Below are 61,292 nucleotides of genomic sequence, written 5' to 3'. Positions count from 1 at the left end.
AAGAGCAAGTGACTGACTCTTGTGACGGAGGACAGAGATGGGGTCGGCCTCAGGGACGGCTGGTTCAGGGCTCGCAGGCCCCAGGCTCTCTCCTTCCCTCCTCTCTGCTTCTCTGCACATCTCCTATCTCTCCACCTGTAGACCCATACTGTCCTGCTGCCCCCTAAGAGCGGGTCCCCAGCTCTGCTAGAAGAACCTGGAAACCGACCTGGCCCACTAGGTCAGGCCCCTCAGCCAGTGACTGAAACCATGGGGACAATCATCTGAGAAGACACGTCATAAGACAGAGAAGGGAAGACCCTCCTCAGGGGAAGAAAGCCCTGGGCAGGCAAAGCAGCAGCTGCCTTGTGTTAACCGTGTCTTTTAACCTCTATGTGATGCTTTGCTTTCTGAGACCTTGATAACCCTGGAGGGACCACCCCTCCCAGGGTCAGCGGTGCCTAGAGACAGTAAACAACCCACCTGCCAGTGAGCCTGCCATGTGCAAACCAACCGAAACACACTCGCTGGCTGCCAAACACCTCCAGGAAGGAGCACGACCCCTCTGCTCCAATCGCCCAGGCCCAGGGCCCAGACAGCCAAGGTGGGCTGGGTGGGCCTGGGCTCTGTCCGGCTCTGACACGGCCACTGCCACGATGGGCTGCCCTGCGCAAGGGACCCTCCCTGCTCCCGCCACGTGTGTCCAGGGCAGCGGGACGAGGCACCCTGGGCCTTAGACGGCCGCTCTGTCCAGCATGGCCAGGCAGCATGCCAGGTACTGGGACGGCCCCAGAACATGGACCCTCCTTTCCACTCAGTTAGAACCTCCGATACCTGAGAGGGACGCTTGGCAGCCACACGCTGGTTCCGTGGTGCAGAGCGGGGCTCCCGGGGAAGGCAGATGCTCAATTATTCACCTTCCCTTGGGGGAAAGGAGATACGGTGGCTTGTTTTCAACCACCTGGAATTTTCCAGCTCCCAGTGAGGCTTCCATGAGGTGTTAATTATTGGTTGGTGTCTTAGGGGAGGTCAGCAGATTTGAGGTTGGAAGAAAGGAGACACATGACTGAGGGGAGGGCTGGGGAGAGGGCCGCACTCCAGCCGGGGTGCCCTGGGTTCACCCAGAGACCCCGGCCCACCCGGCCCACCCCCGCTCGCCCCAACTCAGCCTGTAAACGCGGGTCCAAGAGCCTCCTAAGCTCCATCTTCCCACCAGGGAAACCTCCCCACCTCACCGTCCAGCTAAAAGGTCCAACGAGTCGTGGGCTGTGAGTGTGTTTTGGCAAATACGAAAGTGAAAGTGTTAGTTGCTCAGTGTATCTGACTCTTTGCGACCCCATGGATTGTAGCCCGCCAGGCTCCTCGGTCCGTGGGATTGTCCAGGCAAGAATACTGGAGTGGGCTGCCATTCCCTTCTCCAGGGGAATCTTCCCATTCCAGGGATCGAACCCAGGTCTCCTGCATTGGCAGGCGGACTCTTCATCGTCTGAGCCACACGGAAGCCCGTGGCCGTTCATTGTCATCATTCCTATTACTGGTTCTCAGTTTTGCCCCAGGTTATTTCCCCCGCGTCCCAGGAGTCAGCTTTATCAACCCTCTTTGAGGGTTAAGATGGGGAGCATCGTAAGCATGAGGCTGGGGGCAGGGACTGAACGAGCCTCGGGCCTCCACGAGCCGTGGAGGGAGCAAGTGGCCTCCCGGGCAGATTTCACAGGAGCCCACCCCCGGGCCTGTCTTGAGTCCATGCGCCCCTTTACTACGCATCTGCTCCACCAGAGCTCCATCGATCCTTCTTAGAGGGGCATTTGAGCCTCTTCTGAGTTACGCCACACTGAGTGGTGACTGAGGCCTAAGGGGGACCACGTGCCTTGCGGTCCTCACCTGGCCGACCTTCTCCGTTGACGGCTCTGGGCCAGGTCCTTCTGAAACTTAACGTTAAGAGGGCGGCAAAGTAGATCTTCGCCCCATGTGCTTGGCGGACCCCTGGCCGGTCTCTTGGGGAGTAAAGTCTGAAATGCTCGAAGCTCCAAGTGAAGCCCAGGGTCGCAGGGCATCTCCCCACAGGGGTGGCTGGGTCCTCGCAGGCCCTTGAGGGCGGGGATCTGCAGGCGGGCGCTGGAGAAGACACCCAGGGTCTGCGAGGCCATCCTTGCCACAGGCAGGTTTTCATCTCCTCCTTCCTCATGCCCCAGGCCACCACGGGGCCTGCACTTTTCTTTTCTACTAAGCAGTTAATTAAATGGGTTGGCCAAGCACACATTTCACACCTCAAAACCATCACCTGCTGCATTCTCTGGTAGGTGTGTATTGATTTCCCATTAGTAAAATATGCACTCTTGGGAGCCTGAAGCTAGGAGAAGACGGGAGTTTAAAGCCACATATAGGGACTTTCCTGGCAGTCCAGTGGTTAAGACGCCATGCTTCCAAGGCAGGGGTACAGGTTCAAATCCTGGTCAGGAAGCTAAGATCCCACATGTCTCTAGGCCAAAAAACCAAAACATAACACAGAAGGAATATTGTGACAAATTCAATGAAGCTTTTGAAAATGGTCCAAAAACAAAAATTCTTAAAACAACAACAACAAAAACACCCCTGTATATTTGGTCATATCAGTGACATGTGGAAGGAACCTTGACCCTGGATCATGTTCCAAAAATAGAGGTGGATGCTTTCAAGTCAGACAATCATTGAATGCAGGGTCCTTGATACTCCATCTCTGAGCTGCGCTCAGATGCTCAGTTGCATCTGACTCTTTGCGACCCCATGGACTACAGCCCGCCAGGCTCCATGGGTTCTTGCATGGGTTTCCCCAGGCAAGAGTACTGTGGTGGGTTGCCATTCCCTTCTCCACCAGATCTTCCCTACCCAGGGAGAGAACCCGCATCTCCTGTGTCTCCTGCATTGGCAAGTGGAGTCTTTACCCCTAGGACCACCTGGGAACTCCACTGCATCTCAAAGGAAGCTCACAGACCCAAAGGAGTAAGGGTGACTGCAACCTAAATATCCTGAGATCGACTTCTGTTTTTAGAGTTCTATTTAACATGTTTAGCAGTTTCTTAAAGGCAACCAGATATAAGATTCAATATTTTTGTCATTCCTTCTAGTAAATCTGTATCTCTGTATTTCCATCTTATAGGAAATGGCTCTCTGGGCCAAGAAACCACTGAAGTTGCAAAGCTCATGACTGGGCGCCTAGCTCAAGACCTTTAGGCAGTAGCCCCCGGCAGGGAAACCATCCATTTCTCTGGGCCCCGTTTTCCTCCTGGTGACATGGGGTAAGCACAGAACCCAAGTGAGAATGAAGGAATGTGTTGGTAAAATGCTTTGCTTGTCTTGGTTGTTAGGAATGGGCGGCTGGGCTGGGGGCAGGGCACAAGGGGGGACCACGTGGAGGGCACAGGGCCCCTCACTCCTTCCCTGGGGTGCCTCTCCTCTGCCTCGTCTGAATTCACAACAAATTGTCGGTCTGGCAGAGGTGGGGAGGTGACATTAACTTTTCAGCATGGGCACACTGAGGTTAGCTTTAACGCCTCACACATCAGCTGTGGAGTCTCCACACAGGCAGGTCACTCCATGGACTGCCCCCACACACACACAAGCACCCTGACATCCTGGCACCCCCTGGCCGGAGCCCAGGGGGTGCACACAGAAGCCCTTCCTTGGGTTTCTTCCCTATCACAGCGCACCGTCTGCGACTGCGGTCAGCCCCTTAAGACTCGCCAAGAAACAGTTCCAAAACGTGAGGCATGTTGATCTTATCCCTGGGCAGCGAAAATCAGTGCAGTGCTTGTTGCGGAGGCCTCATCTCGTGCGAGGCCGTGTGGGTGAGGGTTTCCATCCCTGCATTTTCTGGTCCTGACTCTTCTCCATCAGCACACGCGCAGGGAGGCTTCCCAGGGCGCTGCCAGCTGACGTGCCGTTGCTGGGCCTTGAGTCCAAGGCTGCAGGGAAAGAGGGAGGGCCCGGAGAACTCCTCCTTGGAGGAAGGGAGAGCCCCGCCGTCCTCCGGGAGCATCTCTCCCTCCCTCCATGCAGGCCGCCCTGTCTGCACCTGACTAGTTTGTAGGGCAGGAGACCTGGAGGGCGCCCACTCCCGTGAGAGATCTAAGAACGCTCGCCCGTCTCCAGTAACAGAACATGTGCGGATCTTGCAGAGGTCTAAAATGCATGTGATCTTTTGGGTCAAAAAAAGTTACGTGTATCATTTGACCCACAGCCAGAGAGACGATAGAATGACGCAGAATTCAGAGGGTGAGACTGGGCTCCCCTGGCAGCTCAGCGGTAAAGCATCTGCTCGCCCATGCGGGAGGTGCAGACTCTGTCCCTGGATCAGGAAGATCCTCTGGAGAAGGAGACGGCAGCCCGCTGCAGTGCTCTTGCCTGGAGAATCCCACAGACAGAGGAGCCTGGCGGGCTGCAGTCCAAGGGGTTGCAGAGTCGGACACGACTTAGTGACTAAACAACAATAACACGCCTTCTGTCAGAAACCTGAATGCTGAAGATGGATCCTCCTCCAGCTCCTCCTGGAGAAGCGGCCCAGAGGGTGGACCCGAGGTTGGACCCATGATCACAGTCCAACTGGGCAGATGCCAACTTGTAAAATGCATACAGAGGTGCTACACTCCCATCTTAACCAAGGGACGCAGGCCATTAAGCGTTTAAGCAGCTCTCATACTCCTGTCTGTTCTTGAGGCGGTTATGGCGTGAACGGCGTCTCATTCAGCATTTACCAAGGCGTTGAGCACACTGAGCTAAAGATGAGACTTCCAAGCCTGTGCTTGTGAAGGGCTGGCAGCAATTCACAGAGACAGACACAGAAACGTGTGGGCCCAGGGGGGCTTCCCGGGTGTCCAGTGGTTAAGAATCTGCCTTCCAATGCAGGGGACAAGGGTTCGATCCCTGGTCAGGGAACTAGATCCCACAGTCCACGGGGCAGTTGAGTCCAAGCACGGCAACTGCTGAGCGCACGCGCCGGAACTAGAGAGACGCCTTCAGGCAGCAGGGAAGGGCCCGCGCACTGCAGCTGAGGCCCAGTGCAGGCAAAGAAGCAGACGACGTTAAAAACGAGAGCAAAGCACGAGTCTGCGGGCGAGCAGGGGACACAGCAAGCGTGATCTGCGGACTCCAGTGCGAGGGTCTCTGCTTGTCCCCGGGGGCTTTCTCCCGGGCCAAGGGGAGACCTCACAACAATAAATCCCCAAACCAAGTTCAAATCAGAGTGCCGCAGCCCAGCGGGTACTCTCAGCCTTCACACACACACACACAACGCACATCTGATACAGAGTCTCATTTACACTGTTCCTCGCGTGGCGATGGCACAATTTTTGTGAGTTCTCGCGGCCAACTTCGGTTTCCGGTCATGAGTTTAATTCATTTTAATTCATTGCGTTGTGCCTCCAGATTTCACGCATTTCCTAGTGACGATCACCCTGACCCCGGCCTCTCCCCTCTGCCCCTGCCCTCCTCCTGCCCCTGGGAAGGGGCCGTTCCCAGCCACACAGATGTCTACGCTTCACAGGTGAGGCCTCAGGGGCTTTGGACATCCCACTTTGAGTCCTCTTCTGTCCTTCATGGTGAGTGTCAAGCTTCCTACCGAATCTCACTCTTCTTAAGGCCCCCTGGACCCCCACAGAGTTACACAGTCTACCCACCTCTCAGATCTTTTTCACCAAACCTGTGCCCCTCCAACGAGTCTGAGGCAAACCCCTTTCATCTGGACTCCTTGTGTTGATACAGACCTGAGATCACAAATAACCTTAATTATTCTTTGAGTCCCCTACCTGGACCTGGGCCCCCGAAGGGACTTCAGCCACCGATTCAGCAAGGAAGCACCCAATGGCCACCAACAGTCATCTGTCAGGGGCCGAAAACATGATGTGTTTTGCTTATTAGCAACTTGCCAATGTTTTTCCCTCTCGAACTTAAATCTACCTGAGTTTTAAGGAGTTCTTCAGTACTACGTACTGGGCTTTACAGATAATTGGAGTATGAAATGGCAGCCAACGCCAGTAATCTTGCCTGGAGCACTGCATGGACAGAGGAGTCTGGCGGGACATAGTCCACGAGGTCACAAAGAGTCGGACACGACCGAGAGACAAACACGCACAGATGAACACACAGCGCTCAGGGAGGCTGACTGCCCACGGGATGCACCTCGCTAGGCCAGAGCTGGGCCTTGCATCCATGTCTCGTGGCCAGAGCCCTGGGCCGCCTGCACTCGGGGGCTGAGTGGCATCCAGGACCCCACCCTTCCCCCCGTGAGACAGCCCATCGCACAGGAGCGGTATCAGGACCCAGAGAACAGCAAGCAGAGCTTTAAGCCCGAAGCCACAGAACAGGCCACAGACTGGATGCCCTCCTGGCAGGATGCCTGGCTCAGAGCAAACACTCAGCAGATTTCTGTGTAACGAGGGCATGACTTCACGAGTGACTGGGGGACTTTGTCCAGAGAGCAGCGAGGAGGAGGTTGTTTGGGGACAAGAGGCATTCTTGGCGTGTGATCCCCGCCCTCCCCCACTTAGACTTCTTGGTGGGGATAAAGACAAACTGGACATGACCCCTTCTCTGGGTGACAGTCACCATGGGTGTGAAACCAGAGACTTGGCCCAGATCACAGGCATTTCCCGGAAGGGTTCTCTCTGGGCCTGGACCCTGCCTGTGAACGGTGGGTTTGCTGTGGTGCTAAAGCCTCACGCCTCTGACTTACATTGCCTGCTTCCAAGGTTCTGGAAGGGCTCCGGCAGGGTGTTCACAAACTCACATCCTCCTGTGAAATTTGCCAAGCTCGGTATTTTCTGTTTTTTTTTTTCAAACGTATAATGTCCTTCTTAGATATTTAGGAGGATAAAAATACAGAGTCAACCTAAGAATCAAACATGCAGTGAAAATAAAGTGCTTAATGCAAGGGAAGCGCATCAATACAAAAGAGAAATGTGGAAAGAAAGGGAAGAAAATCGGTACACTTACCTTCTCCAAGGACGTCCCTGCAACTGCAGGCAGGAAGCCTGCCTCTTCCCACTCAACCACCCCCCACGGCCCTCTTTCTGTGGATGGCGCGCCAGGGCTTTGCTAGGATTCTCTGAGGGAAGCTAAGGTGGGGATACATTTAGTCTGGACTTGGTATCATATCTTAACAAGACTGGCAGCTCCTTCCAGGTATGGTTAAGATTCTGCCAGCCACCCAAGTGCAGAGTTATGGCTTCCAGAAGGAAACATAGAGTATTCCACTTAGAGTGAGAGTTTAAAAGATTGGAAATCATCTTTTAAAATACAAACCGTTACCTTGAAAAGCCTAGATGACCAAGTAGACGTTAGTAACGACCGCCATTCAGTGTTTGCTCAAGGCCTTGGTTCTCCAGCCCCGCCCCACCCCGGGGAGCTCCCCCAAGTCACTGGCTCCAGCTCCCTGGAAGAAATGTGATTTTCTCTTCTGTTTCCTCCTTTTCTGCTCTCCTAACCCCCCACCTGGCCTTTTTCAAGGTGGCAGGACTTTCTTTTTATAGCTTATTTTCTTTAAAATGTGCCTCTAAGTTTATGGGCTTAAAAAACTTGAACACTATATTTTTATTTGACAACATAGAAATGTTTGAGTTTGATCATTGTGCTAAACCTTTCTTGTGCCTCGGCTGGTAAAGAATTTGCCAGCAATGCAGGAGACCTGGGTTTGATCCCTGGGTAGGGAAGATCCTCTGGAGAAGGGATAAGGCTACCCACTCCAGTATTCTGGCCTGGAGAATTCCATGGACTGTATAGGTGCAATCCATGGGGTTGCAAAGAGTCAGACACGACCAAGTGAATTTCGCTTTCATTTGTGCTCAACGCTTCTGTTCTTGTTTGCAATAACAGTACAATGGATCTGAAGAGCAGGCTCAGCTTAGTCGAGCGGAGAGAGTGAAGGCCGGAGACCTTTGTCTGCCTGTGTAAAGGCCCTCCAGTCTGCTCTGGAAAGAGGACTGCATGGACCAGTCTGCACTGACCAGCAGGCCATCTCACAGCACGATGTCACAGGCTCCGCTGCTCTGCTATTTTCATCCGTAGACATCAACGTGTTTCTTGTATATTTATATTTTTTGATGTATTTCCATACTTGCCCTGGCTGTCAGCAGGGGATGCTGAAGCCTGTGACCTGAGCCTTCATCAGCTCCCCCTGGAGGAGCTGGCTCCCTCCCCGCGGTTTCTCCCCGCACCTTCGGAGGAGAGATGCTCAGCAGGCACCAGGGCTGGTCCCCGACTCCCCACGTGGGCCCCCCGTATCCTCCGTCTCCTGCTCCTCCCCTTCTTGCCTGGTATTATCACTTCTCAGGCTGTTGAGCATGAGAGAGACGAATCTCACCCCCTCCTGTATTTTGGGCCCTTTGCCCTGACTTCGAGCTCAGTCACACCCCGCCCTGCAGTGAAGCCCTGGGTCCCAGGAATCTGCCACCGCTGCCCCCAGGCTTCCAAGGACAGTGTTGCAAAGGGGCTTCATGAAGCTGGACCCTGGGGACTTTACGACTTCTGGCTCCGTTTTGCCGGCGGTTTCTGAAATAAAAGGCGAGAAAGGCTGCAGGCTGCAGGCCATGGGGCACGGGAGGCCTGCAGTCTGGCCCCCAAGCGCCTCTCTGGCCTCGTTCCCCGCCGCTCAAGCTCTGTGTAACCGTCACGTGAGCAGCTCTGGGGCCGGGGCATTGGGCTTGGAGGACACATCTGAACAGGAGCAACCAGACCCCTGTCTGCATGGAGCTGACAGTCCAGTGGGACAGATGGACGGTAAACACGGAATTGCGTAAATCATCGCTTGCAGTCATGGGAAGCGCAACACAAACAGAGAACAACGGTGAAGACTGTACAGTCTGCTCCAGAGAAGCGCAACACAAACAGTGACCGGTGAAGTCTGTACACAGTCTGCCCCAGGTCCTGGCAGAGTTTCCAGCTCTTTGGAATTTCCTTTATCGAGGAGAGGGTTTCTGGTATGCTAATAAGGTGGCCGGGGGGGTCCCCAGGGAGCTTGGGTCGGAAGACACACAGCGGGACCGAGGGCTGCTCTGAGCGGCCCGCGCTCCTGGCCACCGTCCTCACCGGGATGCCAGGATCTCCAGGGAGGGACGGAGCCCAGCGCCTGCTGTCAGCAGGGACTGTCCTGCCAGGAACCGCAGGGCGGCCTGCAGACCCCTGGGGGTTAGACGAGCCCCACCCAACCTGGTTCTCCTGTTGCAGGGAGAGCTCTCCTCCAGGGTCGGAATATTTTTCTGAACTAAAACAAACCAAAGCATGAAAAACCGCAAACACACACACAAACCCTCTGATGTCCAGGTGCTGAGTGTCCACGGGAGTGTCCGTGTCTCCCTGCGTGTTGGGAGCATGACCGGGGGCAGAAGTCCCATATTTGGACATGCTTCCCCCCAGCTCTCCCAGGAGACCCTGGGCGTAAACACGCCCCTGTGGGGTGCAGATGGGGGTGACTTGGTGACCCCAGGCGGGCTAACCCATCCTTTAGAGGAGGTCTCTCCTTTCACTCGCATAGTTCTGAAAACACACCCCTGAGTAGCTTCCCCTTTGCGGCTCCCCTGGACCCCTGAAGGGCCAAAGCCCCAGGTAGCCAGCCACTCAGATCAAAAGAGAAGCAAGTTTGGAAGCACTCAGACAAGCTTAGGTAAAAAACTCAATTTGAATCACATACAATAATCCACAGATCCCCAGCAAAGGAAAATCTGTTCCTTTAAGGAGCTTTTGAGGTCAGGATGGACCTGGCACCCGCTCCCACCCGCTGTCCTTGGCCTTGTGATGGATTCTTGCCAAGATTGGAGGGACGTGGCTGATAGGCCTGCTACAAGCCAGTTTGTGGGCATAGGTACCTGACTGGGGCTGAGCTCAGACCCTGGAATCTGGTGGCCTGGCAAGGACTGGCAGGCAATGGGTGGCAGGGGGCAGTGAGGACGGAGGTGAGAGGTAATCTGGAGACAGGGTTTCACGATGGCCTGATGGTGGAGGGGACAGAGGGCCAAGAACAGTCCCCACATTCCTGGCTGGAGATCGCTGGGAACGGGCAGGTTTGCAGGAGGAGAGGGGCGGCTGTTCTGGACGCATTAAGCCGGAGAGGACACAGAATCAGAGGAGAATTTGTGGGTGCCTGGGGGCCTGAACAGGCACAGGGGCGGGGCGGGAGGCTCCAGACATCCCTGGGGTGGTTCAGAAAAACCCCACCACCTCGTCAGCTGAAGGGTCCACATTCGTCTGGGGCCTGGGCCCCATGTATTTTCGATCTCACGCCCTCCAGGCTAGGACGAGGACTTGCACCAAAGATCTGTTTCACAACTACTACGAAGACATTTCACAACAAACGATGGAGAAAGCAAACTCACAAGATGTCCTGGCAGACCTACGGCCAATCTGAGATCAAATACAATCTGGCCTTGGGAGCCAGGCCTGGGGGACAAGTCCAGCCACACCCGCCACTCCCGGATCTGTCCAGGGAGCGTCCGTGGGGTCACTGCTCTCCCCAGAAAGAGCCCTGAAGTCAGGGCAAGACAGGTGCCATCAGCGAGGGGGGTGGGGCGTGTGTCCTGCCCAGTGCGGCTCAGTGCTCTTGTTTACTAGCAGACCCACACCGCACACGCCAATTCATCGTCCTGAATAATTGATCCAGAGCGTTTGAATAATTCAGTCTCAGCTGGGACCCACGGTGGAGAAATCCTATAGTCCTTTGGCTTTCTCTCCCCGTGTGACAAAGCAGGGGAGACCAGGAACCACCCCCTAGGGAGCCAGCCGATAGGTGAGCCCCCCCACCCCTGCGTGAGCCCCCTCCACCCCTGCGTGAACCCCCTACCCCTGTGTGACCCCCCTCCACCCGTGTGACCCCCCTCCACGCCTGTGTGAACCCCCCACCCCTGTGTGAACCCCTCCACCCCTGTGTGAACCCCCTCCACCCCTGTGTGAACCTCCCACCCCTGTGTGAACCCCTCCACCCCTGTGTGAACCCCCTCCACCCCTGCGTGAGCCCCCTCACCCCTGCGTGAAATCCCATTCCTGCGTGAACCCCCTCCACCGCTGCGTGAACCCCCTCACCCCTGTGTGAAACCCCCACCCCTGCATGAACCCCCTCCACCCCTGCATGAATCCCCACCCCTGCGTGAACTCCCCCACCCCGTGTGAGCCCCCTCCACCCCTGTGTGAACCCCTTCAACCCTGCGTGAGCCCCCTCCACCCCTGTGTGAACCCCTTCACCCCTACGTGAAACCCTTCACCCCTGTGTGAACCCCCCACCCCTGTGTGAACCCCCTCCACCCCTGCATGAACCCCTCATTCCTGCATGAACCCCCTCAACCCCTGCGTGAAGCCCCCCACCCCTGCGTGAGCCCCCCACCCCTGCGTGAGCCCCCCACCCCTGCGTGAGCCCCGTCCACTCCTGCGTGAACCCCCCACCCCTGTGTGAACCCCCTCCACCCCTGCGTGAACCCCCCACCCCTGCGTGAGCCCCCTCACCCCTGCGTGAACCCCCCACCCCTGTGTGAACCCCCTCCACCCCTGCGTGAACCCCCCACCCCTGCGTGAGCCCCCTCACCCCTGCGTGAGGCCCCCACCCCTGCGTGAGCCCCGTCCACTCCTGCGTGAACCCCCCCACACCTGCGTGAACCCCCTCCACCCCTGCGTGAACCCCCCCACCCCTGCGTGAACCCCCTCCACCCGTGTGACCCCCCTCCACCCCTGTGTGACCCCCCTCCACCCCTGCGTGAACCCCCTACCCCTGTGTGACCCCCCTCCACCCCTGTGTGAACCCCCCACCCCTGTGTGAACCCCTCCACCCCTGTGTGACCCCCCTCCACCCCTGCGTGAACCCCCGCCCCCGGCTGAGTGACAGCATTTCCCCCTTTTGTCGCAGGCCGGGCCTGGGACCGGTGGCTTCTCCTGGTGGGCGTGGCTCTGGCTCCCTGGATCCGCGTGGCTGCAACATCTTCTAAATTCCAGAACATGCTCTCTTTGTGAGGGGAGCAAGATTTTTCTAGGGCTTTCATAGGGAAATCCCATGGACAGAGGAGCCTGGTAAGCTACAGTCCATGGGGTCGCAAAGAGTCGGACACGACTGAGCGACCTCACCTTCACTTTCACTTTCGTAGGGAGATGGGTGCCCACGGCCGTGGAAAGGAGCAAGCGTGCCCTGCGCCAGCCGGTGAGGTCTCCCTGCTCGCTCCCCCTCACTGCTCTGGGACCGTCCGGGGAAGGGGCTGGTCAGCAGAAGCGCGGCTGCTCGAGGCCACGCTCCTGCCCACGGGCTTTGCGGGTGCCGCCCCCCCTCCCGGGCTCTTTCCTGCCCGCCCCTTCCCCCTCGTCCTCCTTTCCCATTCCAGCTCAACCGTCTCTGGCTCAGGAAAGCCCTGCAGACCCTGGGGCTGCCTGAATGTGGGCAGCAATGAAGATTTCAGCCCACACAGTCGGCCTCCAAAGCCCAGAAGCTTTCCTTCAGCTAGCGGCAGAAGGAAAGCAGGACTTCAGAGGTCGTGACCGCAGCTTCCAGCTTTATCTAAACACACATCTTAGTGTCCTAGAAGCAACCCAGAGCTGCAAGCTGCGGGTGAAGCAGAGTGAGAGCCCCCCTAGCCTGCTTGCCTTCGTCTCATGGGCCCCAGGGCAGAGCCTGGCACCCCATCTCGGCTTTGCTAAGACCAGCCGGGGACCATGCTCAACACTATTTCAGGGAGGATTCTGGTACTGTCCTGACACGGGACCCTGCCCTCACCCTGCCCACAGCCGAGCCCTGGAATCTGATCACCAGAGCCCCTTTCTTGGGGTCTGGAGTTTGGTCCCTGGTCACACTTCGGATCCCCAGGGAAGGGATGCTCCTTACACTGCGATGAGGGTTCTGCACCTCAGAGTAAGGAAGCAACCAGGCGGCAGGCTCCACCAGGGGAAGGGAAGCTGGGAGGGTTTGATGGAGAGCGACTCTGCCCATGAGAATGCTCGGGGGGTCAGGGGGTCACCCAGCAGCTGCACCTCCAGACAGTGACGGCGCAGCCCACAGTCACCTTCGAGCCTGCAGTTTTGCCCGACACTGAAGACCGTGCTTCTCTAGGTTTGAATATGATGAACCAAGCGGATTAAATCAGAGCAAAGTGCCCGTCATCCTTTTCTCACCGTATTTATCTCCGTGCTGTTCCTCAGGCGTATTTCTCACACATACTGGGTGCTTTCGTCTGAATCATCCATGAAAGCGTAAGAAATGCCCGTGGTCAGGTCCGTGATCCGCCCAGCTTGTGGCCACCAGCGCAAAGCCTGGCAATACCCTGCGCCTGTTGGACGCTTCCCCCTGAAACCGGCTGGGAACACCCCCTCGGCAAAGTCTACTACGAATTGCTCCTAACACAGGTGTCCAGTAACAGACTCCATCACCTACTGGCCACAGATTGTTTTCCAGACACTGCTAAGCATTCCCATGCTTTCTTTCACTGGATTCTTGTAACAGACTGTGAACCTATGAGCACCCCTCTTTCCAGGTCGGTAAACTGAGGCACAGAGGGCTCCTGGGACTGGCTCGGAGTTACCCTTTGGGGGTGCAGCTGAGATCTGAACCCTATCCACCTGGCTCCGAAGTACAACTGCTGCCTAGGGACTCACCGCAGCGACTTCGACCCTTATCACTAGCACACGACTGTTAAGAGGAGAATTTCAGCCAGAGCCACTTCACTCCTAAACGGTAATAACCGTCACGAGCAGTGATTAACATCAGTCATAGCACTTGAACCTGTTCCAGGTGGAGAATCAGGGCAGCGAGTGACGGCGAGAAATGATGGGCTTGGCAACCTCGTGTGCGAGGAGGAACGAGCCGGGCTCCCGAGAGGGCGGGCGCGTCCCTGGCATCGGGCTGCTTGCAAATCTTCCAGACCCCACACCCCCTGGGCCTGCTCAGAGCTCATTTTGGAAGCTGATTACCAGGACGATAATCAAGTAAAGAGTGGAGCGTATTCAGGCTCCTGAGGTTTTTGGAAAAGATTTGTGAAGAGAGAATTCTCTGGGATATTCCATTCAATTTATCACCAGTTTCTATTCAATGCATCACCCAAACTGGTTTTCACGTCCCTGTGCAGAGCTGGCCATGCAGAATGGATTATGTGGCCTCTGAACCGAGGGCTTGGGGCCCAGTGAGACAGAGGTCTGCAAACAGAACATAGAAGTAACGAGCCCACTGGTGACCAGAAGCCCCTCATGGTGACGGTGGAGGATTGGCCGGCCGTGCCTCGGGGCCCATGCGTGGACAGGGCTCTGGCCACGGGTGGGCTGTGGGAGCGGAGCCCTGCCGGATGAGGTCAGGAGGTCCGGGCTCAACACAGAGCAGTGGGGTCAGGCAAGGCCTGCAAGTCTGGGCCCTGGGGGCCACAGCACACCCAGTCCAGGCTCCCCTGGGGCTGGAGGGGCGGCCACCAGCCCGCAGCAGTGACGGCACCCAGGTCAAGGCCCCCCTACCGCGGGGAGGAGCCCCCCAGACCTAGCGGTGTCCCCGGACGACCTGGGACCTTCCAAATCCAAACTTGCCTCTGGCTTCTAGTGACCCAGGAAGCCGAACAGCCCGGGGGCCGGCCAGCCTCAGGGGTGGGTCCCGCCTGTCCTCCTCCGGCAGACGCGCGGACAGAGCCCGCGGGTTGCGCAGCTGCACGTCCTCATTCCTTTCTTAGTTTCCTCCTGGGGAAGCGCCGGCGCGGCCATCCCCCACCACCACCCCGCGCCCAAAGGTCCAGTGGAGCCAGGTTCCCGAGGGAGCAGACACGGCCCGGCAGGGGCGGGGCGGCAGCAGGCTAACCTGCCCGGCCTGGGGGGAGAGGAGGCCCCACACCGTCTTCAAGGGGCTGGGATGACAAGCGTGAGCCTCCCACGCCAGGGCTCTGAGCTCGTCTAACCGGATCCCAGGGCCCCTGAGGGGCTCCTGGGCCCGGAGAATGGCTCAGCTCCTGTCTGCAGGCTGAGGCCAGGCCTGAAGAAAGCAGCTCTGCTCAAGTGTGCGCTGGGACCAGCCTGCACAGCAGAGACCACCCACCCATGTGTCCCCCTCCTGCACCCACATGGCCAGGAGGGGACACAGACTGGCCTGTGAGCTGCCCACCCTGCCAAGCTCCCCGGAGACTGAGCAGTCAGGCCCCGTTTCCGCACGTTCAGGCCCAGGGGTGCGTCTCACGCTCGGCCGCAGCCCTTACCTCCCTGTGACCACAGTCCCTCCTGCTCACCCTGCCGCCTCCTTGGCCTCCCTCATGCTCTGTTCAGAGTTTTCCACCCGCTGGATGATGCCTTCCCCTCCCCTGCTCCCCGAGGTGGCCTCCCGGCCACCTGGAGGCTGGGGTCTTCAGTCCCCTCCCAGCATCGCGGCCTCAGGGCTGGGAGGCCAGGGCAGCTCTGCCTAAGTGCTCAGAGCACCGACTTTGTGGATTGTATTGAAGTCTTCTCTCTGCAAAACAGCAGGCTGACTCAGTCAAATCAACTCCACGCATCAAATTATAAAAAATAAAATAAAATAACCCAGTGGGAGGCGGATGAGGCTCGATCAGACCTCTCTCAGTGAGTCAGCGTTTCGAGTCACGGGAGGACTTCGCACTCCCGTCATCCAGCTGTTCCAGCTTCTCAAAGCCCTACTGTTGACGTTGTCTGTTTCCATCAAACGCTCGAGAAACTGAAATGGGCAAAAATCAAACTCTCCCTGTGGGTGGGGTAGGACGCCAGAGGGGTACCTGGTCATTAAGCTCCCTTTCAGGAAAGGACAGCAAACAGTTCCAAAAATAAAAACTTATTTTCAAAACCACGAAGAGGAGGTGCGGCCTGCGGTCAGCAGCAGCCATGTCCCCGGGCCCCACACACTGGCCAGACCTGCTTCTCCCGGAAGAAATGGACTTCAGCGGAAGACGCCCGTGTTCTCGACCGGAAACTGGGTGACCGGCGGCTCCAAACCCACCAAAGAGCCTGGAGACCGTAGCGAGGCCAAGAGGCACATGAAGAGATGCGCAGCGTCAATGACTGTGGGAGAAATGCAAATCAAAACTGCAGCGAGGCATCACCACTCGTCAGAATGGACGTCGTGAGGAAGTCTACAAATAATAGGTGCTAGAGAGGGTGTGGAGACCAGGGAGCCGTCCTGCACGGTCAGTGGGGGATGCAAGCTGGCGCAGGGTCTGGTGTACAGCAGCGACTCAGTAACACAGAAACACCTAGTCTTTTTCAGGGTCTTTTCCAACACAGGTTATTACAAGACACTGAGTAAAGTCCCCTGTGCTACCTAGCAGGACCTTGGTGTTTTCTCTTCTTTATGCAGTGGTTTAAATCTGCTGACCCCAGGCTCCTAATTCACTGGTTGACTTTTTGTGGTCTCAGGTGTTTTCCATCAACTCTGAAGTCTTGATCCCAGGGGTATTTACACTGGTATTTGATCTAATTTCTTCCCTCCCTCTCCTCCAATGTCCACACTCACCAAACAGGTTCAACTCACCGGTGGACTTCCCCACTCACAGGGGCGTGTGGACCAGTGAGCGGACTCCCCACGTCCACCTAAGCCCTCGGGCATCAATTCTCTGAGCTAATAGTCCAGAGGCCCGAAATTCCTGGTTCTTTTACTTGGTCGTTTCTCGTTACTTTTGCTTTTTGCAACATCTCTAAATTGGGGCACTTTACATAGAAAGTCAGATTTCCAGCTTCTGCTGAAGGGCTGGGTGGACTGGCTGCTCTGCGCCCACAACACCCGCGTGACCGCCAGCTTCCACACAGGGCACGAGCCTGAGTCCCCACCGCCCACAGCGGCGTCCTCACCGGGAGTTTGCACGGGCCCCGTTTACAGCCGCGCTTGAAAATACTGATGTGTACGCCCGCTTCTTCCAAATGTGGGCACGCAACAAATGGGCCTGGAAGATCATGTTTTTCCAGGAAAAAAAAGGAAGTCAGAGAATGCTGTGATGTATTTTATAGGAAAACATGCAAAAATCTGACCCTTACCTTAGAGATCTGGGTGCATGCTGACTGGAAAACAGTAGAGAATTCTGTGTGAAAGCTGCGGTGGGCCTGGGGAGCCGAGCCGGGCCCTGAGAGGTGACACGGTCCCCATGAGCTGAGGAGCTAAGGGAGCTGCCCCCACTGTGACCCCACAGCTGGGGAGAAGCGCCCTGTGGAACATGGATAACGAGGAAGATACCCAGGAACGAGCGATTGGAGCTTGGACGCTGATCGACTGAGTGTGATTGATTCTAACCCTGTCAGGAGGAGACTCCATCCGTTCAGAACTGAATTTGACCCCCAAGAGAGGAAGGCAGCTGTTGACCCCGTCGGCCACCCAACTACCTATTAGGAAGCGGGCTGCCTTGACCGAACTCGGCTGGAGGCCAGCGAGGTGCGGAGGCCATGGGAAGGCCATCTGCTGCCCACTGGGTCACAGGAGGGTCTTCCCAGGGCCGCCAGCGGGGAGCTCTCAGGAAGGGGAGACCCAAAGTCAAAAGTACACACACCGCCTGTTTCCTTTTCCAGTTTAGATCCGCTGGATAAGGGATCGGCTACCCACTCCAGGATTCTTGGGCTTCCCTGGTAGCTCAGCTGGCAGAGAATCAGCCTGCAATGTGGGAGACCCAGGTTTGACCCCTGGGTTGGGAAGATCCCCTGGAGGAGGGAAAGGCCACCCACTCCAGCATTCTGGCCTGGAGACTTCCATGGGCTGGGTAGTCCATGGGGTCACAAACAGTTGGACACGACTGAGCGACTTTCACTTCTTCTTTGCACAGATCACTCCCCAGGGTGAGAACACACTTCCTAAAGGACAGCGAGTGCTGGGGCGGCTGGCCAGGCAGTGTGTGGGGTCCCCTGGCCCCGGGGCAGGGACAAGAACCACGTGATAAACAGATTAGAGGAGAGCAATGTGTTTTATTTCATGAAAATAGATTTAAAAACAGACTGTGTAAAAGAATTAGGATTCTCAATAATTTACTATTATTTACACAAGCAAATTCTGGTCATTAGTAGACTCTGTGAGGAGATGAACACACAGAACCCAGACCCTCCCTGAGGGCAGCCGGGGACCCGCCAGGGACACTTGGTGACCTCCCGGCTCCCGTCTTCTCAGGCTGACGTGGTGGCTGCATCACTGCAAGCTTGGTGACAGGCAGGGGAATGGCCCCCGGCCGCCCGGGGCCCCAGCGTCCTCACCCCTCGCAGGAGGCCAGGTGGGCTCCATCCTCTCTGTGTCCCCCGCGTGGGCACCGGTCAGCGGGTCCCTCATGCCCGCAGCCGATACCCCACTCACGACCAACGTTCCGCCAACACCCCTGGGCTGACAGGAAGCCCATAGCTTCTGGGAAGGAGGCAGGAGGCAGGACTGGAAGCCGCACATCCTGGTCCTGGGAAACCTGGGTGAGAGAACACCCCCCGTGTCGTCCAGAACCCGGGGACACAGCAAGGTCTCACTTGAAACGTCCTGTGCGCTGGTCCAGGGAGGGCGCGTGGGGGAGGCTGGCCGGGTGTCCAGTCCTGGCCCGGGCCGTCTCGCAGGCACTTGTGGTCCGTCCAGGCTCGAGGGAGCAAGTCCTGGGTGGGCTGGGGGCGGCGCCCGGGGGGCCTCAGTCCAGAATGTCCGTCTCGAAGGGCACCAGGTGGTAGTAGGACAGGTTGGTGACGTAGGCCGCCGGGTCGTCCCCGTCCCCCAGCTCGGCGGGGAGTTCGCCCCCGCCCTCAAACCTGCGCGGGGAGGCAGGCCGTGAGGCTGGGCGGGCGCCTGACCCCCGAGCGCCCCAGGCGGGGAAGGGCCGCCCGCGGAGTGCAGGCTTCCGGCCGGTGAGCACAGACAGGGCAGAACCCGCGAACCCAGCTGGGCCCTGCCAGCGACAATCAGCCCACTTACAGGTGCTCCGTGGGGTCCACAGCCGCGAGCTGGTCTTTGCCGTTCGGAATACTGTGGTCAATAACGATCGTTTCCGTATTTGCTAAACAGAATCCATTGGACCTCATGATTTCTGAGAACGAGAGCAACGGGGGAGGTAATTCACAAGGGGGTCAGGGTTTGAAATTCTGACATTTGGGGCTCACGCATCTCCTCTCGTCCTCCTCCTCCGGCTGACACTTCCTGGACTGCGTGCCCAGCCCTTCCCTCAGCAGACCACAAACCCCAAGAACAGGCACCGGGGGCTGGGGTTGGGGGGCGTTACCAGGGCGGCAGCTGCCTGAACGCTGGCTGGCCCCCAACTGCCAACCCTGGTCAGCAAGCCCCATGCTCAGGCCTTCCACCTACCTCACTTTAAAAACGTGCTTAAAAACACTCCAGACTCCTGCTTTCCCAAGGCACCACCGTCTTCCACGCAGGCCCTGACGCACGTGGACAGCTCACAGCAGCATTCTCTGCCCCGGTCAGGCCACAGGACGCCCCGTGCTGCCATCTCGGCGGGCGTCTGATGCCCTGGTTGTCTGGGGCACCATTTCCTTTTATTTCTTATACCATAACCATCATTTAGCTTATTTGATCCCCATGGACAGATATGCTCGTTTTAAACAAGTGGGACTGTAATTTCGTGTCTGCTTGTAATCTTTACAGGTATTTTAGGTACTCGCATCTCAGTTTTCTCAGCTTCTCTCCGTAGGAAGACACTTAGGGAAACCACACAATAAAGAAGGCAGAAAACTAGACTTCCTTCTCCCGCTCCCAGGACCAAATGACTGTTCATCAGACAGATTTGCCAAGTAATGGCGGAAACTTCCTCCAACTTTCTGGAGAAGGGACAGTGCACATCTCAGTGGCCCTTCCAGGTGGGCCGCTGGACCTGCCCCCCGTGAGCGGCACCAATAAGCGGCTTGTCCTCGACCTCCTCTCCCGGTGGAGCCCCCCCAGACCCCACCGCCTGAGAAAGCTCGTGAGTCAGAAGAAGGAGCCGAAAACCAGCAAGAAGTCGGTGACTGTAACCGCCAAGGTCAACGGCACCACCGGGTGCAAAGAGGAGGCTGACAAGCGCCTGAGTGGGCAGAGAGACCCACAGGGGATGGGCCCTGACAGCGGGAGCAAGACCCCCAACCTACAGCACAGAGCCACTCTTTCTTTTAAATTAAAAAACAATTGTTGGGGCCGCCTCGTGCAGCACGTGGAATCTTAGTTCCCTGACTAGATTGACCGCAGCCCCCCTGCCTTGGGAGTATGGATCTTAACCACTGGACCACCGGGGAGCCCGCAGGACCACCTTCTTTTCTGCTTTTATTAACTGACTCAAATCTGCCCCGGGAAGCATGTAAAACCTCAGCGACCTCAGCACAGCCAGCTGACAACTCCAAATCCTCTCGCCCACCCCTCTCCAGGGGAACTGGGGGGGGAAAGGATCCTACAAGTGAAAACAAACATGAGTGCTGCGAACAGCCACCTCACATAGGAATCTCCTCATCTTTATTAACCGTGAGATTTGTAGTTCTGGAACATGGAATCTAGAAAATGGAACCAGACCCCAGAACACGTTTGTTGCAGACCATTCCTTAATGTCGGTGAAGAGAAGCCAGCTGGGCCTCCAGGAAACTCCAGGTCTACCACTTAAGCCTGTGAAGGAGGTTACTCTTTGCTGTTTTTTAGCCTGTAAAATAGGAGAAGGCAACGGCAACCCACTCCAGTACTCTTGCCTGGAAAATCCCATGGACGGAGGAGTCTGGTGGGCTGCCGTCTATGGGGTCGCACAGAGTCAGACACAACTGAAGCGACTTAGCAGCAGCAGCAGAAGCCTGTAAAATGGGAATAACAGTGTCTATCCTAAGGGGCACTTTTGGGGGGGAAGTTAAATGAGATAGTTTTTATAAAGACTCTAACAAACGCTGGTGAAAATTAAGGCTGAGACTGTACAAATGCCTGGCTAATAAAAAGTTCGGAGAAGGCAATGGCACCCCACTCCAGTACTTTTGCCTGGAAAATCCCATGGACGGAGGAGCCTGGTAGGCTGCAGTCCATGGGGTCGCTGAGGGTCGGACGCGACTGAGCGACTTCACTTTCACTTTTCACTTTCATGCATTGGAGAAGGAAATGGCAACCCACTCCAGTGTTCTTGCCTGGAGAATCCCAAGGACAGGGTAGCCTGGTGGGCTGCCGTCTATGGGGTCGCACAGAGTCGGACACGACTGAAGTGACTTAGTAGTAATAAAAAGTTAAATTATATTTCCAGCCTTCCCAAACCTGAATACTCTGGGTTTTGTGGCTGATATCAGTTCAAAGGTGTATGCTTCCTTTTAAGCTGCACAGCTTTCTTAGAGTTGGTAACAAGTTTTTAGATTAACATGGTGTGAAGAATGTTTCCGTTTCCATCGACTCAAAGCCTCGCCAAAGAGGCCAGAGCTCTTGCCACAACCAAGGCCCCGGGAGGCGGCTGGTCCTTAAGCCACGAGCGCCTGGCGCCACCTAGTGGAGGCCTGGCCCCCAGCCGGTCAGCCTGGAGGCCTGAGTGAGCCGAGGCAGGGCTGCCCCGCAGGCGGCGGCGCCTCCCGAGAGGCCACGCCAGAGAAGTCTGGGAGGAAAGAGGGTGAGCGCGGGCCAGGGCCCTTTCAGGAGCGAGGGGAATTGAGCAGGACCGGAGTGGACGTGCATGGGCGGGCTTGCGGGAGAGAGGAGACAGGCCCGGGGGGGAGGAGGCTGAAGGCCTGTTCCGAGCAGGGCTCCGCAGTGACGGGAGACCCAGCGGGGCCACATCCCGACCTGCCGAGGACCACAGGAAATCAACAAATCAATGAGCCAGGAAGTCAGATCCGGGGTGGCCCACGTGGGTACTGACGACGTGTCCTGGGGGGAGGCCCGGCCTGGGGATCCCCGAGTCTGTGCACACCCCCAGCACGGGCCGAGACTGGGAGCAGGGCGGCTCTCGGCGGCCAGGACCTCAGGGGCCGGCGGCGCTGCCGTAAGGAACCGTGTTATGGAAAGGACTCCTGAACTGTCTGCATACGTTCAGTTCTCCATTCAGTGAACGGCGAAGGTCCGTCTTACCTCCGGTGGGAGCACCCTCCCCGTCCCCCCAGGGCGTGGTCCCACACGACCTCGCCCGGGCCCAGACACGTTCCTGGGCTCCCGGGACAGACCTCTCCCTACCAAATGCTCCTCAGAGCCTCGCCTGCAGCACCGAGGAGAGAGTCTAGCGCCGCAGTGACGTGCGCAGCCTGGATTAGAGGAAGCTGCCCGTGGGCTGAGCCCCGGCTCCCCCTCGCTCCCCTGAGACCTGCAGGACAGCTGGCCATCTCCTCCCGCTGCCGACTTTTGCCAGAAGGCGCGGCCCAAGGCCCACACTGAGGAGCTACATGCCAGGTGTCCCTTTCTGTCCCACCTGCCCTAAAACCCAGAGCAAAAGCAATGCCGCGCAAGCTGAACTCGTATTTTTGCGCTTGGTGATGGATTCCAGCCATTCGCTTCAAGACGCCTCACTAATGCTTTCCTCATAGACCATTTCTTTTTTAAAAGTTAAGTTCCGATTTATACACCTTTGGAAGCAGGCAGCGGGCAAGCAGCAGGCCAGCGGGGAGACGCGCGCCGTTTCACAAGATCTGGAAGCAGCCCCTCCCCTCTGCCTCTGTCCTTCTTTGGGCCCCGAGGGGGGCAGGCGTGCCCAGCACGTGGACAGGGGCTGGGGAGGTCTCCGGGACCCTCGGCCGCGCTGCGCCCACCACCCCGTGCCTCCCCCGCGCTCTCACCTGAGATCTTCACCGGACTCTGAAAGCTGGGTTGGATTTTATGCACGTTGTCATTCTTTAACACCTGATCCAGGGGCGATCTTTCGAAGAAGGTGAGCACGACTTCTGACCTGGAGTACTGGGAAGAAACACGTTCCTTCCTACACGCGTTTCTCCTGCTGGCGGGATGGCATGGAGCGCGGGGAGCTTGGGGGGCTCGGAGCCCAGGGAAGGCAGGATGGGGACCGTGGGAACAGCGCATGCCAGGTCTGTGCCGGCGTTTCACACATGTCCCCCTCACTTTCCAGTAAACTGTGAGCCCTGCTTCCGCTTCTTCCCAGGGCGAGAAAACACTGGAGCTCCCAGAGCCCAAGAGGCGCCCTCTCCTTGGCTCCTGGCCCCGCTCCGCCCCCGACGCCTCCAGGAGGGCGCCTGCCACCCCACCGGCCCACCCCGTGCCCTGCCCCGCCCCCCGCCCGCACCCCCACCTTGCGCGGCATGCTGATGATGGCCTTGAGAAGCTTCTCCACCTCGTTGAGCCTGGTCTCAATGTCATGGGCCTCCTTGATGGCGACCAGTCCTGGGGTCGAAGCAGAAAGGCCTCCATCAGAGGAGCAGACCAGGACATGGGCTCCCAAATGAAACATAGGCCAACAGGCCACCCGCAGCGGGGACGCCACCCTGGGGTCTCCCTCCACAGAAGGGCACTCAGCCTCGCGTGGGCCCAGTCCTGCCCTGGGAGCCTGGTCCTCAGCCCCAGTCCGGGTCTCAACGACCCAAAGATGAAGGCATGTGCTGAAGAGGGGCCGTCTGAAATCCACAGAGGCCCCGAAGGCCTCTCCGGGTGGGACAGGCAGGCCAGCTCCATCCACACCCTGCACAGCGGGCAGGGCCAGACCCTGGCCCCGCCAGTGTGTGTGGTGGCTGCCGCCAGGGAAGCTGCCCTTCCCCACCCCCAGTGACACAGCCAAGGCGACCACAGGGCCCTTGGAAATGGAGCCTGTACTCGAGAAGTCATTTAGATGTGGGGCTAGAAGGGAGAAACCAGATCTTTACTCAGAGAAAACCAGCATGGCATGACTCATGGCATCTTCCAGGAACCTGAGCTTTTACCCCTCATTCCAGTTGCCAGACATCCTGACTGGCTACTAGAAAGCGCAGTGTTTTGTCTTTAAAATATGAGAGCTAACAGGCGGGAGGAGAATGGGACGACAGAGGATGAGATGGCTGGATGGCATCACTGACTCGATGGACATGAGTTTGAGCAAGCTCCAGGAGTTGGTGATGGACAGGGAGGCCTGGCATGCTGCGGTCCATGGGGTCACAAAGAGTCGGACACGATTGAGCAGCTGAACTGAACAGCACAGAGAGCTGGGGTGCGTTTCCGTCTCCTCGTGAGCCATGCAGAGTGCCGACCTTCCGAGGACCGGCCCTTCACATCAGCTTCCCAGGAGCAACACGGATTCCCAGGACATTTCACATGACCCGGGACCCAAACCACAGAGGCTGGCATCCCAGAACTACTTTCAGTTGCTGAATCTCAGTTTTCAGAAGTCCCGGTTTTATTAGATAGGAGAATGGTTGTTCATTTTGCAGGCAACTCACTAAATCCACATTGAGATAAAATTAACTTCCTAAACTGCCTGACTGAAATCCAGAGGCCCCTCACATCAGCCGGAGTCGAGGATGTCCAGCCAAGGTCAGGAGCTGGTCCCTGAACTTCCTGGAGACAGACCAGTGCCCTTCACCTGCTGACCCGGGGTCTGCTCTGCAGTGGCCTGTCTGGTCCTGACAAGCGCTCTCGGCCACGTGGGGCCAGGCAGCTGGCTGCAGACCCCAGCCTCCGGTCCACACACCCTGTGCTGCCCGCCACGTGGTGCCCCAGCTGTTGGCAGAGAGACGGGACTGAGCCACCCCTCTCTCCCAGGCTGCCTGCCCCACCGCCACCCGGCAGGCTGGGGGCAGGAGGAAGGGAAGAAGCTACACCCGGGGCAGAGTCTCAGGGTCTCAGGACACATCCTCCCAGGCCTGTGTGCTTGTTTAGAAGTCCACACACACACACACACACACACACACACACCCCACACAGCTCCATCTTGCTCCTGCTGTGGACAAGTCTATGGAGGGAAAGAGGGATACTGCAAAAGTCCTCTGAAAAGCTTTTAGAGAGGACAATTGTAGAAATCATCCCCACGAGGTGCTTCTTTGTTCTTAGACAAGAAAACCATCACATTTCAGTTTTTATGACACCTAGAAAACTGCTGTTAAATCACTCAGGTTCACGACACAGTCGTCATGTTTTTATATTCTGTAAGGACAAAGGTCCATCTAGTCAAGGCTACGGTTTTTCCAGTGGTCATGTATGGATTGGACTGTGAAGAAAGCTGAGCACCGAAGAATTGATTCTTTTGAACTGTGGTGTCGGAGAAGACTCTTGAGAATCCCTTGGACCGCAAGGAGATCCAACCAGTCCATTCTGAAGGAGATCAGCCCTGGGTGTTCTTTGGAGGGAATGATGCTAAAGCTGAAACTCCAGTACTTTGGCCACCTCATGTGAAGAGTTGACTCACTGGAAAAGACTCTGATGCTGGGAGGGATTGGGGGCAGGAGGAGAAGGGGACGACAGAGGATGAGATGGCTGGATGGCATCACCAACTCGATGGACATGAGTCTGAGTGAACTCTGAGAGTTGGTGATGGACAGGGAGGCCTGGCGTGCTGCGATTCATGGGGTCGCAAAGAGTCGGACACGACTGAGCGACTGAACTGAAGGACAATACAGGAAGATTAGCCTTGTGTATGGCCAGTGCACACAGCACATTTATTCCCACTTTCCAGGACGTAAAGCCCACTGTTGGGTTTATAACCAAGGGTGCCACTGAGTCGATACACACACTCTGGTCTCCGCTGACCTTCCCTTAGGGCTCCAGCATCAGAACGCAGCGCACAGGACGCCCAGGCAACGGGCACTTCAGACACAGCGAGTAACGCGGAAGCGTGGACAGACACACTAGAGACTATCCACTGTTTATCTGACATTCAGACTTACTGGGTACCCTGTAGCTTTATGTTCCTGGTGACCTGTTTCCAGAAGGAAGCAGAGAAAGGCAACAAGTGCCTCATCAGACTTCCAGTAACACATCAGCGTTCCGGCTCAGAGCGCAGACCCTGGGGACCCTCCCCTGCTCACCTCATCAGTTCGGGCCCTGTGACCCCACACCCTCATTCTCAGTAGGACCCTGTGGTTCTTGCCCCACCCCATGTCCTCAGCCTGATTTCTGTCTGTGGGAAAACTTTAGCCAATGGGTAAGTTTAATCAGAGAAGTGAGAACAAGCAGGGAAAAGAAAGAAAACAGCCAAAGGAACCTACATAATAACGAGAGTCAGTAAGCGTGGTCGAGGAGCTTCCCTTTCTTCTCAAGAGCCACAGACAGCACTTGGAGGCACCGCCTGTGAGCTGCCTTATAGACACGGAAACCCCCGCCCGGGGGGAGAGCACATGGTGGCCGGGCTGCAGCAGTGACGTGTGTGTGTGTGCGTGCGTGCACGTGTGCTCAGCCTCAGCCGCGTCCGACTCCCTGTGACCCCACGGACTGTAGCCCACCAGGCTCCTCTGTCCATGGGATTCTCCAGGCAAGAACAGTGGGGTGGGTTGCCATGCCCTCCTCCAGGGGATCTTCCCAACTCAGGGACTGACCCCGCGTCTCTTACACCTCCTGCATCGGCAGACGGGTTCTTTACCACTAGCGCCACCTGGGAAGCCCCAGAGGGGAAGCCAAATGCTGCTCCTAGGAAACGAAAACACACTTCAAGCCAAGAGGGGCTGAAGACATTTCAGCGGGGAAAGAAGCTGCCGGCATCCCTCCGGCAAGAATGCCCAGAGACCAGCCAGGCAACTGGGACCAGCGTTCCCAGGGCAAGCCCTCCTTCCTCCGAGGGAACCCGTCCACGTGAACGGCCAGGACTCTGGCCTCTTCCCAGGGCAGGGGGGCTGTGGCCAAAGGTGGAGATTCACAAGCCATAGATTCCGCTGGGTGCCTCTGAGAGGCTGCCCCCCGCCCCTGTCAGAGCCCGTCCCAACCTCACATCAGAGCAGGGAGGGGTCACCACCAGCCACGTGGCCTCCAAGGGCCAGGCCCTCTCCAAACTGGGGTGTGATGGGGAGGTGGGGGATGGGGAGGTGGGGGTGGGGGGGTGAGGGGTGGGGGGAACACAATGGGTACCCGGAGCCTGCATCACCCAGGACAGATGGCGCATCCAGACCCCAGACCAAGCACACGCAGCTGGGAGCTTCCTATTCTGCCTGCTCTGTTCTTCCTCTGTGACCGACAGCTTTGGCTTTTACTGACTGGTACCGCTCTTCCAAATGTCACTTGTTTACAGTAGGATTTTTAATTTTATTTTTAAAAAAATGTGCTGACGTACAATAATTTGGGATTATCTAGGAACGTTAGCTTTTGTATTCCAAATATTGTTGATGGAGCAAGAACTGTGGCAATCTTGTTTGACCCAGATTTACTGAGATCGTGGTTCTAAAAACTGCAGGAGGGTAAGGTGGTTTTGAATTTGCAAGGCTGGGCAGAGAAACTCCAAGGCCTCTTGATTATGGGCTGCTGTCATTCCAGGGCCAGCCAGCAGAGGGCTCCAGCAGCCCGCGAGGACCCGCCACATCCATGTCGTCCTCTCAGGAAACTGGCTCGGAACACTTCACCTTCCCGGAAAATTGTCTCGTTTCTGATAAAGCACAGTCACTAATACAACCTCAATCTTAAAAGTTCACTCTACACAGCTTCTGATGTGAGAAATTTATCCAGATGTCACCCAAAACAGTTAACAATTTGAAACCCAAAGACTGATAACACAACTGTATGTAAATTTCAGTATGTTGATTTCACATCCTTTTGGGGGGTTAAAATTCAGGCTAGAGCAGCCAGGGGGCCCTTTCTTTCCCAGCTGGCGCAGTCTTGAGAATCGAGGCCAAGACATGAGCTTCTGTGAGTTCCAGGGTAGGTCTTTCTACGGACACGAACACTGACGCATTCTCGGAACCCAAACTGAACACCCTGGTACAAGCACGAAGATCAGGCTCTGAGCCGCAGACACCTGGCCCCACGTCCCACATCCCTGGCGGAGGTTCCGTGCCAGCCTCCAGGGATGGGCTCGGGGCGGAATCCAGCTGAGCGCCTGGGGCCCCTTCAGTTCTGGGTGTGAACACAGATCCTTCTCGGGTCAGTTGGGAAGGCAAGTCCGTTACCCAGAGAATGCAAGTCTCTCAACTGGAGACCCACGACAGAGCCCTGGGGAAATCTGTGACGTGAACTCTCTGACCGAATCAAGCAAGACGTTGCATTTCAAAAGTCCACCCTTCACTGTCCAGAGAAGCAGACGGGCTGGACAAGCTGGGGGATGCAGGGTCACCTCGTCTGCACCGGAGATGTGCGTGCTTTAAGCTGTCGTTGCTGTTTAGTCGCTACATCGTGTCCGACTCTTTTGCGACCCCATGGACTGCAGTCTGCCAGGCTCCTCTGTCTATGGGATTTTCCAGCCAAGAATACTGAAGTAGGTTGCCACTTCCTTCACCAGGTGGTTTTTTCCAACCCAGGGATCGAGTCTGCGTCTCTTGCATTGGCAGGCAGATTCTTTACCACTGAGCCACCAGGGAGTGCAATACAAATTTTGGAAACAAAGTGTTTTAAATTTTCTGGGAAAACCCTCCATGATAACTTCCTAAATATGTGTTGTCTGTATGGACAGGCAGGGTAAAAGCAGCGGGGACTCACTCAGGGAGCGCGAGCTAACCCAGGTGATTCCTCTTCATTACACTCAGCGTCCAGCCCGCAGCCTGCTCGCCCCAGGTGGACTGCGGCCTCTCACTCCAGTGGCGGGCTCCGGTCTCTGCCCTGGGCTCCCCTGCTGCACACGGGGCTCGGGAGCCAGCTGAGGGAAGACTCCTTGGCTTCTTCCCACGCCTGTGAGGTGCTCCCCTCGTACCAAGCCTTCCTTCCCCAGGCCGCCTCCTTCTCCTCCAACCGCGAGTAGAATTCCTTACTCAACTTCACACTCAGCATGCCTAAGGAGCCACTCGCTGAGCCTTAGTTTGCCTTAAAACTCGGAAGGAATTTAAGGAATAAACAGCACCCGCCCCCGGCCCTCAAACAGGAAGCCCTGGGCTGTGTCAGGGGACGGGCACCGGGTGCCAAGACCCTGCCCCCGGGCTGGCTGGGACGATGCCCATGAGACCGAGGTGACCACAGGGAGGCGTCCCCAGCGGGGCGCGGCAGGGGACTTCCCAGGAGCCTCTTTTCAGCCTGGTGACCAGAAGGGCTGGTGGAAGTCCCCGGTCACCCAGGGAAGTGAACATGAACAAAAGCGCCCACCGGAACAATTTTAGTGGGACAATGATACCAAGCCCTGGCAACGCCGAGTCCTTGCTCACGGTCCCCGACTCACCCTGCTGACAGCCGCTGGGCTGCACCGGGGCCCGGGGTCCCCATGGGGGCATCACTCCCGCAGCCCCTCCTGCAGCTCCAGGCGGAGCCCCACGGAGCAGGCACACCCAGCCCGCGTCTCAGGGTTCTGCCGTCACCGCACATCCACCTTTCCTGGCTTTGAAGGCCCCCAACCACAGGCACCTTCTGCCTCTTGGGAAAGCATGGATAAAACACACAGCGGAGCCACAGCAGGTTCACGCTATTTTACAAAGAGAAGAGGACCGCGTCCCGGGGGCCAGCCCCAGGGCAGCCGGACGCTACCAGCAGGGCCCGGTGCTGAGAGGCAGAGCCAGGCCTCCCCGTGGACGTCTGGTGGGAAGCGATCACGGCTGAGAAGCTCCAGAGCCAGCGACGGCCATGAGCTTCTGACCACTCCTTCCCCAACTGGGAGCTGGCCCGGTTCACCTGGGCCCATGGCACAGCTAGGACCACGGGCCGCACGCCACCGACGGGGGCAGAGTGTCTGGGGCCCGGACAGGGGGCTCGGAGCGACAGCAGCTCCCAGGAGGCGGATGTGGCCGTTTCAGGACCCGGGGGACGGCGGAGCCCCACAGCTGAAGCCAGGCACCCTATATAAGGAAGAGGTTCAAAACTAGGCCTGTGAAGCAGAGAGATCCCCCAAAACGCCCCAGAGAAGGGAAAGCAGCCCCCTCACTGGAAGAGGAGACCCCCTGCAGGGAAGTCAGGCTGGGGGCCACGCCGGGCGTGGGCAGGGCAGAACCCCAGCCCCAGTGCGGCGTCCGTTGGGTGGGAGAAGGTGGCCTTCACGCCGCTGCTCCGCGGCCCAGAGCCCTGCAGCCGCGGCTGTTTTCAGCCACTGTCACCAAGAAAGTGAAATCGGGGTCCTGCAGTTGGCCCCCAAAGCAGACAGCGATCGCCCCCCTCATGTGGGGAAAGCACAGAGCTCCTGCCCTGTCCGCCTGAGAGCAGGGCCTGGGAGTGAGCGCTGTCCCTGGAGCTGTCGGTGGGCAGGGGTGTCCTGGCCGGAAGGCCCGCGTCCGGGCCCAGCTGGCAGGTGCTGGACACCTTCCCTCCACCCCACGTCTGACAGATGGTCTGCGAGGACGCCGGCAGATCCAGGTCCCTGGCGGCAAGGGTGTACGGACGTCACCCCAGCACACACGCAGGCTCTCAAGAAACGCTGGAAACTCCGCGTTCAAAGCCAGGCCCTCTGTCAGCTCCTCCCGTCGGCATTCTGCCTCCCGATGCTCCCGACAGGCACGTCTGGCCTCTCAGTAAACCCCAGGCTCTCCCTCCAAGATCAGCTGTGTTTGACCACTTCCCCGGGCTTCCCCTCGTGGCTCAAAGGGTAAAGAAAGAATCTGCCTGCAATGCAGGAGACCGGGGCTCGATCCCTGGGTCAGGAAGATCCCCTGGAGAAGGGAATGACAACTTATTCCAGTATTCCTGCCTAGAGAATCCCCATGGACAGCGGAGCCTGGTGGGCTACAGTCCACGGGGTTGCAAAGACCAGGACATGACTGAGCGACTAAATGCCACACACATATCATCCCTGGCACCTCCCCAGGTCCTCCTCCAGCCTTTCCAGCATGGCAGCCAGACTGCCCATCCATCCAGTCCCTGCTCCCAGCTCTCCATCTCCAGCAAGAGCCTTGCACCTAGCACAGTCTGCCCACTCCCCCCCGACACACCTGCCCTCTCATTGCTCAGATACTGGGGCTCAGGCCCGCCTCAGGGCCTTTGCACGTGTGCGGGCAGCCCCATCCTAGGCACTCACATCCCTTTCTGCCCCCTACCCCCACCGGCCCATCTGAAAGTGAACCCTTCCCTTGCCCCAACAAGTTACAGCTCCTCTCCTTCCCTCCTTGAATTCCTTTCTTCTGAACATGTACAACCATCTACCATATTTTTAACTTATCTTGATCATTATCAGATTCCTCAAACCGAGACAGAATCAGGAGGGCTAGAGTTTGTCTGTTTTGTTTTCTGCTGCGTCCTCAGCACCTAGAAGCTGCCGGGCACAGGGGAGGCGGACTGGGAGATGCTTGCAGAGTGAACGCAAAGCCAAAGTGTTGGTTTTACAGCAATCAGGAACCGAAGATCACCTGACCACTTTGGAAATAGAATCTCTGGCTGCAGAGATGACTGTATAGGGCCTGAAATGGGTGTTATTAAAAAAAAATGATCAAAATAGTCCAAAAACGCCAAGGAGTCGTTGGGAAATTCTGCATGGTTGTCTTTTAAAGCATAAACCTTTCCAGATGTGAGCAGTGTAACAGGCAAGTGACCTTGCCACATCTGGTCAGGAAGCCCTGAGCCAGTATATTACCCAGAGGAGATTTCAGCTGGAGACGTGGCCCACCTGTGTCAGAGGGTGGGAAAGCGCAGAGAGGGACGCCTCGGTCACCCAGAGATAATATGCACAGGAAGCAGCCGCCTCCCTCCCCTGGCAGGGGGACAAGGAAGCAAGGACGTGGGCATCAGATCCGGACGCAGAGGCGCATAAGGTCAAGATGCCAAGGAAAAGGACAGAGGAAGCAGGACAAGTCCCGAGCGCCGCCTCGCCCAGACGGAAGGCCAGGGAGGCAGGCTGGCGAGCCCCGAGCCGCCACTGCACACAGGGGTTCAGTACCTCACTGGAAACACACACGTTGCACGGACGGACGGTCAAGGCACCACCCGCATGTGCAGAATGCAGGGACAGTACACGCGCGGCACAGAACACGCTCCCACCGCAGCTCCCCAGGGACCACGGCAGCCGGCTCCGCATCCCGAGTGCACGCGGGGTTTCGGAGGCAGGTCGGGGCCAGGGCTGCCCCGTGCCCTGGAGGTGCCCAGTCCTCCGCTGACAACAGCCACCAGCAGCCAGGACGAGCTCTGAGAGCCAGACTTGCTCATAGAACTTTTGAAAAAGACAAGCGGGCCAATCTAACCCAGCCCAGAAATACGCAATGTTTAAACTGAGGCCCTCTGATGGGGACTTATACCGAGAAAACTTGCTATCTCAGCACAACACACACTTCTGGATGCCTTTTGCGTGTACGGTTTGGACATCCAGTCCATCTTTTTATGCAAACAATAAATCTGCCTGGAAATAAAGTGAACTCTTCTTTGACCTTATGGCGATATATTTCACTTAGCAAACAACTTCCCTGGACCTACGAGGATTGAAGGACGAGGCCTTCCTGTGGTTGTGGCACACTCGGATGGTGCTGGGGGCAGTGGCGTGCCTCCAAGCAGAGAACCGGGACCCAGACAGACGGCTGATGTTGCCCTTCCTCAGCCTCCGAGGCGCTGAGCTGGCCTCGCAGGAGGCCCCCCAGTCAGATGGAGGTCTCCCCACTTGCCTCGACTGTCAAGACTCTAGCTGGGAAGATGGTTCCCACAGTCCATCACGGGCCGTTAGAGAGCGTGCACACCCAACCCCGGTCCTCATCTAACTGCCCCGCACCCCATCGCATGTAATATCCCCATCTTTCTGATTTTACCCTTCAGACGCTTAAACGCAGCTATGAGATCCCTTCTGCGTCTTGGTTTCTCCCTGGTGACCACCCTCTTCCTGTCTCCCTGTGGGTGCCCACTCTGCAGAGGCACTCTCTGTGCTGACACTTCAGAAACTCAGGACTGACCCAGTGCAGCCGGCACACACAGACAGAGCTGGGAGCGTGCGGGCGCACAGCGGGTGTGGGTGTGCATGGCAGGTGTGGGTGTGCACAATGGGAGCCTGCCTGTGCACGATGGGGGCCTGTGTGTGCAAGGCAGGTGTGTGTGCATAATGGGAGCGTGCATGTGCACGGCGGGTGTGGGTGTGCACTATAGGGGCAGGTGTGTGTGTACTTGACGGGAGTGTGTGTGTGCACGGCAGGTGTGTGCACAATGGGGGCGTGCATGTGCACGGCGGGTGTGGGTGTGCATGATGGGGGCAGGGGTGTGCGTGATGGGGACGTATGTGTGCAAGGTAGGTGTGTGTGTGCATGATGGGCGTGTATGTGTGCACGACGGGAGTGCATGTATGCATGGGGGTGTGAGTGTGCACAGCGGGTCACGTGCCTCACAGTCACCCACGTTCTGCACAATGTGGGCGTGTGTGCGCACAGCAGGGGTGTGTGTATGGCGACTCACGCGCCTCACACTCACCTGCCTTCTGCTCCGTTTCCCAGGTCCCAAAACAACTGAAGCTGTGCCCTCCTCCCGCCTGTGACCCTCATCAGAAGCCACTGAGGGTGACGACAGAAGCCACGTCCCTGGAGGGCTTGCTGCTGCCAGACAGGGAGCACGAGCGCCAACCCGCGCAGGGAAAGGGGAGGAGCCAGCCCGGAGCACCACCGAGTAGGGTCCTCTGACACTGAGACCTGGAGGCCTGGGAGGGAATGAGGGGAGGAGGGGAAGGCAGACTCTGGGCTAGCTCTCGGGGGCACCTGTTTGCTTACGGCCCTCCCCGTTCCAGAGAAGATGAAAGGCATTGAATAAGGCGCTGGTCCTTCATCTAAGCTTTCCTGATTTGGGCATCCATTTGATACACTGAACATACAATAATACACACACACCCCCAAACAGCGAGTCAAGGCAAACTGCTTCCATGCTCGGGATGGCACTGAACTCCCTCCAGAGCAGCCATCAGCCTGAGACTCCAGGGGCAGGGACGGCAAACTTGCCAGCGTTGGGAGACTTGCCAAGTGACGCGTCTGCCAGAAGATGTGTCATGAGAATGAGCTAATTACCCAGATAATTCACACTCAGGGCAGGGCTGTCACCAGTGGGGGTGGAGAGTATCCCAAGACCTCAGGGAGACGCCCCCGAAGGTGCCCCTGGGCTGCGTTTACAGGACAGTGCCCGCCTTCTCAGCTGGGCAGGTAGTCCCGCTTGTGGGGTGGTGAGGGGGCCCAGCCTTCCAGCCTCAACTTCAGCCTCGGCTCCTTCTCCTCCAGCCTCCTCTCCGCGGCCCACGGGCTGGCCCTGGAGGCCGCAGAGAGGAAATGGGAAGCCACCCAGTCCCTGCGAGCCAGGAAAAGTCACAAGGTCTGGAGGAGGCGGCCCGGTTCATCAAACCCAAGGCGGACCCACCCCAGCAGCCCCTCCCGGGGAGAGACAGAGGCCGCGTGGCACCTCGCACTCGAGCTGTCGGCCACCCGGCCACCGGGGACAGGGGAAGCGGCCCCGCGGGGTAGGGAGTGCCGCCAGACAGGGCGCGCCCCCCGCGGGACTCTTTCCTTAACTCTCCCCAAGGCTCTCGCAGCCCCTCCGGCCGCGGTCGCAGGGGCTGGCCGGTGGCTCGCCCGTCCCCCCTGCCTCGGCCCGCACGCATACTGCCGCCCGCCCGCCAGCGCTCTTCACGGTTCGGGGGCGGGCGGAGGTCTGAGGATCCCTGTCCCGTGCCAGGGGCCGTAGGGCGGCCATCCCGGCTTAACAAGCGCCCCTGCAAGCCCGCCCTCGCACTTTACACGAGCCCACTCCTGCCTCCCAGACCTCGAGGCCCTCGGTCCCCGAGCCCCCCGATACCCCCAGTCCCCCAGTCCCCCAGGCCGGGCCCGCGCCCACCTTGGCGCAGCGGCGCGCGCGCCAGCTCCGGCCGGTCCTCCGGGAAGGCGTCGCGGAGGCGCTGCCACAGGCGGCCCAGGTCGGCCAGGCTGCGGTGCAGATAGAGCACGCTGCGGTCCGACCACTCGGTGCGGATCTCGAAGAACTCCTCCTCGTCGCCGCGCCGGCTGACGACAAGCCGGCGGATGCCGTTCACCCAGCAGCCGCGCACGAACATGTTCACGAGCGACGTGCCCTCAAACACCGCCGAGGCCATGCCGCGGGCCGCGCATCCCCGGCCGGCAGGGGCACGCCCGCCCGGGCCGGGGTCCACCCGCGGCCGGGGTCCGCGCGGAGTCCGTCCGGGGCCGGGAGCTGTCTGCAGCCGGGATCTATTCCGGGCCAAGATCTGTCCGGGGTCCTCCTGCGGCCGGAGTCTATCCGGGGCCGGGGTCCGTCCGAGGTCTGTCCAGAGTCGGAGCGATCCGGGATCTGTCCGGGGTCCGCCCGCGGCCGGGGTCCGCGCGGGGTCCGTCCGGGGCCGGGAGCTGTCTGCAGCCGGGATCTATTCCGGGCCAAGGTCTGTCCGGGGTCCTCCTGCGGCCGGAGTCTATCCGGGGCCGGGGTCCGTCCGAGGTCTGTCCAGAGTCGGAGCGATCCGGGATCTGTCCGGGGTCCGCCCGCGGCCGGGAGCCGTCTGCAGCCGGGATCTATCCCGGGTCGGGGTCCGTCTGAGGTCTGTCCAGAGTTGGAGCGATCCGGGGTTTCTCCGGGGTCCGGGTTCGCCCGAGGCCGGGGACGGGCCGAGGTCCTCCCTTAACCTGTCCGGAGGCCGGCTCGGTAGGGGCCCGCCCGGGGCCGGGGGCCGCGCGCTCTCGGGGGTGGCGCGGCCACAGGCTTATAAGGCGCTTCCCATCGCGGGCGGCGCGGTCCCGACGTCGAGGCCGAGGGCGCCTCCGCCGTCCCCGCCTCCGGGCGGAGGGGTGGCCTGGCCGCCGCGCCCCGCGCCGCCTCCGGAGCCCGCGCCGCTGGGGCCGCGGGTCCCCAGGCCGCGGGGCGGAGCGGAAACCCGAGCGCCGGCCCCGCCTCCGCGCCCCGCCCGCCCGCCAACCCCCTCCCCCGGCCCTAGCCGCCCGCCCGGCCCGGAAGAGCCTGGGCCGGGCCCCGGGTGGCGACTGTTGTCTCGTTTCTCGATCTTGGGAAACTCTCGGGTCAGGGGGCTACGCGCCCCACCCGACCTGCGGGAGTGGAAGCTGAACTTACGCGCGGCGGGGCGCACCGCTCCGGGGACCCGGCGCCGGGACTGTCTGGCGGGTTCCCGCCGCCCGCACGTCCTCCCCGGGCCGGGCCCGAGGCCGGAGCCGCCCGCCCCGCGTCCCCCGCGCATTCCAGCCGCGCCACTGCCCGGACGCGGCAGGGCACAGACGACGCGGCGGGCCCGCGCCGGCCCCCAGGGCCCCCAGCCCCGGAAGGAGAGGGAACCCGGTGCTCAGAAGCGGGCCGGGCCGGCGGTGGGAGAGGGCCCGGGGGAAGAGCGTCCCCGCCTGCGCGGGGCGCGTGCCGAGCCGAGGGGTTTCGAGAGTGGCCCCGGGGCAGCTGCCGGGGGAGAACCGGGGGTCGCAGCCGCTCGCTCCGCAGGATGGTCCTCACTGGGAGGTAACTTCAAGCCAGAGTTCAAGACTCGGAAGTTAGTTCAGGCGTTGGAACTCGATTGCAGAGTGTCTTGGGCGACCTCACGTCGCCCGAGGCGGGGTGGACAGACCCAGGGCGAGGCCCTTCAGCGCTTTGCCCTTCTAGAAAGTCTAAAGAAGCTCGGCAGAAACTGTGGGCACCGAAGGCCGGTTGTCAGTCACGTGACGCAACTTGTCCGAGGGGTGTGTCCCCCACACCCCCAACACACCTTACACACCTTACACACCCCCAACACACCCTTACACACCCTTACACACACCCTACACACAGTCACGACTCCAGGTTTTGCTCAGCCGGCTCCAGTGACTCGCCCAGATCAGATCGTCAGCTTCGTCCAAGTTTTCCTCCAAGTTTATCTTTACCTCCTGTTTGCCTTGTGAGCTGAGAAGAGAAGGTGTTTTCCACAGGCTGGCGACCCGCTAAAGTGGCAGCAGCCCGCCCGTGCTGGTGACTGAGGGGCTGACCGCTGAATCCTGGTGACTGATGGGCTGACCACGGGGTCTGCAAGAGGTACCAGAGGGTGGAGGTGGGGGGCTGGGCCGAGTATCCCCACCACCACCACAAAGCCCCACTGAGGCCTCCCGCCTCTGTGCCCTTTCGCTCTCTGCCGCTGGGCCGGGCAGCCTCTCTGCCACCAGAGCGCAGGAGCTGTTAGGAAGTCAAGTCACCCAGTCACAGCCGACTCTTTGCAGCTTCTCTAGCCAAGAGTACTGGAGTGGGGTGCCATTTCTTCACGGGATCTTCCAGACCCAGGCATTGAACCTGGGTCTCCCACATTGCGGGCAGACTCTACCCTCTGAGCCACCAGGGAAGCCCAGGAGCTTTTATGCATCCAGCCAAATCTTTCCTGGGAGCAATCAGGTCTTGGTTTCCCTGTTGCCTAGGAGATCTAACTTCGTGAGGCAGCCCTTCAGCTGTGCCAGACACTCTGGTCACTAAAGAGAAGGAAGCATTTTCCTGTCAGCGATATTTGTTTAAAGAGACCTGGAACTAGAGAATAAAAATAGCAACTGCCCAGAACTTACTAATCATTACAGAAATTCTGAGTAAAGCACAGTGAGCTGCCACTTTTTAATCCATTGTTTTAATACAGATTTTTAAAAATCTATTAAGAAAAATTATCCAAAATCTGAAAATGAGACCAGAAAAACAGTGATCCTTTCAATGTCCTGTCAAAGGATATTTTTCAAGCCCAAGGATTACTTCCTTTTCTAGTTGAATGTACTGTTGTTTGACGCTGTGATTTACTATTAATGAAAGGCATACCAACCTGCAGATTTGTGCACAGAAGAGATGCAAATAATTTTTGTCCCAAAGTAGAGTTAACATCAAAGGTTATAATGTACTGCCCTATAAGACACTGACTGTTTTTATATCTAGCCTTGCAATCTTATTTTAATATAATCTGACTCTACAAATCCATTTCCACAAATGGTCTTTGAATCAGCTTTTTCATCTTATAAACGTCCTCAAAAATTAATGAGGTGAATAAGCTTTTGGCTCTTGTGCATGCCATATTTGTAGAAAGATATGAGAGTCGTGTTTAATTTGGAAACTTATACTTGGGAAAGTCTGACAAGAACGGGAGTTTTTGAGAGGTTATGGAGAAATATATACTCTCCTTGAGTACTGATTTGGGGCAGCCCCTTTGGAAAGGGCTCTTTGGAAGGCAGTTTGGCAGTTGTTAAAACTGAAGACAGTGCAGTGCTGATGATCCAACAGGTCCTCTTTTAGAGTCAGTCCAGAGAAACATTCCCACGTGAGCACTAAGGGAAATGTGCAGTGGTTGCCGCGGTGAGAACGTGGAATGAAGACCTTCCACCACATACAGTGGTAGGTGCGTGTGGAGAACACTATGCAGCCACAGAAAATGCATCGGTCCTAAAAGTAGGGCCTGTGATTTGCTCTTTAGTCTCTCGGTTGTGTCTGACGCTTTGTAACCCCATGGACTGTAGCCCCCACCCCACCCCAGGCTCTTCTCCATGGGATTCTCCAGGAAAGAATACTGGAGTGGGTTGCCATAGCCTCCTCCAGGGGATCTTCCCGACTCAGGGATCGAACCTGAGTCTCCTGCACTGGAAGGCAGATTCTTTACTGCTAAGCCACTAGGGGAAGCCCCGGAAACCACGTCAATGGAAAAACTATAGGTGGAAATGGCTGGTGGGTACAGCATGGTGCTATCAACAGTCACAACAAATTTTTTGGCCAACCTAATAAACAGCCGGAGTGCACCCAGCACTTGACTCCAAAAAGTGGGATGAGGTCCTAGTGAGGTAACAGAAAAAGCCTGAGAAGAAAACCTCACTTGGACCTCATCCCACTTTCCGGAGTCAAGCTCTGGTCCAGCCCAGCCGCCAAGTCCGGTGTGCCGTCTCGTTGCTCACCTGGGCCCTCAGTCTGGATTTGCCTTTCCAGGTATCAAGTGAAAGTCTTTCTGTCGTGTCCAACGCTTTGCAGCCCCACGAACTATACAGTCCGTGGAATTCTCCAGGCCAGAATACTGGAGTGGGTAGCCATTCCCTTCCTCAGGGAGTCTTCCCAACCCAGGGATCGAACCCAGGTCTCCCGCATTGCAGGCAGATTCTTTACCGTCTTAGCCACCAGGGAAGCCCAAGAATTGAACACGAAAATGTAAGAAGCCCACGTCTGTGAGGCCAGCTGGGTGGTAAAGGGCAGAAAGCGTGCTGTCAGACCTCAGGACCCATGTTCTATAAACGTCAGGAGCAGGCACAGAGGAGGTGGGGTGGTTTCAGGTTGTGAATCAGGCTGATTGGGTAGCTGGGCGCCTGGGGCTACATAATACGCGTGAAGCAGAAACAAAGAGCAGCTCTCTGGGTCACCTGCTGGGCTGCCAAGGCAGCTAGAATTGCACAGGTGTGTCTGAGGAGCCCTGGTTGTAGGCAAGCGCTTGGGAAACCAGACACTTTAATCTGATTCTTAAGAGGGGAAAACAGGAGTAAAAGACTGCATGAAATTCAAGGCCTTTACCCTCGAGGGGAGGATCGCTCCTCCGTTTATTTTTCTTCAGTGGTGGTTTTGTTTGGGTTTAGCTTATTTTGTTAAGCTCTATCCTTTCCCAAACCCTGGCAGTTAAGAAAGAGCAAAGCCTGGTGGTCACTCCAGGCCACCCTCCGTGTCCCTCCTGGCCCGCATCAGACAGCACAGTGGGGAGCTGGGGGCTCCAGCCAGGAAGGGAGACAGGGTCGGGGAGGCCCTCCTGGCCCCAGAAGGACCCTAGGCCCACTGGTTCCGCCATTTGTCACCCCTCACCACATGCAAAATTGGAGCTAGAGCGGTTTTCATCACTGCCTGTGCTTGCGATGAGTTGGGTAAACTAGTTACGGGGACATCATTATTTTTGTCACAGAAGGCAATGGCACCCCACTCCAGTACTCTTGCCTGGAAAATCCCATGGACGGGGGAGCCTGGAAAGCTGCAGTCCATGGGGTCTCTAAGAGTCGGACACAACTGAGCGACTTCACTTTCACTTTTCACTTTCATGCGTTGGAGAAGGAAATGGCAACCCGCCCCAGTGTTCTTGCCTGGAGAATCCCAGGGACGGGGGAACCTGGTGGGCTGCCGTCTATGGGGTCGCACAGTCGGACACAACTGAATCGACGCAGCAGCAGCAGCAGCAGCAGCATTATTTTTGTTAACTTAGTATTGGAGTATAGTTTATTTACAATGCTGTGTTAGTTTCGGGTATACTATAAAGTGGCTCAGTTATAGTATACATATATCCAGTCTGTTTTAGACTCTTTCCCCTGTAGGCCATTACAGAGTAGAGTTTCTTGTGCTATACAGTAGGTCATTAATAGTTATCCGTTTCATATACAGTCATCTGTATATGTCAACCCCAATCTCCAGATTTATCAGTTCCCCCCACACACCCCGGGAATTCTGTTGTCTCTCTCTGACTCTGCTTCTGTTTCATAAATGAGTTTACTTGTACCATTTTTTTTGGATTCCCCGTGTAAGCAGCATCGTGTGATGTTCGTCTCTGACTTACTTCACTCTCCATGTCGCTGCAAGTGGCACTGTTTCATACTTGCCTACGGCTGGGTCGTAATTCACTCTGAGTTCCGCCGCATGGGTGGTTCTGGACCCGGGAATGCGGTTCAGGACGCCTCCTGCAGACACAGCTCTTCTCTGTTCTCTGCAAATGCGCAGTCTTGGCGGGGCCTCAGCACTGAGTCTTCCAGACACATTAACTGATCTGACCCTCAGAACGGCCCTCGGGGGTGGGGAGGGTAATTGCCCCTGCAGGTGAGGAAACTGGGGCTCGGGGAGGAACCGAAGTGCCCCCAAGCCCAGGACTGCCCCCTACCCAGGCCTCCCGGCTGATCACACAGCTTCCTCTGGCCGAGGTCCAGCCACACCAGCTTCCTCCCGGGCTCCTGTCAGTCCCCGTGGGGGCCATGGGTATCAGGCTCACAGGCCTATCGGGCTTTCACTCCACACTGCACCCCGCCCCTCCCCGGGACTGCCGATGCCCACATCCTTCAGACCAGCACTTCTCAAGCCCTGATGGGCCTGTGACTCCCCTGGGAACTTGTGAAAGAGCAGATCCCGGTTTGGTGGGCGGAGCCGGAGGGGCTGCATTTCTGACAAGCCCCCAGGAGGTCTCAGAGCCCCTTCTCTGCAGCTGGCTCTGGATAGCAAGGCTGATCCTAGCCTCGGCCAGACCAAGAGAGTCTGGACAGTGTCAGGAGACCTGGATGCCCGCTCAGGGTGTCCTCCTCATCTCCTGACTGTAAATAAGTGTTAATTACATTTTCCTGGCTGGAATTTCATCTCCATGAGGATGGGGACTGTAAGTATCTCCTGCACATCTGTCTCCCCAGCGCCTGGCCCAGGGCCTGGCACGTGACAAATGCTGAGTACCCGCTGAATGAATAAAGTGAGCAAGGGAAAGGAATGCCTGAGCCATCACTGTCCTTCCCACCAAAGCGATCCAGCCCCAACCCCCGAAAGCGACATTTGGAGGGCTCTCTATTGTTATCACTCTAATCTTATCCCCAAACCCAGATCTTCCAGGGGATCCAAATCCCAGGCACCGACCCGTCTAGAAAGGATTCATAGAGATCGTCTCTCAGGAACAGGATGGCAGAGTTTGTCTTCCTTTGCGCACTTTCCATATTTTCCAAATTCAATGCAGAAAGCGAGCGCTGCTGCAGTGATTCAAAGGACATGGAAGCATCCGTCTAAGCAGATTCTCTCTCGGCCGCTTCTCCGCTGTCTAGGCAGACACCAGGCTGGCCGGGCTGTAGTCAACCAGCGTGTCCAGTGTCTCAGTTCCTGACTCTAAAGGAAGGCAGGGCTGCAAGTGACTGAGGCTCGCGCGGGCATGAATTCTCTCGAAATCTGTCATCTTCTCCATGAGTTCCTTCTCATCCCCATCACTCCTGAGGAATCCTGACCCTATTCCTGTCGACCTCATCTCTGTGGGTTCTTGCCATCCTGAATACCATTCCAGGAGGCCCCTTTTCAGAGGATGAAATTTGTTACCTAAGGCCTGAGTAACAGACTGCTGAAGCTGAAACTCCAATACTTTGGCCACCTGATGCGAAGAACTGACTCATTGGAAAAGACCCTGATGCTGGGAAAGATTAGAGGTGGGAAGAGAAGGGGCAGCAGCGGATGACATGGTCCGATGCCATCACTGACTCAGTGGACACGAATCTGAGCAAACTCCGGGAGACGGTGCAGGACAGGGAACCGTGGCGTGCTGCAGTCCCTGGGGTCGCACAGAGCTGGACACCTCTCAGAGATGGGACGACAGCAGTGGCAGACTTCTCTGCTGCAGCTGAGGTGCGTGCATAAGCTCAAGCCACCGTTTTTTTTTTAACATGACACCGAGAAAAATGAAAGGAAAACCTGACTGTTTAAGACTGTTAGCCTTCGTCACAGCACTGAATAACCCCAGTGGGAAGGGCTGCTGGAGTTCTATACTCTTCCGTTGCTCCCATTCAGTAAATAATGATCATTTGACAGTAAAATGCTTGTTGGTTGTAAAATTATTCATGCTTCTGGGGCAGAGGTGCTGTCCTGAATGTACCTGCATGAGCTGCATCCCACAACACGGACTCTGGGTTGGTACCCAGGCAACATTTCATCCCATGAGTGAATGAAAAGGAGATGGAGGTACTCCGGCCTTGTTCAAGAAATCAGGGCGGGCGGTGGGGGGAGGTTTGGGCTGACATTCACTTCCTTTGACGTCTGCTCACGTCTACACACCCAGCACACCCTCCACTTGGTGCGGACTCCATCCACGCTCACCATCAGCCACTGGGCACGAGGGGAGTGAGAATTCCTAGTTAAGAAGACCATGGCTGAATTCCACTGCCCCTCACTTTACAGAGCCGACATCTCTGTAATATGTGGACTAAGTTTCTATAAATTTGATTAAAATGAGCAGTAATTTGCAACTGGGGGGTGTATTTGGCCAGTCAGCCTCACCCACATAGGGAGCTTGATGTATTCCAGCAGCTTTGCTGAGTAGGACTTCCTTTGCTTTTTTGGGGGGAGGGGAGGGAATTACATGATTTGGACTATTTAAGAAAGGAACTAAGAGGCATTTCTGGGGCTCAGCGGGTGTTGGAGAGGTGGGGACCCCATCCACAGCAGAGGGCAGGCAGGGGTCCAGGAGCCCCGGTCCAGAGAGGACAGAAAGGGCAGCTCCCCAACCTGCCCACCCGTGTGTCTCAGCCTCCGCCGGGCAGTGTGTGTGGCTGCCTTTCACCTCCTCGATGCCCGTTCCATCCCCACTCACCTCCCAGCAGCCCTGCCCCATGCGCGCTGCCCGCCCCCCAGGTGGCAGCCTCTTCCTTTCCTCTGTGTCCGAAGGGTAAGCTCTTCTTCTTGCCCCTTCTGTGTCCTTCCTTCTTAATCTCAAGAGCACCCTTCTGAGGTGGGAAACCATTGTTTACTTCTCTTTGCCTTCTTGGCATGATGAGTCTAGTTCTTCTTGAGGCTGAGTCTAAGCAAATGGGGGAAATGTGCACCAGGATCACAGCTGAAGGTGCCTGTCTTACAGAGGAGTCACAGGCGACCCTCCTCTCTAGAGCGGACAACCACTTCCCGATTTCCTTTCTGGCGTTCGTGAACATCTGCCGTTTCATTCCCAGATGTGCTCACTGCAGGCAAGGCCATGCCCATAAAGCCTCTCATTTTAGCCTTCTCTCTGTCTCTCCGGTTGGCCTGGGTATTAACTTCCAAGCAGCAGCCCCAGTGACTTCACTTGGCTGTCTGCACACCCCAAGTATTCCAGCTAATTGGGAAATTTCCGCTCTCTGTTCACCATCTCAGGCCTGTGAGCACCCCACCGATGCGGCTTACACGGACACAAAGCGTTCAGTGAACTGAAACCAGAAAAAAAGCTCAGGGCAACGGCACAAATGCCCACGTCTCGGTTCAGGGAGTTGGCTTTTATAGAAATAAGTACATTTGTATTAGTTGTTATGATGAATTGTTCTGACACTCACCCAGACAGGAAGATAATGAAAGTTTCTTTTCCCAAGGGCTCCTTAATTCAAACATTCAAAATGACCTGGCCTCAGCTGGCCCAGGGCAGAAGTCATAAGATTGAAAAAAAGTGAGTAAATACATTTTTAAAGAGATGGGGGAACCACTGCTTTCCGACTCGGGCCAGTGGTTGACAACAAGCCAGCATACGAGGAATGTTTGCTTCTTCCTTACTTAAAATTGTTTAAGTCGCTCATATAGACCCTCCGAGCTAGGAGAGAGCATGTGGGGAAAGTTCACACTTGAGGTCTTTCCACCGCCTTCCCAGACAGACATATTCTAGAAAACCAGTGCTAGTTTGATGACCAGCTCTGGGCTGAGCTGCAGTTTAGAAGGTAAGCCACTGCAGACTGCTCTGTCAGGCTCTGCTTTTTGTTAATAATCTATTTAAAGTTCAGCAGACCGGCACCTCCTTTGATTCTGATTATCCTCCTAAAGCTCCTCCAAGTTCACTGTCAGCAGATCCTGCTCCGACAGTCAGAGAGACTGCTGTCTTGGTTTGCTGGGGAACCGCGTTTGAACATCAGACTCCATCCAAAGCAGCTGCCATGACGGGCCCCCCACAGCCCCTCACGGGATGGATTTGTTGAAGGCCACCTCCCTGGGAGAACTGGTCTACCCAGGCGGCCGCGTGGACGTGCTCCAGGCAACAGAAGGCCTCCGTGATCTCCACGCTGTTCACCCTGTAACCCTGCCCTCCTGGAGTCAGGCACCGTCTAGTCTCCAGAGATAACAGCTCTTGGTGATTAGTTTTGCTGGTTTGGGTTGCTTTCAGGGAAACGGGTTTTGACATGTAGTCCATGTCTTTCAAATTGAGACAAAATGGAATTGAGGAAACCATTTTCCAATTAAACCCAACAATTTTAAGTCCTGTGTTAGAAGAAATGCAGTTCTTCCTAGAATACAAACACAGAGGGGCGGTTTGATTGTTTGTGACAATTCTTCCATTCCAAAAAGGGCTTGAAGTGGCTTCCAAAACAATGAAAAAAAGGATTGAAATCGACAGCTAAGGGCATTGGGCAGAAACCACGCTTCTCTAGGACGCCTCATCTTTCCATTGCTCTGGCTGCTCACGTCAGCTCAAGGGGCACCAGGAAACAGGAAGGACGACCATCCCTGGAAAAGGAATCTGAGAAAACCTAGAAGGGGAGAAAGGGGAAGCGGTGACAGGCTTTATTTTCTGGGGTTCCCAAATCACTGCAGACAGTGACTGCAGCCATGAAATTAAAGAATGCTTGCTCCTTGGAATGAAAGCTATGATAAACCTGGACAGCACATTAAAAAGCAGAGAGATCACTTTGCCGACAAAGGTCCGTCTAGTCAAAACTATGGTTTTTCCAGTAGTCACGTATGGATGTGAGAGTTGGACCATAAAGAAAGCTGAGCGCTGAAGAATTGATGCTTTTGAACTCTGGTGCTGGAGAAGACTCTGAGAGTTCCTTGGACTGCAAGGAGATCCAACCAGTCCATCCTAAAGGAGATCAGTCCTCAATATTCACTGATGCTGAAGCTGAAGCTCCAATACTTTGGCCACCTGATGCGAAGAGCTGACTCATTGGAAAAGGCCCTGATGTTGGGAAAGATTGAAGGCAGGAGGAGAATGGGGCAACAGAAGATGAGATGGTTAGATAGCATCACTGACTCAATGGACATGAATTTGAACTCCAGGAGATGGTGGAGGGCAGAGGAACCTGACATGGGGCAGTCCACGGGGTCACAAAGAGTCAAACACAACTTAGCGACTGAACAGCAGCACCAAAATGCCCATTTAAGTCTCAGACTCACAGGAAAACGAACCGTTTAAGTGTTACCCACTCCAGTGTTCTTGCCTGGAAAATCCCAGGGACGGGGGAGCCTGGTGGGCTGCTGTCTATGGGGTCGCACAGAGTCAGACACGACTGAAGCGACTCAGCAGCAGCAGCAGCAGCAGCAAGTGTGTTGTTGAGACCTTTTTTTACACGATCTACCTGTTACACACAAACTTAGAATTAAAAGCATTTTAACAAGGTGGGTAAAAATATTTACACATATTCCAAACGTCCCACTTTAGATGTTCCATCGTTCAGGAAGCAGGCACTGTCCACCTCCTCTAAGATTTGTTCTTAATAGCTCAACTTTCCCTCTGAATTGGCCCCCAGCTGGGAGGGACAATCAGAGTTTTCAAACAAAGCACTTCCAGGAACTCTTAAGTAAGAACGGGTCTTTCTGCCGGGGGAGTGGGCAGGAGGGGACCTTTCTGTTTCCTCTGGATCCAGTACTTGGTGGTTCCCCGGGTTCTTCAGTGAAACAATGAAATGGCCGGAAAACACTTTAAACAATGTTTCTATGACAACCCGGTGTGAATGAGCAGACTTCCTAAGGAAATGAAACCCCTAAACGCCTCTGTGACCTTACTGGTGATCTCAAGAGGAGAGTTTCTCTGTTTGTCTGTTTTGCTCATTTTTGCTTTACAGTTCCCTGACTCTAAATCCAGCTTCAAAACTTATGACTATTTACCCCAGGAGCCAGCTGCGCTTAGTGTCATGTTTTCACCCCTTCAATTTAATTTTTAAAGTATTTGTCTGACACGCTCGCTCTCTCCCTGGAAAGGTCCCTCTTGTCCCCCGTCCACGCACTGTCATCACTGACTGCTTAACTCCTTCAACAGGTGCCTCTCGCCGGATGGGAAGTCTGGTAGGGGCAGCACGAACGTGTGCAGACTTCATCTGACTGTTGGAGGCTCTTCACAAAAGATGAAAAGGCTCTGGATCCTGAGAAGTGACCAAGTGGCCAGGGTTTTCCTTTAGGTTTTTCACTTTTATTTATTTTTAACTTTTATTGAAATATGACTGACTTACAATGTTTTGTTTGATTTCTGCTGTACAGCCACGTGCTCAGTTATACATGTATATATATTCTTTTTCATTTTTTATTATGCTTTTATCACAGGATAGTGGCTACAGTGCTCTGTACGACACAGTAGGGCCTGGTTGTCTGTCCATCCTGTGTGTATTATAGTTTACACCAGCTCATCCCAGACTCCCAATCCTCCCTCCTCCCCCCACCCCCACCCGCAAGTCTGTTCTCTCTGTGTGTAAATCTTCCTTTTTGTTTTTTAAATAAGAGTTCCTGACTCTTGAAGACTGGGATACAGGAAAGATGACATTCTAGAAGCTGATCAGGTACCTCTGACAACTCCATCTATTAATTTAAAAAAATAGTAATTTTGTTTATTTATCTTGGCTTTGCTAGGTCTTTGCTGCTACACGCTGGCTCTCCCTAGTTCTGGAGGGCAGGGGCCACTTTCATTGTGGTGCCCAGGCTCCTCGCTGGGGTGGCTTCTTTTGGTGCCAAGCACGGGCTCCAGGGCGCGCAGGCTTCAATCGATGCAGCCCCCAGGCTCCACAGCACAAGCTCAGTAGTTGCGGAGCGTGGGCTTAGTTGCTCCACGGCGTACGGGATCTTCTGGGACCAGGGATGGAACCTGTGTCTTCTGCACTGGGAGGCGGATTCTTTATCCGTGAGCCACCAGGGAAGCCCCATCTCTCCATTTTTAACTCCAGCACGGTTTAGTTTCAAAGAAGAGGTTTGTAGTAGGCTGGAAGCCATAGCGGCCGTCTCCCTGACTGTACTGGTGTGAGCTCTTCAGAACCCAGTTTCGCTTTTAGTAGGCGGCTGTGCTGCCTACGCCTTCTATAGAATGCACCCTGGAGATGAGGCCTGGGGGGTTCGCTCCGTGCTCAGACGTTGGACCATTCACCTCTGCACCAGTTTCTTCCCCCCGTTTTCAGGGGCCCTTCTCCCTGGTAATGAGCTCACTTACCAGACTGACATCTTGAGGGCCCCTGTTTTAGACCTCGCTAGTGAATTTAAAGCTGCGCATTCAGTTTGTCTCAGCAGACACCTCCTGTTCTCTTTATAAAATTCACATACACAAGTCTTGTCCTGGATTTAGTTAGCCTGTTAGACTCGGGGAACAACTCATCAAGGAGAGACGTTATGGATATGTCACTTTATGAACAGGAAATGTCCCAAACTTCCAATTTCATCCTTTCAATGAAAAAAAAAGAAAAAGAAATGAGCCCCACATGGTAAACATTTGCTGTTAGAATTTTGCTGAAACACGCTAATAATTTTCAGCAGTTAAGAGCATTGTGTCTGAAAGGAAGGAAGAGATAGGAAGTCAGCTCGCACAATAGATGGAGAGTAAAGGCAGGAACCGTAAAGATAAAGGTGAAAATAACTGTTCCATTCCTTCCCCTCCTTTTCACCCTAGTGTGTGGTTTGGTTGCATTTTCAGTGCCAAGATGGGGGGGGGGGGCGGGTACACTGGAGGTGAGGGGTTTTTCCCAGGTGCCTCCCAGACCAACCAGTGGTCCTGAGAGGAGATGCCCTCTCGGGGAGGGGCAGGGGCTCTTCTGAACCCTCCACGTCTTTTCTTTAAGGAACAGAAAGGCTTCGAAATTGCTTTCTTTGTATTTTTCATCACTTCTCTGACTAATACAGACACACTGTATTTGCATAACATATTTTTGGTCCGCATGGGACCCCATCTCAAGCTTCCTGAATATGCATTTTATTCTGTGCAACTTCTGAAAGTTGAACCTCTAATCTCATTACCAGCCTGTGTGCTTCCACGGAGTTATTTTTCTGGGCTTCAGAACAGCACCTCCGATTTGTAAGCCGAGCTAACAATTACATTTTCGTCTCTGAAAGACGTTCAGTGAAAGCGTCCTTTGTGGGGAGAAAGAATCAAAGACCTGAGGAAGAGTGACGCCCCCACCAAGCCAGCCTGGCTTCTTGGCTTGCTCAGTGGAGACTGGCAAGTGAATTCTCTTTCTCTAGAACATTCGTCATTGCCCAGAGAACCTGGAAGACTCAATGTTCCAAAGACAGCACTGTTTAGCCCCCTTCACCGAGCCGCCCTCACCTGATCCCCCCAGCCTTGGAGACAGCTCAGTGAGCCAAGTGCCAGCCCAGGGCAGCAGCAGGAGACCCCAGATTGCCGGGATCCGTGAAGAAACCGTCCATCCTTAGAAGCAGAGGACAGCAGGCAAGTTACAGCTACAGAAACGAGAATAAACGTTTCACCGAGGCAGGCTGGAGCAGAGTCAGAATCACTTTTCCGAGTCATTTCCCTTTCTTTGGGTTCTCAGGTTCAGCTGCTTTGGGGCCCAATGCTTTGCCCAGATGATTTCTTTGAACCCTTAGCACCATCCTCAGAGGTTGATGAGGAGTCAGAAGTAGAGTCCCAAGGAAAGAGACGGATCAGAGACAAGTCCCTGGGCCATGGGCTTGCAATAACGTGCAGCCTCAATCGTCTGCGCCCTGGGTCTCTCCCTTCAGTGTCTACTGCCCTCATGCCAGCTTTCTAAGACCTCCCATGGCACGGCCACACTCCTGTCAAACCTCCTTTTGCCAGCTGTGTGCTTTGCCAGCAGACGTTTGATTTTATGGCCTTATTTTTTTTCTGACAAGAAGGGTGTTTTCTACACCAGGCTCATCATCAGAATCATCTGGGGGTGTTTATTAAAACTAGAAATGCTCTCCCCAAAAACAGAGGTGCCTCCGTGTCTCTTGGAGACTCTGATTTGTGGCCCTGGGGACGGGCAGGGGACCAGAAGCTTCTTTGTGTAATTCTGGTAATCAAGTTGGGAAAGAGATGCCATTTCCCCCAAAGTTTTAGACCCATAAACACTTCATGTAATGTATAATCTGAAAACTCCTTCAAAATCAAGAAAAAAAAATTTTTACATGGTGTTAGCCAAAAGTTATTATTTTAATTTTAGTATCTTATTTCAGATCAGTATGATAGCAAGGATGTCATGAAGCATTTCTAATGTATTATTATTGATGATTATAATTTGTAAGATACAGTTTTACTTTTTCTCACTTTATGGGTGGCTTGTGCTATGTAAACACCATAATTTTATACGAAAACCCACAATTTTTTGGCAAATCCACTTTAACAATGATGTTTGTATTGTGTTTGGTTTGGGCAAACAACAAATATTACAATGCAGTTGGAAATTTAACCATGATAAGGGCATCAAAAATGGGCCATGGACTAATTTTAAAGAATTTTCATGATTTGTTTCAAAATGATAAGACAATGGGGAGAGTGTTTCATTTGTTAAATTTTAATTTCAGTAAATGGAGAAGTAATTGGATGTAATAGTTACTGTTTTTTCTTTTTTTCGAGATTGGAGAAGTGATTTGGAGATACTGGAATGGATTTCCTGTAAGAATTCCAATTTATTTTTTAAATTTTATTTTTAATTGAAGGATAATTGCTCTACAATGTTGATACTTTCTACCATATATCAACATGAATCAGCTAAAAAGAATTTCAATTCATTGAAAGTAATGTTTTTGAAGCTGATATGAGGAATGATGATGTTATTTTTCTTCATACACTTGGATTTAAATGTCAATATCCCAAATGCTTTGTTGGTTTAACCGATGGCCCAGCGTGAATTAAACAACGTAAACCCAGGTGAAGACCTGCACAAACCCGAGAGACTGTCAGGAGGGGCCATGTGGCCAGCTGTTCTCAGCAAGCTGGGTAACAAACTCCCACCCCTCCTCCCGCCACCGGCCTGCCTCCTGAGTTCAGGCTGTCAGGCAGTAAAGGGGAAATCTCTGAGTGGTTATTTTGTTCATTTATGATTTTAAATGAAAGTAGAGGGGACTTCCCTGGTGACCCAGTGGTTAAGACTCTGCTCTTAATGCACAGCGTGGGGTGTCCATCCCTGGCTGGGGAATTCAGATCCCACATGCCTAAAGCTGAAGCAACATGGTAACAAATCCAATAAAGACTTTTTTAAAGTGGCCCACATCAAAAAATAAATAAAAATCTTCCAAAAAAACAAAAAAGAAAGCAGATGCCATCAGCACCTCCCTGACATGAGCCTCTTGCATTCAGAGAAGCTCCTGGAAACAGGGAAGAGTCTGCTGCCTCAGCTGGGTTCTCAGTCCTGACCACCCATCAGAGTCATCGGGTCAGCTCTTCAGAATGGGACGCCCAGGACCAGCCCCTCAACCAGACTCCTAGGCGGAAGCTTCTAGTGTCAGGACCTACTTCCCCAGGTGAGTCTGTGCTGTGGCTGGGCTGAAAACAGGCAGCCCAAGGGGATGAATCGGACTCTGTGGCAGACTTAGTTGGGGAAGGTGTTTGAGGGCCATCAAGCCGAAGACCTGAGACCCCTTTAGTATCCTGGCCATCTCCCCCAGGCTCTGTGTCTTCAAGGAGTCTGCAGGCTTAAGGAAGGCACGCACACCCACAAAAGCGTCCCACCTGAAGGGTTTTGGAAACATGCCTACAAGTTACTGGTAAAGGTGAGTGAAGTCGTTCAGTGGTGTCAGACTTTGCAATCCCATGGACTGCAGCCTTCCAGGTTCCTCCATCCATGGGCTTTTTCCAGGCAAGAATACTGGAGTGGGTTGCCATTTCCTTCTCCAGGAGATCTTCCTGACCCAGGGACTGAACCCGGATATCTCGCATTGTAAGCAGACGCTTTACCATCTGAGCCCCCAGGGAAGTCCCAAAGGTGACGCCTTTGCAAATGCAGGTTGTGGAGGCCACGCCCGCCTCACTGAGCACCCCGTCACAGCCCCCCACCCAGTACAGCGGTGCTCCCCAGTCCTGCTTCAGGACAGGCTCTTATAGGAGCTGCGAGCCCCGCCCACGCCCTCTCCTGGGAGCTGGCTCTGCACCAGCCCGCGCTGACCACTCAGGACTCACAGCTAAAGCTGTGGCCCTGCCTCCGGGGACCTCCACCCACCGAGGACAGCAAGCAGTTCAGGGCTACAGCCACTAGGCTGAGAGCAGAGACGGCTGCAGGCAGGGTCCTCACCTTGCCCCCGCCCGAAGGTGACGAGGGGGGGGGGACATCCTTTGAGCCATTTCCCCCGCACTGTGTACTCAGCTATGTTACATGGAAGCTTATATAATATACAGAAATATGTGTAATAGACGCGTGGTCTTTCGTGCGTGTCTGTGTATGTGTGTATGCTTACGCAGCTTTTGCTGTTGTCTGTAGAACAACAGCTGCACGCTAGTTCCCGGAAACTTCTCCTGCGAGTCATGAGCTCATTTCAAGCAGTCCCTAAAAGTGTCATCAGGGGAGCCTGGGGTTTCTGGCAGGGAGGCTGGGTGAGTGGATTGGAGTTAACGGTGGGAGCTTAGCATGCCAGGCTGGGTATTGTTTAGAGGTCTTATTCTGAGTTTTACAAAGAGCGCGTGTGTGTGGATGTGTGTGGCTGTGTATGCATGAGTTGGGTGGGAGTATTGGGTGTGTGTCTTGTGTGTGATGGTGTGTGTGCATCACCCAGGCACGCGTGTGTCGGGGGCAAGTGTGGCTGGGGCAGACCCGCCCTGGGGGGCCTCCGGTAGCGGCTGTACCCTAGTTCTGGGACCCTGAGTGCTGTGTGGGGGACAGTCTTGGGCGCAGCGGGTTAGGCTGCGAGTCAGAAAGTTCTTGTGGAAACAGAAGCAGCAGAGGGACCGAGAGGAACGTGGGCAAGGGGCTGAGGCCAGGGTTTGGCCCCCAGCAGACGCGGGCCTGGGAGGGGTGGGGGCTGCGGGCCACACCCGCCCGACGGTGCCTCTGACCGGGGAGGGCCACCCGAATGGGAAAGCCCCTGAGCTCAGGTGAGGCAGAGTTTGAGGATGCGTGTGCCCTCTTCCCTCAAGGGAAACCGGAGCAGCAGCAGCAGTTCAGACACGGACTGAAAGAGAGGACAGAGTGGGGAGGGAACCGCAGGAGCTGGAGGGGAACTTCGGGGCCAGCCCTGGGGTCCCGTGGGGCCAGCCTGATGACCGCCAGTTCATGGTCCTTGGCTGTGCCGGAGGGAGCGCTCAGGACCCCGCGCCAGCCGAGAAACTAAGGGAAGGTGCCCGGAGCCCAGGGCCCCGGGACAGCAGGGCCTGCAGGCCAGCTGGCCAGCGGGGCCCGCCGGGGCTTCTCGGGGCTCTGCGCCGCGGGGGGACCCACACCAGGGCACTCGGGCGCAGCCCCCCAGCAGTTGCTCCCCTCCAGGCCCCGGGGGTGGGCGCCATGCCCCGAGGGCTGCCCCTCCTCTCAGGGGCTCTGCTTCTCACCCTGGGCCGAGTTAGTCAACACAGTCTCTTTGTCAGCTCTTTTCCTCCAAATAAATATATCAGTAAGTGCTGATCTCCAGCAGGGAAGGAAGAAAGCTTTCCTGGCCCTCAGCCTCCCATGGGGCTCCCCCTCCTCCACGGAAAGCTGCTCAGGAAAGTGGCTTTGGGGGTTTGGTTCTTTTCCCTCCACCAACGTGTAATTTTCATGCAGCAGCTTGAAGTTCCTTCTAAGAAAACAGAACGAGATGGAGCTAGTAAGACTTGTGACGACACGCACGCTCCATGCTGCCAGACAGATGACGGGGAGGGGGCCAGGGACGGGAGAGGGGGCTCAGGCACGGGGGAGGGGGTTGGGGACGGGGGAGGGGGCCGGGCACAGAGGTGGGGCTCAGGCACGGGGAGGCGGTGGCGGGGGTGTGGAGGGTATAGGCAGTCAGGCACGGGGCTTGGGGGGCCTGGTGCAGGGGTGGTGGTGTGGGGGAATGGGCCGCCAAAGCCCCAGGAAGCTCGGTGCCCAGGCCACCAGCTTGGCTCGAAAGTGGAGCCTTTCTTTCCCAGAACAGCAGCCTGAGTCTGAGTTAACCCAGTCCAGCCAGCTTTCCTCCCCTTATTCATAACTGAAATCTGTGGTGACGTCCAAAACCGCATTCACAGTGAATTATTATTTCTCTATGACACCCAGGCATGAAGCTCTCCTGGCCTCACGCTGAGCGTGTGTGTGTGAGTGTGTATAGGTATGTGTGAGTATATAGGTGTGTGTGTGTGTATGTGTATAGATGTGTGTGTATAGATGTGTGTGTGTGTATGTATATAGGTGAGTGTGTATGTGTACAGGTGTGTGTGAGTGTGTGTACAGGTGTGTGTGTATAGATGTGTGTGTGTGTATGTATATAGGTGAGTGTGTATGTGTATAGGTGTGTGTGTATAGATGTGTGTGTGTATACATGGGTGTGTTTGTGTATGTATACAGGTGTGTATGAATATAGGTGTGAGTGTGTGTATAGATGTGTGTGTGTATAGATGGGTGTGTGTGTGTATGTATATAAGTGTGTGTGTATGTGTACAGGTGTGTGTGAGTGTGTGTACAGGTGTGTGTGTATAGATGGGTGTGTGTGTGTGTATGTATATAGGTGAGTGTGTATGTGTATAGGTGTGTGTGTATAGATGTGTGTGTGTATACATGGGTGTGTTTGTGTATGTATACAGGTGTGTATGAATATAGGTGTGAGTGTGTGTATAGATGTGTGTGTGTATAGATGGGTGTGTGTGTGTGTATGTGTATAAGTGTGTGTGTATGTGTACAGGTGTGTGTGAGTGTGTGTACAGGTGTGTGTGTATAGATGGGTGTATGTGTGTATGTATACAGGTGAGTGTGTATGAGTATACATGGGTGTGTGTGTATATAGGTTTGTGTGTATGTGAATAGATGTGTGTGTATGTGTATAAGTGTGTGTGTATGTGTACAGGTATGTGTGTGTGTACAGGTGTGTGTGTATAGATGGGTGTGTGTGTGTATGTATATAGGTGTGTATGAATATAGGTGTGAGTGTGTGTATAGATGTGTATGTATAGATGGGTGTGTGTGTGTGTATGTATATAGGTGAGTGTGTATGTGTACAGGTGTGTGTGAGTGTGTGTACAGGTGTGTGTGTATAGAGGGGTGTGTGTGTGTGTGTATAGGTTTGTGTGTATGTGAATAGATGTGTGTGTGTATGTATATAAGTGAGTGTATATGTGTACAGGTGTGTGAGTGTGTGTATAGATGGGTGTGTGTGTGTATGTATACAGGTGAGTGTGTATGAGTATAGATGTGTGTGTGTGTGTATAGATGTGTGTGTATAGAGGGGTGTGTGTGTGTGTATATATATAGGTTTGTGTGTATGTATAGATTGTGTGTGTATGTATATAAGTGTGTGTGTATGTGTACCGGTGTGTGTGTATAGGTGGGTGTGTGTGTGTATGTATATACGTGAGTGTGTATGTGTATAGGTGTGTGTGAGTGTGTGTGTGTACAGGTATGTGTCTCTGTGTGTGTGTATATGTACAGGTGTGTGTGTATAGATGTGTGTGTGTATAGATGGGTGTGTGTGTATATATATAGGTTTGTGTGTATGTGAATAGATGTGTGTGTGTATGTATATAGGTGAGTGTGTATGTGTACAGGTATGTGTGAGTGTGTGTACAGGTGTGTGTGTATAGATGGGTGTGTGTGTGTGTATGTATATAGGTGAGTGTGTATGTGTATAGGTGTGTGAGAGTGTGTGTGTGTGTACAGGTATGTGTCTCTGTGTGTGTATAGATGGGTGTGTGTGTGTATGTATATAGGTGAGTGTGTATGTGTACAGGTGTGTGTGAGTGTGTGTACAGGTGTGTGTGTATAGATGGGTGTGTGTGTGTATGTATATAGGTGAGTGTGTATGTGTATAGGTGTGTGTGAGTGTGTGTGTGTGTACAGGTATGTGTCTCTGTGTGTGTATAGATGGGTGTGTGTGTGTATGCATATAGGTGAGTGTGTATGTGTACAGGTGTGTGTGAGTGTGTGTACAGGTGTGTGTGTATAGATGGGTGTGTGTGTGTATGCATATAGGTGAGTGTGTATGTGTACAGGTGTGTGTGAGTGTGTGTACAGGTGTGTGTGTATAGATGGGTGTGTGTGTGTGTATGTATATAGGTGAGTGTGTATGTGTATAGGTGTGTGAGAGTGTGTGTGTGTGTACAGGTATGTGTCTCTGTGTGTGTATAGATGGGTGTGTGTGTGTATGTATATAGGTGAGTGTGTATGTGTATAGGTGTGTGTGAGTGTGTGTACAGGTGTGTGTGTATAGATGGGTGTGTGTGTGTATGTATATACGTGAGTGTGTATGTGTATAGGTGTGTGTGAGTGTGTGTGTGTGTACAGGTATGTGTCTCTGTGTGTGTGTATATGTACAGGGTGTGTGTGTGTGTGTCTGTAAGAGAGAGAGACTCTACCTCGCACACTGCCCTCCGCTCTGGACACGAGCAGTGCCGTCCTGCTGGACGAGCTGAGCTTTGGGTACCAGCGCAAGGCCCAGGCCCGCACTCCCTGAGGGTGTGGGGCAGATCTGGGTACGATGTTCCCCTCCCCCAGACAGCGGTTCCCCGCCTGCAGTCGCCTCTGCCCTTTAGAACTTGACGTGGAAGGCAGTATCATGGTGCCTGGCAAACTGCACTGATTCGTGTCCTAATGAATCCTGTCAACCGCCCTGACTGTTCTCTGCCTCTCGCCCTGCGTGTCCTGACCAGCCTGAGGTTTCCGCGGGTGACTGCATTTGACGGCAAACAGTGGTGCTGAGTGTGCGTCATTTTTGGACTCACCTCTTGGAAATGACCTGAAAAGCGCCACAGCAACGGAGCCACCTCTCCGCAGGGTCCACTCGGGCGGGACAAGCCTGCCCCTGGCCCAGCGGGGAGCTCTCGCCAGCGCTTGTGTTGTTTCCAGACGGTGCTTGTCGGAGCTGCCCAGCCCCGGTGGGTGAACGCTTCCCAGAGCCCTGTACAAGTTGCCCGCCATCCCTGAGCCAGGAGCACTTTCGTTCCCCGGGGGCCGCTGGCCTTCTTCACCTACTGCTAGGGTGGGCTCACCTCTGCCACAGCAGGTGAGAGTCTGAAACTCACCTGCCAGGGCCCAGGGCCCTGCTGGGTGCTGGTGGCAGGGCCTGGGAGGCTCAGCCAGCGTGCTGGGCCCCTGTGGGTCTCCCAGCTACAATTAGTTTCTCTTCTGTTTGTTTTTACCTGAAACCATCCAAGTCAAATGGAACTTTAGACATTAAATACACAGCAGCAAGCAAGGCAGGGGCATCCAGGGGTCAGCCTGCGCGTTAGTTGCAGAGGGTTCAGAGGCTCTTAGCTGGGCCAGGTTACCCTTTAGCTGGAGCCCATGGAGAGATCTGGGTTTCTGGAAGAGGGGCCGGGGAGGCCCAGGCACCAACGGGGGCGCACGGCTAGTCACCCACCAGTTGCCTCTATGCCCAGGGGCCACACAGAGCCTCAGTCGTTGTCATTACCTGCCAGAGACAAAAATCTAACTCCAGTCTCAAAATCTAATTTCAAAAAGGCGCTGTTTACCTCTTTGAGCTTTTTCAGTATCTTACAGATTTTCTGCTTTATTTACTTGGACTGAGTTCCATAGAATTTAGAAGCAAAAAAAAAAAAAAGTATGATTTTACAGACAGAAGGTGAGCAGAGACCTAGTGTCCAATTTCTAGATTAAAGAAGACCCATACTAATGGACATCAAACAGACATTTTAAAATAGAATCCTAGGGCTTCCCTGGGGGCTCAGTGATTAAGAGTCACCTGCCAGTGCAGGAGACACGGGTTCAATCCCTGATCCGGGAGAATCCCACATGCCTCGGAGCAACGAAGCCGTGCGCCACAGCTATTGGACCCACACTCTAGACCCTGGGAGCCACAGATACCCAGCTCACAGGCTGCAGCTGCTGAAGCCTGTGTGCCTAGAGCCCGTCCTCTGCAGCAGGAGAAGCCGTCACAATGAGAAGCCCGCACACCGTGATAAAGAGCAGCTAGTTTGCGACTAGAGAACGCCCTCGAGCAGCAACGAAGACCCAGCACAGCCAAAAATAAATTAAACAAATATCTTCCTCTGGGACACCTTCCCCAGGAAAGGCAGCCGGAAATTAAAAAAAAAAAAAGAACCCTAAGTCTGCCCAGGTGGCTCAGCAGTAAAGCATCCACCTGTCAATGCTGGAGACGCAGATTTGATCCCTGGGTCAGGAAGATCCCCTGGAGGAGGAAGTGGCAACCCACTCCAGTGTTCTTGCCTGGGAAATCCCATGTGGGAAATCCCTGGCGGGCTGCAGTTCACAGGGTTGCAAAGAGTCGGACATGACTTAGCAACTGAGCATACACACGTAAGCTTATATGATGCATTTGACACCTTAACACTGCTGCCGGGGCCGGCAAGGTAACCCCGGACCCACGTCGCCGGGAGAAGGAGCAGGATTGGGAGTGTTAGGGTCTCTCCCTCCTCTGCACAGCCCAGCCTGGGGGCTTTGGTAAAGCACCTCAGGCCAAGGCACCCCCATGCCCCACAGCCCCTCCACGGTGGAGGCAGTGGTCCCCTTCCTGTCCCTTCGGCCTACCAAGGCACCTGGAATAAATAGTCTCCCTAAATTAAATCTATTAACTATTCCCTATGTCCCATATTAACCCCACCTCCACCCTGGACTGAGCAGATGGGCCAAGGAGTCACTGTCATTGGGTGGAAGTTTGGCCGGTCAGGTGGCCCCCGTCTCAGCTCTGGAAAACACGATGTGAGAGGGAAGTCCTGCCTCTTCCCTGCCCAAGGGCAGGGGTTTTGGTATGTCTGTTTCCTCCGCTGGCAGTGGCAGGATGGTTCTGAGTCTTTCTGTTCTCACTTAACTCTGGGCGAGTTTGTTTCCCTCTGTTTGTTGTTAACATCTTCAGCCTGACGGCAACAATCCTCAGGTCTGTGCAGAGACAGGGGTTTGGCAGGAGGGCGCGTGCTTCTCTGCGAGGTATTTTGCGTCTGCATTCTCGAGTTACAGATCAATTTGCTCCCTCCCTGAGTCTCAGCCTTTTTTTCTCTAGGATACTATCCAGTAACCACTGAGGGTGCGCCTTTAGCAGAATAGTCTTATTATTCAGCTCCTGATTCATCCTGAGTCTTAGTCCCACCTGAGCTGCTTCCTGACTTGCGTCACTTACGAACCCACCTTTTCACGTCCACCTGGAGAGTCGGGTGTGTGTCTAAACGAGGATTATTTCAACAGACCCGAGTGGGCTGATGATGGGGGCACACAGGTGAGCAGACGTGGTCCTTGCTCTCAGTAGAAAATCAAGCAGGCAGATGGCTAACTGACAGGGCACCTGGATGACAGAACGTTGAGACCTTGAACTGCTCTCTTTGGAAAGTTATTACTGTTGCACATTTGTGGAGAGGCCATAGCTTGGGCAGTGGTGCCAGACAGTGGTTCTCAGATGCTTATTTAGTCCCAGTGGAAAACACTGAGGTACCAAGATCCAGCTCACGGTTCATCTGATGGCAGCTTCTGGGATTGTAGATAAGTTCCCAGATAGAAGTGGCTTCTAAGGACTGGTCTTGCAAAAAACAGATCCATTCAGTCATAGTTTTCCCAAACTCTGTGCTAAACTCTTTTTCGGAAATGGTAGGAAGCACAGTGGGGCGGGGGCGGTGGGGAGGGGAATGATGGTCTCCAATATGACTGGAAAATGTTATGTGTGGTCATACAGACCCCGGACAATGCATGACATGTGCAGGCAGATTAAAGACCCCCAAAGAAAAAAAGCAGTAACTAAACCTCTTTAATTTTAGTTCTGTTTAATTTAAACTTGTTCAAGTAGGACTTTGTAGGGTCCCATTTTGAAATACCTGGTTGACAAATATTCTCCAAGGCACCCGTCCAGGAGTTGCTGAATGGTAGAGGTCACGGCCAACGCCGCAGGGTGATCGCAAGAAGAAACAACGAGGATGTGTGGGTACAGATCTGTTGCTGTTCTAAAAACAAAAACAACCCCAAACACATGATCGAAAGACTGTAGATAATAATTCAAAGCGCAGATAGACGCGCTGGTGTTTTCTTGTTTGTGGTTTACATGAGAGGCAGGTAATCTAAGCCACCACACATTCCCTCTGCCCTTCTTAATTCACCTGAATATTTCTTATTTAAACCTGATGTTTCAAACCTGAGCCTTAATGTCCTTTCGCTAACATGAAGATAAAGCCCAGCATGCAGGCTGTCTCACGGGCGAGGAAAGGTCATGGCGCTGGACGCACAGCAGGCCCCATCCAGGACTGCTCCTGTCAGTCCTCAAGCCGTGGCCGAGTATCCCAGGACAGATTTGTCTGAAGTGTGCAGGATTTTGAAATGACGCTGTAACTAACTGCCCAGTGCTGCTGCAGAATTGAGGGAAATGTTGTTTCATGCTTATTCATCTTGGGCAGTCAGAGACGAAAAGCCTAAAATGGGTGTCTTGACTTCTGGAGCCGCTTCCTTCTTAGCCCCCGATGGGTGATGGGGCATGAACCTGGAGTCTTCAGACGGCCGAGGTGGCCTTGTTGTCACTGTGGCTGTGGCTGTGGCCAGCCCCGGAGCCCAGGAGAGTCCCTGCCTGGGCTGCGGCCAGGACTGATGTCATCCAAGAAGCTCACTTCCTGTCTCCAGTTTTTTGTTTTACGAGTCAGCTTAGATGACTTGAGAGGGAAAGTTTCTGCCAAAAAACCCAGAAGGAAGTGGCACCTATTTTTGCAGCTTTGGCATTTAGGACTGGAAGGAAGTCTCCTCGCTACGGTAGCTCCACTTTGAGGAAGTTGGAAGCATCCGTCCATCCATGGACATTTACTGGACATGGCCTGTGTGCCAGGCTACAAAGGCCCCACCCTCAGGGAACCTGGTGTCTAGAAGGATGATGTTGGCACCCAAGTCTCTTGATGGAGGGCCCAAGCACCTACCTGTAGACTCCCGTGTGGGATACACCCTTTAGGTCACCAGCAGCTTGAAAGAAGGCATGACTAAATTGTTGCAGTCATTTGAAAGTTTCAGGATCCACTTTCAAGAGAGTAAGTGAATAAGAATCAGAGGGCACTTAGCCTTTTGGTCTTTATCCATCAGGCAAAGTCCTGGATTTGAGACCCTTTGATGCTTAAGGAGCCATCTCTGCTTTGCAGACATAAGTGAAATTGTTGGCTCAGCCTTGCTATCAATATTTACTCTCTGATATGAAGCCTTGGGCATCTGCTGTAAGACATCTTTGTTTACAAGGCCCAAAACTCTACGGATGCATTTGGTGCAAAACATCAAAAGTGTCACGGCTTCTGGTCAGTCCTGGTGGGAAACCCACAACCAGGGCACACAGTCCTCCTGAAGCATTCCCGGATCAGGGTGGAGGAAGTCCAACCTCCTGGAAACAGGGGGGAAAAGATGGCCTGTGGAGACGGCACACAGTGGGGGCATATTTAAGCATCAGGCATTGTGTAGACAGTTCACGAAATGGCTCCCGTAATCCCTGCAACAATTCCATGGAGTAGGTTTTATTTCACAGACAGAGAGCCTGAGGCTCAGAGAGATGCAGTAATTGACCAAGATTTTGACCCAGATCTCTTGCCTTCCAGACGTTGGTCTTCCAGCCGACCTGCATGGAACTGTGTTTGGGAGCTTGGATAAGCGGGTGGCATCTGATGAGTCAGACAGTTAAACAACGGACCCCACTCTCTAACTTCTCTTTTCAGTGGTCCTGCTCGTCTGCAGCCTTTGGCGTAATGGAACAAGAAGCCTTGTGTGGTTCCCCCTTTACCAGCTTGATGGACTTGGATGGACCAACTGTGATTACACATCAGCTTCCGCAACCCCGAAAAGGGAGTAACAGTGAAGCTAAATGAAAATAACAACCAGGGGCTCTAGAATAAGGGTCCATCTTTAGATTTTGG

At 55.1% G+C, this 61,292-nt stretch overlaps 1 protein-coding gene and 1 long non-coding RNA gene across 2 annotated transcripts; one reads left to right on the top strand and one right to left on the bottom strand.

The window, feature by feature from the left end:
* The first annotated feature begins 10,478 nt into the window (after positions 1-10,478).
* LOC138098073 (uncharacterized) lies at positions 10,479-16,166 on the top strand. Its single transcript, XR_011146541.1, has 4 exons — positions 10,479-10,729; positions 11,837-11,997; positions 12,072-12,124; positions 13,114-16,166. It is a non-coding gene; the product is annotated as an uncharacterized lncRNA (long non-coding RNA).
* Positions 16,167-17,844: 1,678 nt separating this feature from the next.
* PXDC1 (PX domain containing 1) lies at positions 17,845-34,823 on the bottom strand. The gene is made up of 5 exons (XM_068994288.1): positions 34,568-34,823; positions 23,067-23,158; positions 22,600-22,717; positions 18,806-18,917; positions 17,845-18,642 (listed from the first exon to the last, which is right to left on the bottom strand). Exons 1-5 carry the CDS (start codon positions 34,821-34,823, stop codon positions 18,525-18,527), a joined length of 696 nt encoding a protein of 231 aa, XP_068850389.1. The 3' UTR covers positions 17,845-18,524.
* Between the last annotated feature and the right edge of the window lie 26,469 nt (positions 34,824-61,292).

The sequence above is a fragment of the Capricornis sumatraensis genome, chromosome 22 (genome assembly GCF_032405125.1).
Source record: "Capricornis sumatraensis isolate serow.1 chromosome 22, serow.2, whole genome shotgun sequence".
NCBI classification, from domain to species: domain Eukaryota; kingdom Metazoa; phylum Chordata; class Mammalia; order Artiodactyla; family Bovidae; genus Capricornis; species Capricornis sumatraensis.
Note: the sequence above shows the minus strand (reverse complement) of the source record. Positions and strands in the feature narration are given on the sequence as shown.

Coding starts and splice junctions, on each gene's coding strand:
- PXDC1 (XM_068994288.1), bottom strand. CDS start 34,823: ATGGCCTCGGCGGTGTTTGAGGGCACGTCGCTCGTGAACATGTTCGTG. Junction 23,159..34,567: donor GCGCGCGCCGCTGCGCCAAG/GTGGGCGCGGGC, acceptor CTTCGACCCCAG/GACTGGTCGCCATCAAGGAG. Junction 22,718..23,066: donor TCATCAGCATGCCGCGCAAG/GTGGGGGTGCGG, acceptor GTTTCTTCCCAG/TACTCCAGGTCAGAAGTCGT.